The 60,948-nt window shown below is 39.2% G+C and overlaps 3 protein-coding genes across 3 annotated transcripts; 2 read left to right on the top strand and 1 right to left on the bottom strand.

The window, feature by feature from the left end:
• Positions 1-2,969: 2,969 nt before the first annotated feature.
• LOC115812203 (inositol monophosphatase 1-like) lies at positions 2,970-5,424 on the top strand. Its single transcript, XM_030774687.1, has 8 exons — positions 2,970-3,029; positions 3,690-3,823; positions 4,015-4,119; positions 4,201-4,246; positions 4,480-4,588; positions 4,770-4,878; positions 5,002-5,153; positions 5,264-5,424. Exons 1-8 carry the CDS (start codon positions 2,970-2,972, stop codon positions 5,422-5,424), a joined length of 876 nt encoding a protein of 291 aa, XP_030630547.1.
• Positions 5,425-6,951: 1,527 nt separating this feature from the next.
• Positions 6,952-10,013, top strand: LOC115811800 (inositol monophosphatase 1-like). The gene is made up of 8 exons (XM_030774163.1): positions 6,952-7,028; positions 7,272-7,405; positions 7,655-7,759; positions 8,227-8,272; positions 8,733-8,841; positions 9,070-9,178; positions 9,497-9,648; positions 9,862-10,013. Exons 1-8 carry the CDS (start codon positions 6,966-6,968, stop codon positions 9,990-9,992), a joined length of 849 nt encoding a protein of 282 aa, XP_030630023.1. The 5' UTR covers positions 6,952-6,965; the 3' UTR covers positions 9,993-10,013.
• Positions 10,014-10,509: 496 nt separating this feature from the next.
• Positions 10,510-19,622, bottom strand: LOC115812065 (uncharacterized). Its single transcript, XM_030774548.1, has 21 exons — positions 19,497-19,622; positions 18,691-18,781; positions 18,350-18,415; positions 18,047-18,213; positions 17,784-17,935; positions 17,622-17,707; positions 16,682-16,846; positions 15,474-15,578; positions 14,956-15,201; positions 14,681-14,772; positions 14,394-14,582; positions 13,895-14,077; positions 13,519-13,617; positions 13,347-13,436; positions 13,085-13,199; positions 12,842-12,960; positions 12,598-12,711; positions 12,368-12,431; positions 12,090-12,183; positions 11,538-11,706; positions 10,510-11,261 (listed from the first exon to the last, which is right to left on the bottom strand). Exons 1-21 carry the CDS (start codon positions 19,539-19,541, stop codon positions 11,088-11,090), a joined length of 2,625 nt encoding a protein of 874 aa, XP_030630408.1. The 5' UTR covers positions 19,542-19,622; the 3' UTR covers positions 10,510-11,087.
• Between the last annotated feature and the right edge of the window lie 41,326 nt (positions 19,623-60,948).

Here is a 60,948-nt window from a genome sequence, read left to right as displayed (position 1 = left end):
CCAAGGAAAGACGTCATATTGCCACTCGCAACAATGCCTTCTGCTCAGTGTCACTACTGTGAAGTTTATATTTGGGGGGAAAAAATGTGATCCATCATTATCTCTCAGGATTGTTTAGCACTGTATAGTATCAATTTGAGAAGATAAACCTTCTTTCTCATGTTAGTATAATTTGTATGATACTTTAGCAGTTAGTGACAAAACACATTTTATTTATCTTCCCTCACTAATTGGTCAGCTGAATTAGTTGATAATAGATCAGAACTGTTGTGGAAAATGTGCTTTTGTTGGAATTTACATCTTTTTTGAAGTAAACACTTGCTCACTTGTAAAGTAAATGTCTCCACCGAGACACTGTAATACTGTCAATACATTTCATGAATGCCCTCAAATGGAAAACTGAAGCCATGGAGGGAGGCACCGTGCAAAACAATCAGTAATCTGGTGTGCAGTTTTCCTGTATTGTTTCATTCTGTTGAGCTTTACCAGTCATTCTCTGGGCTGCAAAGCAAGCTGAGAACATCTAAAACAATGTACTGTGTCTATATATACAAAAAGAGAGAAATGTTGTGCCTTAGTCTCTTGTAATTCAGAGCTCTTGATTAAAAAATCTATCCCAGCTGTTCTTTATCACAGAAGCAGAATTCTGTAAAAACCACGAGGCCTCTGTTGTGCATATACTCCCCTCCTAACACCACTATGTCTGTCAGTGTTCCCTGTTTGCCTGCAATACAGTGCAATACTTTACAGAGAGTGCTGCCTCCCTGTGGAGAGATGGCTGATACACTGTTGTCACTGTAAATGAAGCAAGGCAATGGTTTAACACAGGAAATATATCCACATCACAAGCCCCTGGGGGAATAGAGAAAATACGTCCTGTCTCTTTACAGCACTTAAAACTGCCATGAAAGGCTAAAAATTGTGCCCAGATTTTCCACTGCATTAAGTGTTTTAACTAACCTATATATGAGAAAGTTTTCTTTGTTTATGTATTCAGTATGAATGAATCAAATTGAAAATGTGAGAATGTTCTAAATAGAACAGCAAAATGTAAATCAAATTTACATACCATACTAACGAGATTAAACTGTGGTAAGAAAGGTGATTTATTGGTATAGCATTAGCATGGGTGAATTTAAAAATAGATGGAATCATATTTCTCTTGCTCACACAGACAGATTATGCCAGTGGACTACATACATTATATTAGTCCCATGGCAAGAGTGAAGTTCACTCTCTTGATATATATGTCTTGTTTATCCCAAATAATACAGTTCTTGTAATGTACGGAGGTACATTGTACATAGTACATTGGTGTTGTAATGTATGGAGGAGCTGCCTATATACTATATTTTTTATAGTGTGTATATGTGTGTGTGTGTGTGTGTGTGTTTGTATGTATATATATATTTGTGTAGTATATATATATACACTATGTAACTACACACACATACACACACACACACACACATATATATAATGTAAAATTTGTACATGTGTGTAACATTTAGATCGTATCATTAATAACTGTATTTCTAAAAGATTTGGAAGCGTAATAGAATACAACTACCCATGGGAATACCATGACAAACATAGTATATTATAAATGAAGTTCTCATGTATTCTAATTTGTAGGGTTAGATGCAAGTACTGAAGTGTAGGGATAACGCAAACCTGTCTCCATATGCCGTCTTTCTGTTTTTCTTCATATCTGTGAAGTCCTCTTTGTTTTAATTTCTTTGAATCTACAAATTGCAAGGGCACAAAAACATCAAGTTGTTCCAACTGAAATATGGCTGTATTATCTCCCTTTTATCGCATGTCAAACTGTGAGACAATGTAAAACATACTGTTCTCCCCAAACTGCGTCAGAATGACTTTTATTTATGCCTTAATTTCGTCTATCAACAAACAGCGCTAATGTGCTGTAAACAAACTTTAGATTTACCACTTTTGTCATCATTCTTGTCAGATGAAAGAATACGTTGGATCTTCTTGCTAAATTGTAAAAAACAGATTTATTCAGTCCTTCATTTTAGTGAAATACTTTTCTATGTTCTTGTCATTGTTCGCGTAATCGCTAAACGTGGGAATCGATTACACTTCCCCACAACTCACTCATCACGTGTAACATTTTTGCCCACAGCACATCTTAAACCCAGTAAATCAATTAGAACAAACTCGTGACAACGTGTAAAAGCAATTAGATTAGCGTGCCCATCATGCCTCTTCGTAAATCTTAGATGTTCTGGGCAAAAACTGGATAATGAACGACTGAGGGGCTACATAATTTAAGATAATGTCATATCCTGAATGATACATCTAACACAACTGGGTTCAAATGTGGACAAACGCATGGTTCATATCATTACCCTGCGTTCTTGGAGTATGTCATCTTGTACAACCTAAATCTACATGACGACTAAACTGCGATTCCAGTTGCATATTTTGATAAGCCTGTCTGTTATACTTTAGCTTCAGTTTATAGATGACTTAATCTGCTTCTCATGTTGTCTCGTACAGAAGGTGGAGAAAACAACTGATAAACTCAGTTGGCTTGATATTTAGAGGGGCATGAACATTGAAAGCATCTATAAAACCGTTCATAGATTGGTAGTCCGCACTGAGCGATTCCCACGTCTCGTAAGAAGATACAGTTCCAGTGAGCAAGGTAAGTGTGTATATTAGCTTCATATTTTAAACATAATGGGACATTTAGCTATACTATGCGTAATTAATTAAGCACTTCACGCAGTTTTAACTGCTCTGGTGTTTTAAATGGTTTTCCTCATACAATACTTTATTCAGCATAGGAATGAGCAAGTGCTTCAGCTGGTCCGAGAGAATGTCGACCTTCTTACCACAGAAGTGGTTATACATACAGACAGAATGAGATTTTTTCCGAAGCACTTCAAGTTTATTTAAACAGACATTTTATACGTGCATTCTAATTACTTACTGTAGACATCATGGCGCAGTGGACTGAATGCATGAACTTCGGGATTGCCGTGGCCAGACAAGCCAGGGAGGTGAGTTACATAGGAACAGTAGGGTCTATTGTAATATGTTTCAGCTTTGTGATAATTTTTCCATGACTTTAAATTGAGATGGTGCAACTTTTTTGTTGACAATTTGCATATGTTTACTGGATTTGGTTTTAGAGGATGCAGAGTAAACAATGAGAGCTACATACATGTAAAATTATATAACTGATGGCATATTAATGTTGATGTGTTAAAATTACACATTACACATTTACATTTTGATACAATGTAATTCTTTTCTATGTATGGCTGAGGTGTTAACACATGCCACTTATTGCGCCCACAGTCATTTTAAAAACTGCTCCAAAACTGTGAAGCCTAAAATACATCCAAAATATATACCTGCTGCTCTGAAAATATAACTGCTTCATCTCTATTTAAAGTCTTTTGAAAACAATTAAATTTGACTTTAGTAGCCTACCTTGAGCTTCTCTTTGCTCTTCTAACTGTCACCTGATCTGCCAAATCTTATAGCTCTTGAAAGTTACATGACAGATGTCATAGAACTTGTCCAGACCCCTGTTTGATTTTCTATAGGACACTTGATTGGATGTCCTTCAGAAACCTTCAGGTGGTACCTGCAGTTGTCTTTTCTGCTTAACCTTAGGTTTGTATGTGTTCTGACCATCTTTGGTGGTATTTCAGGTGATACTGGATGCCTTTAAGACCCAGAAGGCTGTGATGCTAAAGAGCTCACCTGCTGATTTGGTAACTGAGACAGATCAAAGAGTGGAGAAAATGATCATCTCTGCCATCAGACAGAAGTATCCCACACACAAGTATGCCCCAGTCCAAATAAATACAATGCACACGCACACACACACTCACTGTATTGCACTGTAGCCTGTACACTACAGTGAAAATGACCCATGACAATTCTTAGATGTTGTATAGCTGCTGATTAACTGAAATGGAGCGACAAACTCAGCAGACTGCACTGTTTTAGCATCTGTCTTGTCTTACTTACCAGGTTTATAGGTGAGGAGTCTGTAGCAGCAGGAGAGAGGCTTGTCCTGACAGACAGCCCAACATGGATTATTGACCCCATTGATGGCACTGTCAACTTTGTGCACAGGTTTGACTCCAATATCAGAATGTCTTTTGCACTTGTCACTTGTCTTTCAATACCTCTTAAATATACATTGACTGTTCTTAGATTCCCATTTGTGGCCATCTCCATTGCATTTGCTGTAAACCAGCAGGTAAGGATGAACATAGAATATCAAATTTCTCTGGGTTGCCAAGATGTGTATTTCTCTGTGACATTTTATAAAGGTTTTAAGCATGCTCGGCACAGACAAATGTAGCAGTTTCACACAGTGTAATGTATGAATATAAAACTTGTTTTGCTACATTCAGTAACACAACTGCCCATTTGTTGACAACAAAGTACAATTAATATGGAGCTGTACATATGCGTCTTGTTTGTTTTCAGACTGAATTTGGGATCGTCTACAGCTGTGTGGAGGACAAGCTTTACAGTGCTCAGAGAGGCAAGGGGGCATTCCTCAATGGTGTGCCTCTGTATGCCTCTGGACAGGAAGGTGATCAACCACAAGCATCCTAAATTTGAATGTTTCCACCCTTTTATATAGTGTTCATGTTTGTTCTACAATACCTTTTAGAGTCAAACGTTTAATCCTAGTAGTGAAAAAAATTAATATTGTTAAAGTCTTCTCTGATAATCTCTGATAATGAGGTATTGATTGTGTGTGTTTCTCATAGACATCACTAAGTGTCTGGTGGTGACGGAGATAGGAGCTGAGAGAGATGACCTAGCCTTGACCACTATGACTACTAACATACTGAACCTTCTCAAGATCCCCATACGCGGGTATGCACAAAACCTAGAATAACTGATTAATTATATTACACATGGATTCTAGCTTATCATACACATCCCTGTGCTCTCTTTGTCTCTCTGTCTCTGTCTCTCTCTCTCTCTCTCTCTCTCTAGTATCCGTGCTGTAGGCACTGCTGCTGTGGACATGTGTCTGGTAGCCACAGGTGGAGCAGATGCATATTACCACATTGGCATGCACTGCTGGGACATTGCTGCCTCTGCCCTTGTCGTGCGTGAGGCTGGTGGTGTGGTTATTGACACAAATGGTGAGCAGTTCAGGTCAAGTATAACGCACAAAATAGCCAAGCATTTAATACTTATCTTAACTTGTGCCAGCTGGATTATGAGTTTTAATACACCTCTTCTTTAATCTCAGGTGGGGAGTTTGATATGATGTCCAGGAAGGTAATAGCAGCCAGCAGTTTGGCAGTGGCCAAGCGTATGGCTCAGGTGATCCAAGCCTTTCCGTGTGCTCGTGATGATGAAAACCCAACTAAAGCCGGCAATGACGTGTACAACACTGCTAACGGGCACTGATGTCTGTTCCACAAAAACTCTATTTTTTAAAATAAATCAATATTCACAACATGACTGGAGTCTCCTTAATTCTCTTTTGCATTTTTCCTTTCTCTCTGTACTTGACCTCTTCAAACCTGGATTTACGCTAGTTGGACAGCTTGATATTAAGTGTAGACACAAACCGAAACTATTCTGACCTTAGATGTCAGCAGCGTCACTTAGGTATTCAACTTCGTTACTAACAAATTACCACATGCGTGAAAGTTCTGGAAACTCACGAATATCGCATGCCTTAACGCTTTTTAACTGACAATGTCCAGTAGGTGGCGGTACGCATATTTCATATGCACGAAACGTCTTCTAAATTCGAACGAGGAACAGATAATTCGTCCGCCTCTTCTCCTTCCTACCTCGTAGATCTCCTCATCGGTGAGTAGTCTAATGCTTATTAGTTGGCCATTTCACCATTATTTGCAGATTACATCTTTGGTTTTTGAGCACGCATCGTGTTTGTCCGTTGCCGACAGCGTTATGTCAATCACAGGTGTGTGTGTGCAGTTTAGTTGGCTGGAGTAGACAGCAACAAGAAATGCAGAATGCAATCAGTATCCTACTTCTCTGTCTACTTTTACTTTGGTAACAAATCACTGTCTCATATTTTCTTCTAACCTGTTAGTTTTGCACCACACATCTTTGTGAGCATCGGTGTTGCACTGTTAGTCGCATTGAATACCATTCGTTAGAAATATATTGAACTTGACGGCGAACTTTTATACATGATTCTTAACTTCTTCTCTCTTCTCTCTCTCATATTTTCATATTAGTCATTTATTTGATACATGAGCATCAACTTAATTTATCCACAAAAGACACATTTAGTGAAATAGCATTTGGGGCTATAGTAAATCAGCAAGGTGGGCATTTTAAAATGCCATGGCATAAGCACAATGAGATCTTCACTACTTTACGATTTCTTATAGCTATTAGAGTCACTAAAGTGTAAAAGATGAAAGTCGCAGCCCTGGATTTTTTTTCTTTTAAGAACGGTCAGTGTATAAGAAATATGTGGAAGGATAAAGGAAAGACTACAGCTGATATTCATTGTCAAGTCGAATACCCGTTAGCCTGTCCTTTAAGACATGGTAATACTTCACGGTCGGGTGCAAGTCTAGAATTGTGTCTATATTGACTGTGCGTTTATGTACGTTCTAATTTAAAACAATTGTTTCAAAATAAATTTGTTAAACTATTAATTGGACACATGGGCTCCCAGCTCTGTTCATTAGTTTACAATAAAGAAACTTAAGTAGACTGTAATACTTGGAATTACGTGGTAAGGGAGTGTTCTGAATAGTCTCTGCATGTTATTTACTTATTTTGAGGAAGCAGTTTACGCTATACTGTTAATGGGATTTCTTTGGTCTGTAGTAAGTAATCTGAATAAGTTGCACAGCAGGTAGCAGAGTGATATTACTTTTGACTTTGTTTTGAACCAGACGATTAATAATATCCTGTTTTCCCATAACACATTTGTAAACAGGAATTCACATCAAGGCAAGATGCCTGATCTCTGGCAGGAAGCAATGGACCATGCTGTGGCTATTGCCAGGAAGGCAGGAGAGGTGTGTGTGTATGCACAGATGTCTTTTGTGTGTGTGTGTGTGTGCATTACATGGGGAAATTTTCTTTCTTTCTTTTTTTTTAAATTTTGTTTATTGGGATGTTGATTATAATAACAACAAAAGACAAACATACACAACTAGTTCACCAAAATGCATCTGTACATTAACACATCTGTACATCGGGAAGTTTTCACTGAGCCGGCCGACATTTGTGGTGGACTATTTGTGTTATTTTTGTCACAGATTGTCAGGGATGCTGTACAGAATGACATGAAGATCATGTGCAAAAGCTCTTCTGTGGATCTGGTCACCAAGACAGACCAGAAAGTAGAGCAGCTCATTATTGATTCTGTCAAGGAGAAGTTTCCCACACACAGGTAAAAGAACTGTAATTATGAAACAGACAAGTATCTTATTTTAACAGTACAGTCTATATCTAAATACTAGATCGTTACAGCGTATTCTAAGCATATAAGCCATTTTCAGCACATGTTATACACCTCTACATCATTTATTACAGACTAAGCACGTTATGACATTTTGTGGAGGACACACTATGTTAGCAGGTTGTTTTGTCAATAGAAGTGTCTAATACCTTGGTTAACTTCTGTGTCCGCTGCTTTTAGTTTCATTGGTGAAGAGTCAGTGGCTGCAGGTCAGCCATGTGTCCTCACCGATAACCCGACATGGATTATTGATCCCGTGGATGGCACCACGAACTTTGTCCATGGGTACAGTATTTAAAATCACATATGCTTCTTGAAATATAAATTGTCTGTATTGTTTTCATGTTTCAAAACATAAAACAGTACTTTCACAGGGGTAAATTATATAAAGAAATCAATTACTTGATGCTGTCTCAATAATCATTCTTTGTTCAAAGATTTAAGGAATGACACTGAAATGTAAATTGGTCTCATTTTTGCAACATTTATCTGTGACTTACATTATCTAATTACTTAGATGCATTTTTGTAATTAATTTACTGCTCACTTCAGTTTACTCTGGAATGTTCACATATTTTGGTGCTATGGTTAATTCACTCAGAACTGCAAGTTAGAGTTTGGTTTTTGCATCTGTCCTGCCAGCCTACACACTCAACACTGTAATTCTTGGCACTGTTTACATGGACAACTACACTGTAAAACTCTCCCAAATATTCTCTTACTGGCACCTCTCGCCTCCTCTGTTTCCATAGATATCCATTTGTTGCTATATCTATAGGCTTTGCGGTCAACAAAGAGGTAAGTGAGGTTCACAGTTTTCACCAAAACTCATATAGTGGCTGAAAGAATTCTGTAATGGGAGGTACAAGAGCAATTACACTTTATTTGGGCTTCACGGTGGCTCAGTGGTTAGCACTGATGCCTCACAGCAAGAAGTTCAAATCCCTACCGTCCCAGGTCCATTCATGTTCTTCCCGTGTTTGCGTGGGTTTCCGGTTTCGCTGCATGCTAGGATTAGTACTGCTGTCAGCGACCTTGACCAAGGCAAGACCTGGAGTTTGTCCACTGCCCCTAGCTCATAGTGTGTGCTCACTGCTCTAGTGTGTGTGCTCACTGATGTTAGGATGGGTTAAATGCAGAGGCTGCATTTCATTGCACACTGCTCAGTGTGTGTGACACATAAAGTACTTCTATTTTCTATTTGTATAGTGTTTGTAATGGGAAAAAAAATCAGAGTGATGCAGTTCTTGTGTTTTAGCTAGAGTTTGGAGTGGTGTACAGCTGCATAGAGGACAAGATGTACACGGCACGGAAAGGGAAAGGTGCTTTCTGTAACGGAGAGCCGCTGCAGGTCTCAGACCAGAAAGGTCAGTCCTGCATTATCCGCATAATCACAGCATTTCATAGACATTTCAGTGTCCCGCCGCTATACGTGTTATTTACCTGGACTTGACTTTGACTCTGTTAAATAAAATCTTAAATGATACAGACCTTAGAACTTCTTTCCTAAGGTTACACATTCATATGCACTCGTACAAAACAACTGCCTTAACAGTCTCCCTTAATATGATTTTGATTTTTTTTTTTAATTGCAGAAATCAACCAGTCTATCATTGCCACAGAGTTTGGCTCTAACAGAGACCCAGAAGTGGTCAACAAGATATTCTCCAGCATGAGGAAAATTTTGTGCCTCCCAGTGCATGGGTACGGGTCAGCATGCCCCCCACATAGCATTCTGGATCTTTCCAAACACAGCCACGGACCCTTTGTATACACAATACTGCCTTTACTTCCCTGGCTTGTTGTGTGGATTGCAAAGATTGCCTACACCTATTTCATATTCCCTTTACTTGCTCCCATTCATTTTATCACACTTGAGGTTATACGTAATTTCATATAAATTGTGTGACAATAAAATGATAATAGAAATCTAAGGAATGAGAGAGTATGAGGTGGAACACTATACACACTATAATCACACTGTCTCTTTCTCTATCCCTTACTCTCCCCTTCCTCTCCTAGCATGCGTGGAGTGGGCACAGCTGCAACTAACATGTGCATGGTGGCCTCGGGCTGTGTGGAAGCCTACTATGAGATAGGCATCCACTGCTGGGACGTCGCTGCTGGTGCCGTCATTGTCTCTGAGGCAGGAGGAGTTCTGATGGATGTCGAGGGTGAGAGAGCTCTTTCAAAGTTTAACTCTGTTAACACCAAACTTTCTTGAGGTCGCTCTTTGAATCATTGTAAATTGTCTGTCAGGTTGTAATAAGGTCCTAAGTTAGTACATGGCGATAAGTCTTCACATGTCTTAATATAAATTTTATTACCTAATCCAAGTGCAAGTAATAAAAGTGAGTGACTTATAGCTTTATTTCAAAATGTCTCAGGTGGACCTTTGGACCTCATGTCTAGAAGAGTCGTGGCAGCTAACAATAAGACAATTGCAGAGAGAATCATAAAAGAGATTGAATCATTCCCAGCTGTCAGAGATGATGCTCCCGTCGAGACCAAAAAGTGAATTCACTGCTCAGTTTACTTTTAAGGTGATATTAATTTATGATTGTAAATCATCACATTTGTTTGTTAGATTTTTTGTGTATTTTTTTTTTCAATAGAACCTCTTTGATTTCATTAGTACTTTGGGCACATAATCAGTGTTCAATCACAGATCTAATATTATGATCTGTTATTACTTGACACCATAATTCATTGTACTGTATGAGCCAAATAACTGTTCTTGAAAGATTTTTTTGTACTCTCCACTCTATTCTAGACACACCAAAAGAGATATCCAAGACAAATAAATTATTTTTAAAGTTGTGTCTGTGTGTGTGCGTAATCACAACAAGAAGAGAGTTGAAAAATAAATATATTTTATATGAACTACCATTCATTAACAACCTCAAATATAAATATAAGTCTGTTAATGTAAAAACTGTAGTTTGTATCACATTAACCGTATCCCTTTTTCTACTGACGTAGGGGCTGAGAGAGGCCACAATACAGTCAAAATGAAAACAAAGTGCTCCATTGTGCTCAGTTAACTGCATCATATACAGAATTAAAGTCAAAATAAAATATTTCTTGTTCTTTAACTTTAAGATTAGTACTCTTTTCAGGTTTCAAGCATCAAACAAATCACAATTGATTTAAAATCATATTTCACCAAAAGGAAAAAAAAAATCCTTAGAGACATTTAGTGGAATGGAGTAGTATCACAAGTCACAATCATTAGTAATTAAAATGTGTTGAGGTTGTGGCATTGGGAGTGCTTTACATCAGTGCCTTGAAAAACAAGTGCTTTGCATATACTCCTCATATGTACAATATAAACAGCAAAAACCCACACATTATTAGTGTCTCAGTGTTAAGCCACAGTTAATGGACACGTTGAATGAAAACGAACACTGTACATGAGTACATAAGGACAAACTCTCAGAGCTTACACAAACTCAGGACAAAAGATGTCCTTTGTCAAACCCATACAGTGTGGTTAGTGACACAACAGACGTCAGTTTGCTGATTCCTACTCGTGAACTGGTTCAACTGAACTGAGAAGGAGTTTGTGACCATCTTGAGTTCAGTTCTGTTGCTCTTGTAACGTGGTGTGATGTTATTCATTGAACAACATCAGTAACTGGGTGTCTTCAGATGGGGCCCTTGCTGAAATATTCAGAGCCGAGTACCATGCAGGTGCTGCGCGGGTACTGAGGGTAGAGGGAGGAGGGCCTGGTCTCTTCCTCTCTGGACAAATTTCACCCCTCAGACCAACCCTCTCAGTCAAGATCTGCACACACAACCCAACCCACATTTCACATGACCGACCAATGTACAGCAAACATGAGTTTCATTCAGTACTGCTCAGTTCTCATAAATATTAGTAGCTATTGTCATACTCTGTCTGGAGTCTATAGAGACATCTACGTAAATGCAAAAAATAAAAATTCCATAAAATGTTACTTCAAACACAACAATTTGGAAACAGGACCTGTCAAATAAGGAAAACTGTGAATAGTTCTCCGTGGTGGAAACCTCATTCAAAGTTAGTGGCTAGGAGGCTTACCTGTCTAAGTCTATGGAGGTAGACTTGCTCAGATTCTTGTGGATGTTTCTCTGGGATTGGTAACTTCCATCGCTGTAATTCAGCCCTAATCTCTGGACCATCATAAAGAACGACGGGGTCCAGCCCCTTCTGGTTTATTAGCTCCACCAAACACTCCTTAAAATGCAATCTACAAACAACACGTACAAAAAAGCAATTGCACTGGCCATTATCAGTAATTTGAAACAGCATAGTTCATTAAAGGGCAGGAACACCTTGTCCCACAATGAATGCCTGGAGTTAAATCAATGGTGCTGTATAATTAGTGTAAACGACTCATGGAAAAGCATTACAGAACTTAAACAGCTTTAAATGAGCTGTGAGATGCTAAAGTTTTGTTATTGTTGCTTTACAAAATTGAGGTGTGATGAAGTTGAAATGGTTAGAAGAGAATTTGCTTTACATGAAACCGTGTTTCTTTACTAAGATTAGGGAATGAGCTCTGAGGTTTTTTTTTTTTTTTTTTTGACTGAGTGACGGTAAACTCCTCACTAATCAATGCGACTGACTTACTGGCAGTATCCGCTGTACTCCACATAAGCTTGTCGACCACACGGCTCCTCCTTCACGTCTCCTGTCTCCTTGAGCTCCATCACTGCACATACACCTAAAACAGATGTGTCAAAAACATACGACGCTCAACACATCACAACAACCCAAAACTCAGAACAGCCACACTAGCACACATATCCTGTTCTTTCATGAAAGTGCTTATGTGATAATGGGATGATGTGCAACCTTAACACCTATTGTTCTACATACAAACAAGTAATAAGAAGTTCATGATGTACCTCTCAAGTCTCCAGCTGCACTTTTCGTCTGTCTGAGCAGGAACGGATGGACAACGTTATGATGCTGGAGGAAGAGTCAGAGGGTGAGAGTGCAATCAGCAATCAACAATCAAACTAACTGAAACCTGTTATCACGTCCACTTCCTCAGATAATGATTAGGAGCTGAGGGAGGTACTGGATTTGTGAGAGAGCTCCCATTTACTTACAGCCAAAGTCACCAAGGACTCACCTGAAGCAACCTCTGTAGTCTAGGAACATTCCAGTCTCTGAGGTGGTACAGACAGTCCCTGGGGTGGTGGGCATGTAACCCCTTTGCTCCACAGTCCGCTGAGAAATCACATCCCTGAACATACCCCATCACAAATAACGTTTAACAAAAATGTCACAAGTACTTTTCATACGCACCGGACTCTGACAACCATACAAGAACCACACAGGTGAAGTGTGCTTATTTTTTAGGTTACGTAACTTACAGAACCCATTTTAAAAGGCCGACTGCAACCACCACAGAATTCATGCTGACACTCTGTGCATCTGAAGTGCAGGCAACCGCCTTTGGCGAGGTAGAACCGGAACTTGCATTTCGGACAGTCTAAAAAAAAAAAAAAAAAAAAAAAAGATGGAATTGATGTAGAATGTGGCCAGCTGACAAGGAAAATAAAATTTCTCTGGCTTAACTGTCTTTCTAGTGCTAGGCGCCAACTCTGATAGCATACCTATTTTGTTCCTGCTGAGAAAATGCTCGAGTTGTGTATTCTGGTATTCTGGATTGTTAAGAAGTTGCCACTCCTTGAATTTCTCACAGGAGAGACTCTCGTGTTGAGGAGCCCACTGGCAGACAAGCATCCAAAATGTGATATGAACATATGACACATGATGTAATGAGTCCACGATGGTACAATTGTGTATAAGTGCTGTCCTACTTTGTATAAGTGCTATTCTAATTCTACTGTTTGTAAGAGAGTAAACAAAACTTACAGCACTCTTGCACTGAGAGCATGTGCTTTTCCTACAGCTAGGGCAGTCCATCCTCAGTCTGTTTACTTCATGGAGCATTCCAAAACTACACTGCAACAGACAGAGACATGTTGGTAAGGGCAGTGGGGAGCTGACTATTGAAGGTATTTGGGTGCTTGGCGAAGGGACTTACATGGGCACACCAGCGGAAGTTGGGCATTTCCTGAAGCGCCTGGTCTCTCAGTTTCCTCTGGAACAGCTCATGGGTTTGGGGTTCCAAATAGTGTTTGATCTGAAGTGAGGTTCACAGAGAATATTGGGGGAAAAGTAGATAGGAGGATATGTAAAAAGAATAGAGGAGAATGAGCTGCTTATGTAAGATAAGGCGATTCATGCGAGAGAACAATTTTTCTAAAAGGTTTTCAATGCAATCAATACATAAAATGACTCAGAGTTGTTTCTCCAGATAAGTCAGAAGAGTCTGAGAATACAATGCAGCACATGAACATACAATATTTTATGTAACGTTTTTTGGCAACGCCTGAATCTTAGCCACTTGCCATACCAACCTGTGTGTCGAGCAGGTTAAAGTAATCCATAGATTCCTCCATGCGTCCTGCTCCACGTATGTCTGGTTGGTTACAGATGGGACACACAGCAAAAACAATGCTCTTCTCTTTAATGACGGAGGAGAAATAGGTCTTAAAGCACTGCTCGCAGAAAGCGCAGGAACAGTGTGTCATCGTGATCATCTGAACACAGTGAGAAGAGCAGTGTCAGGTCTGGGCTGGAGGCAACCTGCTTCATAGTTAAACTATTACAGCGATTAATATACATACAGTACATTAATTCATTACTTATTTTATAGGGATTCACTCGTAACACCTCTCACTTTCTTAGCAGCACTACAATGATCTTGCGCCTTTATCTGAATAAGTTTATGTGCTTTTTATGTCAGATGAAGTATGGTCTTTTTAAAACTAAGATATATACTGTATATAAAGGCTCTAGACCTGCTCCACTGGGTTTGGCCCTATGTTAGACTTGCCTGCTGACTCTCTATCTCACCTTGCTGAAGGACACCTGCTCCTGGCATATGGGGCACTCATGGCAAAGGAATTTGAGGGCAGAGGGCAGGTCACGGCACGCCTGGACCGCCTCCAGAACCTCCGCTGGACTAAAACTGCGCCCCTCCAGACTCATCAGGCTCCTGAACATGTACGCTTTCTCTCCCTGGATCCCATCTGGTATCGCAATCTAGGAGCAAGAAACAGAGCCTAACAGTGTGAAATCCGTTCAAAGAAATACTTCACTAGACAAATTGATACAATTCATGACTTGGTTGTTCCTCTTACCTGAGAACCTTCAAATTTTTTCAGCTGGATGGGGAACTGCCTGTCGTTTATGGTGATGACCCTTTGTGGTTCTTTTAAAACCTGTGCTGCAACTACATCAGTTCAAGACATGTGGTAAACATGGTGGTAATATGACAAACACTTTGGAAACTATGTTGAGTGAAATAAGGCAATAGATGAGTAAGTCCCCTAGTACGCCAGTGTAGAGTAATAAATGAAATATTGGCCTGAGTCGTCAGTACTGTTCTAGCTGTCATCCTTATCGCAGCTGGTACCTCGGGGGTCCCGGAAAGTGATGCAGGCTTGGTCTGGCTGAGCAGCCGGATACTTCACATCCAGAATCTCACCTCCTTCGTTCTGTCTGCGCTGGAAGTAAATAGTAAGCTTATTCTTCATCCTTTTGGGACAGACTCCCTGCGGAAGATGGTTCACAACCAGTCTGTGTCTATCATCCACCAAACCTGAGGGGATGCAAGGATCTTCACCAAACGCCTGCTTCTGCCTCCAGGTGTAAGACATATCTTTAAAACAAAACAGGCTTTTATTTGTAAGACAGGTGACAATTTAATGTGACTTCACATAATTAATATAAACTAATCAATATCCATTCCTTTAAAAAAATATCTATCTATACACATACATACTGTACCCACACACACACACACACACACACACACGCAGCTGAGGCTGCAATCAATTGGCATAAGCTGGTCTTGTGAACAGAAAATAAGTCACTTCTACACATACAGAGCAAGCACAGTAGTGATTTTTTTTTCTTTGTTGTTGTACGTACCCTTATCTTTGTTACCAAGCTGATACATGTTCACAACCTTTTCCAGCTGAAGACTCTTGAACAAGTTATCTAAGTCGTCTTGGTCTGAAGGGCTGGTGTTCGGGGCTGAGGCAGAACGATAAGTTAACTGATCAGTTAATACGTTTTCTAAACATGGTCAGTTACTTATATAACACAGGGTTACTAATTTCAACAGGAATAATACAGAACTATCACTAGACATTTCATCACATCATATCATATATGCAATTATTTAATTAGTCTTAGGGAATTAGTTATAGCTAAGTGGAGATTAAACACAAAGTTTTATTAAATTTAGCAGAAAACTATTACATGCATATCTAAGGATGTTTTAAGTCTAATCTCTTTGGAATTCTGACAAAATGATTAATGCTAATCTTACCCTGGGTTGTTGTTTTGCATTAGCTGTGCTATGCCTTTTGAACTAATTAGAATCGTGCTATACTTGACAGGGTTCATGAGAACCAGCTCTGCCTAACAGTACATAATCATTACCCAGCCTCCACAATAAAATAATATTATACAAATGACAGTGGCCATTAAGACAAGCAAATACACTACTACCAAAACTGTTGGCCCTATCTGACATTCAAAATACCTATCACTTCATAATGCAGCAAACAATGAACAAATGATCATTTCATACTCAAAAAGTCTCATTAGTGCAATAACAATTTCCACATAAAATAAAATAAAATAAAATAAGATAAAATAAAATAAAAACCACTTGCTTTATAATATGATGGACCTTAAACTGAGTTCTGTATCACTGTAACTGATCAAACAAGTTTGTTTTTATGGGAGGTTAAAAGTAAAAACTACGATGACAATATATCTAAACTAAGTGATTCTATTTTTTTTTTAATCATCATTATTTCAAGCAAAACAAATGATTGTCTTTTGACATGCATGGATTTCTTCATTCAAAAGAGCTGACATAGTTTACATAATGAGCATTCTACATGCTCAAATCCCAATAGGCTTTTCTAACAAAGCTGAATTGAACTAAAACACTAAAATTGCTAGATCTATCCTTCTTTACAAACAATATCCTTATTGTTTAATCAAACTGTGGTGAGACCCCCCTTCATTAACAACAAGAAAAAAAAAACTGAACATATATGAGATCATTTGAATCAAAAACTTCAATGCGTGATAAAGGCAAAGACTTGTGTGCAGGGCCTTACCAGAAGCGTTTGTGATGAAAGGGTTTGTTGGGTGGTTAGTCTGGACAGCTGGCCCCTCGAACGTTATACCCAAGTCCAGGAGCTCCTGTGTGTATGAACGCCTCACCCCACTAACCTCTCCACTGCTGTCGTGAGGCTGGCTAACCTTTGAACTCTTGGGTAGAGCTGAGGAGGTATTCAAAATAGAAAATGAAAGCTTTACAAAACGTTTCAGAGGCAACTGTACTGAACTGTAGTGAGAAATGATACAAAAATTAAAGAGATTAGACAGGAGACTACAATTTTCTATCTATTAGTCAAAAAACAAAACTGCATTTTTTCTTTTTTCTCCATTTACTGGAATGTGTTCCTACCCTAAAACTTGTTGGTCTACATTCTGCATAACCAGTATCTCAGTCAAGGTACGTGAGAGTAACACCCACTTCAACCAACACAATCTGAAGTCAAATATTTTTCACTGTACAGATTACCCTCCATTATGAAGTGAAATAGTGGGCTTGGAGAGGGAGACCATTTCCTTATCTTATGTCTACATGCAACAACACAGCAGTCTGACTGAGACTGGTAAGCAGTGAGAGGCAGAGTGGCAGAGTAATTCTGACTGCAGCACCTGCCCAGGGGAACATAGCAAACCATAGTCCTTTGGACCCTTGGCCAGACCCAGCAAGTTTGCTACAGACCCAAACAGAGCTGGGATTTGAAGTGGCTCTGAGCTGTAAGACCTGTATCTTCTCCCTGACCTGAGTGCTATTTTAGAATCAACCCAGATTCCTAGTACAACATCACAAATATGATATAAACAATACAGGTGTGTTACCAGTGACTAATTCATAAAACGGGCACTGTATAACAGAACAGGTCTTTCAGTTTCATGCCGACAAATAACAACGGTTATGACATTCATGATAAGGTGCTGTGTACTACAGCAGCCAAAACTCACTGTTGCTGGCAGGATGAGTAAGCGACGTTGACGACATTCTTGGCTTAGTGTTGAACTTCTGATGCACATTACTGGGGTGGGGCCAGCTGTAGAACACCAGACAATGAGTAGCAATGCATAAATGTCACCTGTAATAATGCATTTTCAAGTCTTTTGACCAACCTGCCATAGGATGTTTCCCCCTGTGTCCCTACATGAGGGTGCTGTTGTAGAGCAGGTGTCCGACTTCTGGTTGGCAAAGTAGCGAAAAGAGGAGTTTCCCGTTGAAAAGCAGCCCTCATCTCTTCAAGGACAATTAATAAGTTGGACCACCCCTGTCAATCAAAAACCATTTAAATGCACAATACAAGATTGAACATTTTCCTACTAGTAGCACATAGTATTCCCGAGGGAAAGCATTGTTTATTATTGTTGAATCAGCTCACAATCTTCCAGTTAGTGAGACAGTGAAGAAGCACTTGACCAGATGCATCAACACAGCTGCTTTTGGTGTTGATGATCATCGAGGCAGAGGGGCGAACATAACACCTGGGGGGACTATGAGGATGAGTCTCATGGATCCAGAGGCAAACAGGAATATTATATGTGTGACCTAGGTAATAAAATGAAATTGCAAACAGGAACATTGTTTGTGTGACCTAAGTAATAAAAAACGATATCATGTAAATTAGGTTCCCGGGTTTAGTAAAAAGTGATGACTTAGAAGGTCAGTCCAAATATACACATACCCTCATAACAAACAGCAATAGTGCCTCCCAGATTAACCAGCTTCTTTCTGTCATTGTTGCGATAATCTGCATGAAAAAGAATACGTGACTGGATCAAAATGGTATAAAATATGTCAAACATTCAAATTAGGCTCCTTTCTATAGTAGTAATAATTTCTGTAAACTAACCGACACTGTCTTTAATGTACTGATGCTTTAAATCCAAGGATTGAAGGATCCCCCTAAAAATAGCATTGTTGCTATAATGCATTTACTTCCGAATCTCATTAGTGTTTTTCTATTCTGTATTGGTGCTTTATGCAGATAAATATAAGTAAATGGATACTTCTAAATGAACTTACAGTAGAAATCCACATACAAGTGTAGATCAGGGTAAACACCTGTAACCTTCCTTATGTCGTCGAGAACCGCGTCTGGATAGCGGTATTTGCACTATGATGTTTGGGGGAAAAAAGCAGCTGTAAATTAATTATTAAGAAAGACAGTGCGCCTATCGAAACCATACAAGACAAACAACATTATAGCAAGTTGTGTCTTTTTGTGCAGCAAGTTCAGAAATCCTAGTGTTACATCAGTGTCAATTTTGCACAGCAGTGACGACAGCTATGAAGGTGTCACTCTGTAGATTCCTGGAGAGATATCAGAAGATATGTCAGAACCTCGAAAACATCCTAAGAAGCTGGAGAATGTGGGTGACGTCTTCACTGAAGCCCAAATGGCGATATCGCCAAAGGAGTAAAAGCCATATGATGCAAACTAAAACTCTACTGAAAACGTAATATGAACCAGTGACCCCACAATCTGAAAACAATATTAGCTAATTTGCCAGAAGAACATCATTGCCCATTATGCATATTAGTAGTGTACAATTTGGCTACAAGTTGCAGCATTTGCAGGCAGTTTAGCTGCATTCACAGCAGTAAACGGTTAACTTATATGCAGTGGGGTGGTGTACTCTTCTGCAGTTATTTGAAAATTCATTTAAAGTAAGCTGTAAACTAACCATGTTCTGTCTGATAATCTAATTTAACCGTCCTTAGATTAAGTCCCTGGTCGAAAACTAATTTGTCATGTAGCGAACTAATTTACTATAACGAATTAGCAAGCTAAGCTAACGTTCGCTGTACCACCACAACACATACCCTACCTCAACCAGTGTTCCATGTTCTAGATCAACAGCCACACGAGACATATTCACATAATTTGAAATCACTGATATCAGTGGTTTGAGGGTGTCAAATAGGACCAAAGTAAGAACTTAACGGCCGATTTCGTTCCATAGTACAAAGTTTACAAGTCTCTGAATGAGTTTCGATTTCTACAGTTAACGTAACTACACCCGAATGAACGCAAGGTGGATATGGAAGTTGTTTTCCACCATACTATGTGTGGCACAATCTTATCGCGTATGTTGAAACTTCTCCTGATAGACTCTGGAGGGCAGTATGACTACAAGGTTCGAGCACTTGAAGGTTCTTCAACTAGCTGGTGCAAGGGCAATGCTACACTGGGTTAACAGTCAAATCAAAGAGACTGGTCCACAAACACCTGAACAAAACAACATGAATCATATTTTAAATAGGAACCATATCTGTAATTGTTGTTCCTCAGAGCTAAAGGAGAATCCTGGGTTGGTCAGCAGTGAATAAAAACGAGACAATCTATCTATCTATCTATCTATCTATCTATCTATCTATCTATCTATCTATCTATCTATCTATCTATCTATCTATCTATCTATCTATCTATCTATTTTTTTCTGACCTAGGCTAACAAACCTGAAGTACACAGTCTGAATCTTAAATCAGTTTTATTTTTACTTTTTTGGTTTTTGTGTTTACTTTTATTTCTATTTAATATTCTTGACAAGTCATATTTTAAGGTTTGCCGGGTCAACAGTGTGGATGATAAATACAGAATTCCAGATAACTGAAATAATAGAGATAGCTACGTTAACTTACTTTTAAATTATTGAGATAGGATAACAGTGGTCAGATAAGGGTAAATGGAATAGGGAAGAGGGAGACTTAAAAAAGCAGAAGGAGGTATTTTTGAAAGGAGAAAGAGATGGGGACAGCGGTGAAACTAATGTAGTTTTCACACTATCAGGACAGAGAAGCCTTGTTTCTGATGACAATATCTCCCTGCTGAGAGATTATGCTTCAGTGTGAAGGTGACTCCTAAGACCATGCTACTGTGTGAATATTGTTCCTTAGCTGGAAGTTGAGCTTCTGAGCAGATTTTGCTGCACACTAGGCTTAGCTACATATCTATCCATTTTTAACACATTACATCAGCTTTGGGAGGGTGGGGTGGGAGTATAATCCCCAATCCTACATGGTCAGAAAAAAAAGTCTCTTTCTCTTGTTTTTCTCTTGATTTAATAGTTGTCACAGAATCAGATACATGTACAAATCATATCAGTTTTCCTGAAAACACTGGTAGCAGAAAATGGTACCACCATTTCATCAGTTCTTCTAGATTGGAGTCACACGTTTTAGTTATTTTAGTGACATCACACAATGTGCACACTCACTAGAGATGTGTACACACCAGGGATGTGGTGAAATGGCTGTGTTTCTCTTGACGGTGGAAGGTCATTTGTATGGCTGAAAGTACTCTTTCTGGCTCTTTGAGTGAATCACCTGGCTGTAATAGCGGCTCTCCACCCAGGACGAGATGGTCTCTCTGGTCCAGACCTCATTGTGCCACTGCCCTACTTCTAGACAATGGAAGCACACTTCATTACACTGTGTCTCCACACATTTCACTTTGAAGGAAGAAAAGCAACAGTAGACCTCCACTAATGCCCTCGGAGTGAATTTATCCCAGCTGTACATCAGCTTTGTAACCCCCTCCCCCAAACCTTACACATATACTCTCTCTCTCTCTCTCTCTCTCTCTCTCTCTCTCTCTCTCTCTCACACACACACACACACACACACACACGCACACACACACACACGCACGCATGCACGCACGCACACACACATACACAGACACACACTCAGACAACAAAGCGCACACATGGGACTACACACTCTTCTGGTTGCTTGGTTAGGTTGTGCACAGCTGCTGGGCAAGTTTGATGCCAGGTTCAAACAGTCCGTAGCTGAGCATAGGTCCATTTGAAAAACTCAGTGGAGGTGACATTAATAGGAGCTAAGTCCCTTTATCAGGCACAGTGTTTTCCACATGAAAGTGGTGGCATATCACTCACACTGCCTGAATGGATATGAAAATCCCACTGGCTTCAAGGTCCCTTTAAATTACTGACTGAAAGGTTTGATAAAAGTTCTTTTGGAGAGGCAGAGCCAAGAGACTGGCCGTAACAGAACTCCCGTAATTAAAACTCAACGCAGGGTGGAGGGGCTTTGCCCACAAGGGTGTGACTGTGATTTCAAAGCCAACCAGATGGGGAAAAGACCCTGAACCATTCTGGAATATCATGTACAAAGGGGGCAGACATAGAGACATTTAATGTGAACTACACGATACATTAATAGGATATGGCTTTAATATGTTAAAAAATCAACTTGTGGAAAGTCACGCTGGAAACCTCAACACAGCTGAAGTTAAGCAGAAAATTCATATTGTTCTTTGCAAATAGCATTTTCAAAACTGTTAAAATATTCAATAAACTGTAATATTTTATGTTCTGTTATATAAATATTTAAATTTCATTGTATTATATGCAATATTTTATATTCCAAAGAACGACCAGCATTAGCTCTTTTAATATAAAGGAAGAATTGCTTGGCACAGGGAAAGAAATCTGCATCCATGCATGCACCCCAACTCCATCAACACAATCAAAAACTGGAAACAAAAGGGAAAATCTGCACCACCACCCAAACAAACTCATACATGCTGACATTCATGTATTTATCTGTGTATATATAAATGTATGTTTGCAAACAGGGATTTGCTTGCGTGTTTCACTTTGTTGAAGGCTGAAGAGGGCTTGTCAACTTCACTCCGACTAGGAAAGAGGGGCCCGGTAATGGGGTTTGTCATCTGCTAATGATCGCCTTCAGCTGCAGGAGGATTCAGGGGGTCTGCTGAGTGGAGACAGGATCTATAATGATTTGGCATCTCTTAATGAAAGCCACTGGGTACCCCCCAGTACCACACTGCATGCGTTCCATAGGGCAAAAGCTACAGTAGCACCCCCCCCCCCACCCCCCACTGCAAAAGAGCAGTCGGCCGTTAACCCTCATATTTGTCATCACACATTTACCATCAGCTTTTCAGCTGTGCTCCATCTGAAACCTTCCATTAACCCTTCAACCTTCTAAATGTGTCAGTGCACCACAGGCTTCCACCAAAACATTCAAAATTCACAATGTCAGTGCCACTTCAGTCAAAAGAAACACCCTAAGAACATATAAGTTTCACTAGAACTGATCCATTTGCAATAAACAATGGTGCAACTTTACATCTTCATATGAAAATGAGAAGAGCATGTTTTTGATATGAGTTCCAGAACGTTTGTCATGTAAGCATGTTACCCCGGGTAACCCTCTCACTCATACTTATATAGTCTGTCAGGCACATATGCCTGACAGTGTGTGCATGCCCACACACACACGCACACACGCACACACACTCACACGCATACAAACACACACACACTGGCTTTTAAATCCATTTCAGGATCCCCAGTGCCTTTGCCTTTTGCGATCATAAATTAAACAGGCGACCTGGACTTTCCATTTGTTTTCCTATCTGAACTTTTAATATGACAGCAGTCACTCTGCATGAGCACTGTGAAAATAACATGTCTGAAATCAACAGCATGAAACACACTATTATTCTCAGCATGGGATTCACTATTACGCTCTGGCATTGGAACTAGACGCAGTTGAACTAATCAATAACCTCCACAAAAGATTAACAGTTTAGCCCCCATTATTTGCTGATGAAAGACAGCCCCAGTAAAGCAGATGCTTGAAAAATTCCTCCCCATTTTCTCAGCAGAGTTAGGTCAACAGATCCAATTTAAAGAAGTCTAACCGTACTTTAAGTACATTTGTATGTTAAACCCATACAAGAAAACAAACTTGAAAAAGTAATCTTTTACTTAAAAAGTTGTATGATAACTGCTAAAATCAACAGATAAACAAAACAAAACAAAACAAAACCTGCTATTTATTGCTCATTGGCTCTTGTTCATACCACCTAGTACAACTAGTTTTAAACATTACAACAGAACTATCTACAAAGAGTGAGAGATTTTTGTTTAAGTCCCTGCTTGCAATTTAATCCACTGGATGCAACTACATCTTTAATTCAAGTTAATATAACTTCCTTTGTGTAAGAAAAAACACTGAACATTGGAAGCTTTATATTTGGCTGCTTTGGCTATAAATGCTCTAAGCATAATCCGATAGACATTGATGTTCTCTATTTAAAAGTTATATCACCTTTTCATGTCATGACATCTCTTCTCTACAATATGAATTCCCTCAGTTAAACCGTCTATAGTCAATCCATTCTCCTTGGACAGGGTGAGAGGGTGGATTGATTTTGTAATCCATTTTAATTGGAGATGCTTTACCACTGCAGGCTTGGCTAGTTCACCACACCCTTATTCTCAGTCGCACATTTTTTACAGAGTGAGTAGAGGTGGGGAACCAATAAAATATGCTGATGCTTTTGGATATCGCCTGTACTTAAATACTGCAGTCTGATTGCTTTTGGAAGACAAAGTAAGGAAGCTGTTCTGAAGAGGAGGAGTGAGTTGTGGTATTTAAATTAAAAAGCAATGGAGGATTAAAATCCCTTTAATCTACATAGCCAGAAGTATCTTACACTCTGTGCGCGTAATGTTCTCATCCTAGGTAATTCTGTTGGTGTATAGATGTCATTCAGGCGCCTGTTTTACTTGCAAGCTTTTCTGCCCCTTCAAATCAGAGCATTTCTGTAAAGAGTCTATTTTCCCAGCAGGTGTAACATGATGTAGTTTTCCTTGAGATTTCACTCAAATGCTGATAACATAGACATAAAGATCATGACTGATTGACTTTTGGAGAAAAAAAAATTGCTACTCGTTATGTTGAACATTATTATAGGCATTTGTGGCCTCTGGACTCAATATCCTACTGATCTATAGCATTCTATGTGGATGGTAGATGTGAATTAGCCCAAGGTTTCCATGGTGACCTGAAGCCTTACTGACTGCAGATCTTAATAACGAGGAGTGGATAAGTCAGCAACAACTTCAGCAAACTTTGAGAATTCCCCGAACAACAACAACAACTAAAAAAAAACGAACCAATTGCTTCCATTTTGCCCCTAAATCCCTTCATGGTAGCCACTACCTTGAAAAATAATAATTATGTGGAAATTATATAAATATATCAGCATTCCCTCCCTCTGTGTGTAATCTGCTGAGTGTTGTATTAATTTAATAAATCTGTCTTTCTCTGCTCTCCCTTCGCTGACTCAGTGGATCTCTCTCCCTCTCTCTCCCTCTCTCTCCCTCTCTCTCTCTCTTTCGCCCCCTATGTGTCTCTCCATTTGTGATTTCATTCTCTGTGACCTGGTGTTTAGGAGATTTAGGAGTGTGCGACGGACGCTGCGTGACTTTGAATCAGTGCCAACGCTATTTCAATAAGCCATCTTAGTCCCTCTGAGAGGCCTGCTTACTAAGAAGTCCACCCTGGTGGCTCCTATCGCTGCACACCGGCTTTGCTACTCACAAAGGACTGCTAGTTATACATTACAGTTTCTCAAAGAGGGATTGTAGTGTATATGTGTGTGTGTGTGTGTGTGTGTGTGTGCGCGCGCGCGTCTGTGCGTGTGTGTATAAGGCTCAGACAAACAGGTTATTTCTCTTCTCATTGAAGGTACCAAACAAATAAGTCAGGATTTCAATTTTAATTTTCTTGAGTCACCGCTACTATTGAAATATGATACAATGATCATTGAAATATGATACCACGATGGCGCGCCGTTGTTGCATTGACGTCAGCACTTTTCTCTGAGACTGGATGTTTCATCTGACTGATTCTTTAGAATTAGCTGTAATTAGTTTGTAGGGCAAACAGACATTCCACATCACAAATCCCTCTTATTTTTTATACTGAACAATGTATCAGCGCAGGTGAAATTCCAAACTCTACATGAAATATACTCAGTTCCATGGGGATTCAATCTGAAATCAGAACTGATAACTATACAACAGTCTTTACAGAATTGTACCTAAAACGTCATAAAGCTGTGAGTGAGGTCTTATCCCTGACTGGACTCTATGGTATGGCATCCGAGCACTGTTTTCCTACATTCCTACCTAGCATCTCAAACACTGATAGGTAAATGTGGCTTGTTGGTGTTTTACCTTTCTTCAAACAACCAAAACCAGAAATCACCACAGGCACAAGAACAAAACAAACAAGTGTTTTGCCTTTCTGGTTTTGTGGTCTTTCATTTCCCACTGTCTGCACATTACACATGTAACTTACAGACACGCTTGTTTTCTCTGTCTTTGTTGGAGTGGTACTCGTGGGTGAGGTAATTAAAGCTGCCCCTCCTATACTCTCTTTCTCTCCCTCTCTCTCTCTCTCTCTCTCTTTCTCTCTCTCTCTCTCTCACCCAGTTTTTCCGTGTTTAGTCTCTGTCTGCTATCCAGCCTCAGCCCTGGGACCAGTCCTGCGCGCTGGAGACCCCAGCTATAATGAGATTTTATTCACAGGCCAACACAGGTATATCCAAAAGGAGGAAAGCTCCATGGAAGGTGAAAACAAGAGCATTATGAATTTCTAATCCTTGATACATTATTCATGCATATAACAAGCCCAGAACACAAAGGCGGGCAGGAGAGCACTCACTTCAAACGCTCCTCTCATATCTCTTCAAATAGAGGAAAAGGCTTTCGAATGCATACATTAACATCTGAAAATAACCGACACACTGCATGGTGCCGCACTCCTGCTACGGGATGAATAAAGTGAAATAAAGAAGAGGGATGAGAAATAGAAGGTAACACAAGACATCTGTCGAGAATGTGATTTTGTCGGTGGGGACTGACTGGGGGAGGTTTTATTGAATTCTTTTATCTGCCCTTTAAAACAGATTATTCTTCTGCCATAACCACTGACTTTGCATTGCACACATCATGTTTTGAACTCTGCCATTTTTCCCATACCCACCCCCATCATTTAAAAAAAACCCCCAAAAAAACAGAACTTGAAAGAAGACACACATTCAGGTCACAGCAGGTGTTTTAATAGTTCTGAAATATCACATGTAAACAGGGAAGAAAATATGATTGGGTGAATAGCAACCTGCCACAAAAATGTTTCTACAGGAGACACACCCCAGAACGTAACCCGACAGGCTCAAAGGATATTTGATCGTGGATTTGTTTAACACATTTGTATATGTATACCAAGTTTGGATGTATGTGAATGAATTCTGCAGAATCGGATAAAAATCCAATAGGTTTGAATAGATATGGATGAAAGGGAAAAAAAGAGAAGGTAAAATGATGTCACTGGATCACACTGGAGCACCTTCTTGAAAAAAAATATGTGTGTAAACAGAACCTAATTATTTACCCTTTTTGTTGACTGTTTAAAAAAAAAGTGGCCACATTACTTTAATATGAAATATTATATTTTGAGTTGAAGGTGGTGTTACATTTATCAGAGGACAGAATACAAAGATTAATCAGAAAAATGTGGAGCCTTGTATACAGTAACTGTGATAAAAATAACAAGCGTTTTCTCATCTCACCTGTTTGATAGGCTGAGAAGAAACAATTATCACATTAATGAATAATTTAAAGATTGTCTTTCAGATGCTTACGTAGTGTTCATTTGAAGTTTTCAAGAGAGGATTTTTTTTTTGCTTTGATCTTTGGTAAGTTTCTTTACTCTAGCAAAGTTTGACACAAGCAATAACTTAAGTCAAATAAATAAATGACTTATGAGTAACTTAACATAAAATATCAACTTAATTTGTAACTGATGAATCACTAGTTGGAAACGTTAAATGTTCTTGCAATTTCATTGAGAGAAGTTGAATGTAATGGAACGAAATGATTCATTATTGTAGGAGAGTGGAGTGGTGATTAAGTAGTGTATAAAGAAAACTAATGTTGTGGAGAAATGTTCAGATGTAAGAAACAACTGTAAATTGCTTTCACTGAAGCATACTGTTTACCATCCCTGTTTATGGAGAATAATGATCAAAAATAAATGCTCTGTCTTGGTTATTTAAATTAATGAAAAAAGATTAAATCATAATTTCACACGGAATGCCCCGAAGTCCTTCACAAGACATCACATACGCTCCAGTTTCTTCCTATATGTCTCTAGATAAAAAAACCAAAAACAAAACAAAACAACCAAAAAAAAAAAACTACAAGAGTTTCCTTAGACCAAGTACATCAGCAATTAATTAAGCATGTAAAGACTCCTATGTACTCTAAGTGTCCCTAATCGTATTTCGCCTAAAAAGATGTTTACAGCTTGGTGCCTAATTGTGCACATGCCTTGTGCTAATCTCCCTGGCTATTGTAGTGTGTTTGATAATTCCTTGAAGGCAGACAGGAGGTGAAGTGTACACACAGGAGACAATCTTGGGTCCTGCTGATGCATGCTGATGACTGCACCTTGACAACACAGCCCTGGGACCCTCTTCTTTTGGGCCTGATTTAATTCCATTAGAGATCAGAAAATGAGGCTGCAAGAAAAAAAAATCAATTACCCCCAATCCCTCTCAGAGGATATATGTTACACATTGTCAAATGAAGCAGGGCTGACTGTGTGTTTTTTTCCCCTCTACATGCTCTTCCTCTTCTTCTTCTTCTTCTTCTTCTTCTTTATTTCCTTCCCTCTCTCTCCTTCAGTCTTATTTGCCTGAATGAGACATTAAGTCAGGTCACTGAATACAGATGTGTAGTGCAGCAAAGTGTATAAAAGGGAAGAAGGCCTCAAAGGACACACACACTCACATGCATGGACACACACACACACACGCACGCACAAGCACACACTCACACACACACACGGGCACACACAAACACACACACACACACACACACACACACACACACACACACACACACACACACACACACAGACACACACACACACACACACACAGACACACACACACATACACACATATTATAGTCTCAAGGGATCAGGTTGTCAGACTGCACATATGTACATCCAGAGATGCAAACATGCCCACACAAATGCATTCCCCAGTCACTGAAACAGAGCAGTGTCTCCACAGCTGTTGTGTGCGGCTGTCAGTCAAGGGCTAGTCCCTGTATGCCCACTATCTGATCTATACAAACCGTTGGCCCCAAAGGCTTCACTGCTGCTACAGTCCTGCCAAAAAGGAAAAAAAAAAAAAAGAAGAAATAGCAAGACAATGATCTAAATGTCAGGAGTGATTAAAAAGCTTATAACCCATTTTTCAGCTCAAACTTGCAGCATCCATTAAGACTCATCTGTGTATTGCTTTTTGTGTAAGACTAATCAGCACTTATGGAAAAGCTGGTAATTAAGTGAAAAAAAAAAAACCCCAACTGTGAGATCGCAAACCCGTATTCAGATTTGAACTATGTGACTGTGGTGTGATGCCATTTTCACAAGACATTTACAGATCATATCTGTCTCATGCTTTTAACCTGTGTTGGCGGCGGTGGCGGGTGGAGGTGGGGAGGGGGGTGTAACAATACTGGGGTGTGGCTGTGGGTCTACTGATGGGACAGTAGATTTAAGCAAGGGTTAGAGAGAAAGAGTGCAGGGCTTCTGGCGACGAGGGAGCGACAGCACTTGAGCAGGGAGGGGAGGAGGTAGTGTGCTTTCGCAGTGGGTCTGGGCCCCTGGAGGAGCAATGACTAACAGGCACCACTCCCTCAAGGTAAAAGTTACGAGCTGTGTTTCCAACAGGAAGTGACAGGAAGGAGCCCACCCGTAAATCTGCTTTTAGTTCTAATTAGCCTCAAAAAGCAAAGGGAGGGCAGGGGAGAGAGAGAGAAAGCAACAGGGATGAACCCCTTCATCGCACACTGAAGTCCAGACTTCAGACAGTTCACCCTTCATATGCACGCAAGGCTCTTTGCTTCATGGTCATGTTTTCAGTAACCATCTTCACCATCTGAATTCCTTCGATCATCACAAAGATACATTTGATCTTATGATGCTTGTGTTCCATCCATCACCCCTTTTATGAACATACCTGCCTGTGCATATTTTTTACTGGAGAAAACCAGTTTGCTTTTCAAGTTCACAAAAAAAAAAAACCCAGCGAGAGAACATTACAATCTTCAAGAGATATGAGACCTCACCTCTTCATTTTGAATGTCAGACGAACAAATTGACTTCAAATGTGCAAAAGATCTACACAGCATTTGTTAAGTGAGGAACAGTGTTGTCTCAGCTGTTATCTCTAAACTGTTACTCTAATGAACACAAGCCCCCATTCTTTCCACTCATGCATGCAAATATCTGCGGTCACTGTGACAACAGTGTGGAAAGCTGAGACTAGGAGGAAATTGGGAAAACAGGTCTGAGCTGTCATTGGCCGACAGTGGTTGTTGAACTTTTTATGTACACATATCAGTTGTATGTTTATGTAGACATATTTTTAGATTGTGTGCCTCTTCATCGAGGTAATGATTTTGGATGTTCCTCTGAAGCCGAAATGAAGAGAGATCATTGCACTGGTTATCACTGCAGATGTTTAACAATGCTGCTGAGAAGAACAAACAGCTGTCGTATCTACCTCATCTAAACATGTCAGAATAAAAAAGAAATATTGAGTGTTCTCACATTCTAGTCTTGATCTATGTGCATCACACCATGGTGGCTTTGCTGTGATGAGGTTCTCAGAGCAAAATAGAGATTCTCAAACTGCAGTCAGTTTTCGAGATAACAGCTTCTTGCTGAAGCACTAGGTGAGAGCAACAAATCAAGTCAGACATTTTCACTGGTGGAAGAGGCAATATACATAAATGCTAGGTGGGAAAATGAGCTTCATGTCAGTTTCAATGGTCTGTCAAATTTGATTCATCAAAATTGAAAGTGATACATTGCAATGTCAATGTAGACAGTTGTATACCTTGTATACCTACACTATTCATGTCCATATTAGTAACTATGATTGGACTGTGCTTCATAAGGAAAATATTGTGTTTCTGTACATTCTAAAGGCCTTATTTTAATTTGAGGATATATGAAAAATTATACTTAAATTATAATTTATCAGGTTTTTGAGAGTTTGAACAGAGTTGTAATGCGTTACAATGACCTGAGTAGTTTTAAAATCCCTGTGTTGTGTAGCATTTTTATGTCTTCCACGGTGCAGGACCATATTTATTATAAAACTATAATGTACCTATAGGGCTCACATTTTCACAGTCCCCCGAGGACAGTGTTGTGTACATCTTCCTCTGGCATGGATTACAAAGACAAGAGATTTCCTTTATTTTATAATGAGGTCATGGCACATCTCATGGGCTTTTATAGTGCTCTGAGAAAACTGTCTGCAAACTGCTCAAGTTCAAGCCAGAAATATTATTTTGCACTTGGGTCTGCTGATTCAGGTGATAAGTTGAGAAGATTAGTTTTGCACTGACCTATTTGGCATTCAATCATAGAGAAAAATAAATGTTGATAACCAACCATTTATCCAGGTTCATTCAAGGACAGAGTACTTATTCTCATATGTCCTGTCCACAAGAAAATGTAAAATTATTTGTAGGTCATTTTCCTTGAACCGCATGTCTCTCTTTGATAATGATGGTAGATGGCAATGGAAAACATCCTTCATTCAATTTATTTTTGGGGTGAACAAAGTGGTGCTTCTTGAAGTCCTTAGTTAAACTTAAAAAGTGTTTTAAAGCATTAATTCACTTCAGTTTGTATCGCAAAGGAGAAACTTTTAAAAATTTATTAGGGAAGATTCAGCACAAACTTGTTATTTGTCAGGGCATTCAGTTGATCAGTCCGGCTGTTTTTTAGCGTGTGTTTGATTGCTACGATTTATGTGGACTCATGCCTGTACTCATGATGGAGTTTGAGAAATTCAAAGTATTTTTGATGATAACATTTGAGCTTATGAAAAAGCATGGGTATAATTCACATTAGCCACCCAAAGTGCCGTGAGCCGGAGGGAAAATATTGTCATAAAGGGCCTACTGAACACAATCATGTCAAACAGTTTTCCGCGCTTTGATTACCAACCGCATGAAGCAAGGCAGCCCTTTACAGCTGAGAGGACTAATAAAAATTGGGTTGCACAATTGTGATATGAACCAGAGATTTTGGAACAGGCCATCAACCTGTCTGATTGGACCGTTGCTACTAAAATTTGTGAAAAGTAAAGAAAAGAGTGACTCTGTGTAACGGCTGAGGCATAGCCATTTAAACTTATTTTGCCCCTCTTAAACTGACGTTTACCGTGTGGGCAAGTGATTTACAGTGAAGCGACACTCTGTTTTATTTGGTCCTCCCTTAATTCCATACATGGGTATTTAACAGTAATTCTTAAGCCCCTTCACTTGCTACATTTAACTGAGATATTTCAAACAGTGCCAAATTTAGATCACAGGGCAAGCTTCTAGCTCAGTTTAGCCCTCCATCAGTCTCACAAAGGCACAAAACTACATGTAAACAGATTTTTGTTTTCACTCATAATAACATGTACCGAATCCTACAAAAACTCATGTGGTATAGAATTTTATGGCAGAAAGCTCCACAAGCTCTCTAAAGGTGTGTGGGAGCTCTTGTGGTTCACCCCTGGCTAGCTCAGCTGCTGTCACACACAGGTGTGAACCAGAGGAGGGGTCCTGCTGGGGACCTGTGGTCTGCTCCTGCAGAGCCAGAGTAGGTGGTTCGCCAACGTGCCAATCTCACCAATGCCCCCTAGTGCTGTTGCCTGGTAACCAAGCAAGGCTTGGATGGTTCTAATTAGCAGTTTGGGCAAGTCACATGGGCTAGTAGTGTGTGCCAAGCTAACGCACTCCAAACTTGTTTTTCACCTTAAAGTCGTTTATTAGAGGTTGGCATGAGACTCTACACAGCTTCTCGATGGGAAAAACAAAAAATGCTGGAGATAATCTGATTCAAGTACTTTTTTAAAAATTTCATTTATTTATTTATTTTTAGGAATCAGAATACGCTTTTTAGAATTTAGTGTTTTTATACAGTATTTATTGATTAGATGCTAACCATTGATCTGATATCAAAGATTTATTGTTTTAAAATGGAGGATAAACACCAGAAAGGCTTTCACTTCAAGCTGTGTTAGCTGTTGCTTCTGTTGCTGTATGCTGTCTGTCTTCTGCAGTTGTGCGTTGACTGTGGTACAGGAGAGGCCATATCTCACTCCACTGCACATTTACAGTTATTCATTTAGCAGATGCTTTAATCCAAAGTGACTTCCAAGAGAGGCAGAACACAAACCAAGCATATAACCATAAGGATTTGTCTGTTGCCAAAATGCCACTGCTAAGTTCAATATTAGACCACCCAACTGTATACTAGTGTATCCTCATCCTATATACTAGTTTACAGGATGACAATAATACTTGCTTGACTCAACTCACCTGGCAAAGAGCAACTGATGTCTTTTAAGCATTACACATTTTTTTTTTATCATTTGGTCTGTGGATGTTGAAGGTCAAACAAGTGCAAAGTTTAAGCTAATTTACAGTCTATGAGAACAGCAATAAGTCATGTAAAGTCATGTGTTAAACTGCATGACATCAGTCAAGCTCATTGTTTTAACTGACTTGGCATCTCCAGAAAAGGGGATTTAAGATACATGTAAACTAAGAGGTTCCAGCTGTGAGACTCCGCCTCATCCATTTACAGCATGTTTCAATAGTGAGTATAGCTATCCCCAAAGATACTTGTCTTCCCCTTAGTTGCAGCTGCAAACACAGAAGGAGAAATAGTCTCTGGAAGCTAATTACTATAAGTTACTCCTTTCACCACAGGGTACTGTTTGTACCCGCAGTAATTATGACTGTTTGGCATGAATAGCCACCGGATAACTTGGCTGTGTTTAATTAGGCACTAACAGTAGTTCTGACATTCATCATTTGACATTTTATTTTATTTTTTATTTTTTTTTACTTTTTTTTTTTTTTTAGATGTGTGAGGGCAGCGTAAATTAGCTTAGCCAAACCCTGTTTCTTTTTTTCCCCCCTCTGTTTTCCTTTTTAACAAGTTCTGTTGACTCCGTGGTGGGACTTACTCCCTGATTCACTCAGTCATTTGAATAAACCACTTAATCATGGTGACTGGCTCTGTTTTTAACAGAGTTATACCTGGTTAATGGTCAGACTGGTCATTTATCAATTTAATATGTGGCAGAAGCTTTTTATTTTGAGATAGTTCTATTGCTCCTATCATTCTTCTCTCTCTCTCTCTGTTTTTAAAATCAAGACTCCATAACATAAACAACAACAACCTCAATTAAACACTTCCCTGGTATCATTTGCATTGTCGGGTTAAGTTTATGTAAACTATATGCATTTGGGTATTCTCAGTGCAGGCAACAATGGCTTAACAGCGACAGAGGAGTGACAGCTATTTAAATGGGAGATGTCGTTAACAAACACATTCCTTCCTGGCACCTGCTTTAATCACTCACTCACAAAGACTGTGGGAGTGAGCGATTGTCCAGGCTCAAACCCCACACTGTATGATATTCAAATGATGGGGTGGTGCAGCTTCATGGAAAACAACATCAAAGGATGACTTCTCGCTGTCTGCATTGATGCTCTCTTCCTTTCTTTCTGTCTTCTCTCTCTTTTTCTTTCTCTGTCTCTTTCGTCCACACACCCCCCCCCCCCCCCCCCCATCTCGACATCGCTCGACATTATTCAGAAGTTTTAAAGTATTACGTGCTTTGATTAGAAATTAAAAGTCAGAATTCTGTTGTAATCCCTGCAGAATCACTACTATCAGTGGCTCAAAACAACATGTAAAATCTCATAAATGATTTTTTTTTTCTTTTTTCAATTCTATCGCTATGCTTTCAGAAAGGGCACTCATGCGGGATGGGAGGACAGGGTCGTTACATGCTCCACCGCTGTGGTCTTACACGTTCCTTCATATCTCAATATTTAACACAATCTTTAAACCGACATTTTATTGAGATGCACGCACAGGGAGAAAAGTTCTTCCCTTGCGTTTTCAAAACGGCAAGATTCGCCATGCGTGTTTGTCCACTGTATGAATACAAACTTTACAACTAGGAGAGATGAAGAAATAAAAGGGAAATGGAGAGTCAAGCAGAGCTGTTAGAGGGAAAAGGGACGAGACAGAAAAGGGGAAAATGGGATGGATGAGCTGACTCCATATTCCATCAGGATAATGTGGAGTGGGGTGGAGGGGGGGGGGGTGTTGTTGATATTAGGATGACAGGTGATCCTCCCAGCGAAGGAGATCATAAGGGGAAAAACACAGGGGACAAACAATGCTTGATCTAAAGGAATGATTTCATTCTGTGCCGCGGCAAACAAAGAAACTGAGCAATAACTTTTGTTTTTTTTTTCTTTTTGGTAGATGATTAGTGTAACTGCAGTTTTTAAATGAGGAAATGATTTTATTTCTGATACACAAATTATATTAAAGAGCACTCTTCATTACATACATGATCTACACAGAGTTACTAAAATCAAGATATGCTACAGTATTGATATACAAGAGATGCTGATTATACCTGTTTCTTGGAGAAAGTGGAGCTGTAACCAAATAATGCATTGCACTCTCTCTTTTTTAATACTCATTGTGGTTCAGAGCTCTGTCACTGTTTGATTATTTGAATCCAAAAATTTCTTTCATATGATGAAATGCAGGTTGTAATGATGGAAATCTGTGAAACACTATAATCATTTATAAGTTACCTTAGGCTGTGTAGCCTCAAATACTAAAGGTTGTTCATAATGGCAGTTGAAGGAGTGCCCTGTGCTTTTAACATTTTTGATGGTGCAGTTTGTTTGATAAATGGGTCTTATTATGCTTCAGACATTTGATACGTTGGTAGGAGAGAGCGTTCTGCTTCAGCTGACCGGTCGAAGGCATCTGTTAGGGGACAAGAAGTCTGCCTTTGTTCAATAAGAAATGTTGGGTCATCTTGTGGGAGGTCTAGCTGCCGTTCCACAGGCCACACAATTTAATGCTTTAATGGACACAACATTGCCTGTGGTCACCTGGCTGACATCTCATTGCATTTAAACAAATATTTACACAGGAATTATAGAGAATTATATCTTTAAGAAGTTTTTTTTTTTTGTGGGTATTTTGTAGGGATATCTGATTGACAATGATTATATATTTTCAGATTCCTCACGGTTTTCCTCCAAACTCCTCCATCTGTCTACAGACGACCACATCACCTGGCCCAGCCTCATCAAGAACCTACTCCCAAAGTTATCTCCTAATTATTTTTTTCAAATTGTGGAATCATTCACTACATGCGTTTGTGTGTCTTCCTCTGCTCACAACAGCAGCCTCAGTGTGAGAGAAGGAAGAGTGGGACATGCTTTCTCCACCACACCCAGGGCAGGTGATGGTACAATGTTTTATATGTGCTTGGAGAAGAGCACTTTGCCTTTAGTGCTACCACTAATTTCTGTAAACACTAGAGTGATGAATGATGCACAGAGGCAAGAGTGAGGTAAATCTTGTTGTCCCAAGTAATCATATTTAGTTATTTGAAGAGAGATTCCTAATCAAAGAGAGAGAGAGAGATAGAGTGTAACACCTAAGATTTGAATCCTGGAAAAGCCTTGGAATCCCATGTGCACCTCTGCGCATGGGTTTAGTGCTTTGGGGAGGTACAGTTCTCAAACATAACTGACTTTTTAGCCTGTGTAAGGAGGGTGGCGTATTATTGGTTTGTCTCTCCAGGATATATGAATATCGGCCTTCGTATTGTTTGCTCTTCCATGTTTGTTGACTGCTTCCTGGGATCGTCTCCTTTGTTCTCCAGCATCAAACATCTGACTGAACAGATGGCATGAGCCAGACATAAATCATGGGTTGAATAGCCTGCGCAAAACAAAAGTGCATTGGAATGTTATGGGGGTTGGTGGGGTATTTCTAACTCCCACCTCCATTAAACCCTTTCTCCCCTCCTTTTAACACCCACTTACCCCCCCCCCCCCCCCCTTCCCCGCCTCTCGCCCCCCAGCCCTCTCTCCATTCCCTCTCTGCTCTTTCTGCTTGGTTATTGGAGCTGAACATGATTCAATCAGAGTAGCTGATGAAGAAAACACTAAAAGTGAAATCAAGGAGATGCCATGAAAAAGCACGAAAAAAGGGAAAAGGTACATCAGAAGAACAATAGATTTTGCAGCAGCTTGCATGCCTCTGCACGTAAAGGGATGGAACGGGTCCGCTGCTGGTTTGAAGTTACCTTAGCATTCAATACAAGGAGTTTGGCTCTGGTTGAAGGACTGAGACTAGGATCTCTTCTTCTGTAACAAACAAAAAAACAAGGCACATTTCACTTGGTAGTAATAGCACCTCAAAAGATATTTTAAACTTAAATTCTCAACGTGGGACTGGCTGTCAGAGTCTGGTGAGGAACATTTGAGCTTGAAACGTTACTTGTGGTGTTTAAAAAAAAAAACAAAACTTTTCAGACGGTGCACAAACTCTTCATTCGTTAGGGGCTCTTTGCAGAATGAGTTTAAAAGAGCATTTTTCAAAAAGACATTTTAACAGTGCAAAAATGCGTGGAAGATCTTTTTTTTTTTTTTTTTTTTTTCCATTTTAAAAATCTGAAGACTGGTCATATCACGTCCCTGCCCCAGGCAGCTCATTAATGTGCCGCTGTCCAACTTGTTCATTTTTTCTAATCAGCCTCCCTCAGTTCCAAACACAAAACAAAAGGGCAGCAGATTTGGGAGGGCCCCATCGATAGATGTCCCTTCCCTTCAGCGCGGACGCTTCATCCGCAGGAAATCTCGCAGGAAAGTTGTATTTAAGATTCTGAAACTGCAGGACTGTGTCACTTTACTGCAGATTTCTGCATTCATCTAATAAAAACGGAAAAACAGAAAAGAAAAAAAAAGAAAAGAAAAGAAAAGAAAAGAAAAAAATTCTCATTCCTTTTCATTCATTTCTCAGTCCTTTTCTCATTCTCCTTGATTAAAAAAAAAAAAAGCCAAGCAATAAATAAATGAATAGATTAAAAAAAAAATGATCTAAGCTACCAAGGATGAATTTCTTATTTACTTTAAATTCAAAATCTGTTGCGTATGAAATCTTGAAGTATTCATCTGAACAAAATGTTCAACAATGGTGAGCACACACTGAACTGTCTTTTCTATTGTAATGCTCAATTCTGAGAGAAAAAATTGGATGAAAACACCGGATGTATACGTATTGCACGCTCTTATCTTGGCCAACAAGGTCATGACTGCAGAAATTTATTAAAGAACAAATCTCTTCCCTCCTTATGTGTCCGTGCTGTTTCTATTCCGTTGAATTACCTCAACCCCCCCTTGCCAGCCAGTTGTGCTTGGAACTCCTGGTGCAGTCAAGCATGCAGATGCAGCATGAGGGAGTTGTTGCAATTAATTAAGCTGGGTATGGATAAAGCTTGTATGTGTATGTGTATTAATGAACTTGGGAGAAAAGAGCCGTAATTAATAAAGTCATGATTTTGTGCACGGAGAAGATAAAAGAGCAAACTCTCTACATTGCTCATGTTCACGGTAAAAATGAGCATTGCAATTCTAAAGTACGTTTCATCTGTCTGTAATATACTGTATAAAGCATTAATTGTTGGTCTGGATAGTGCCTGTAGAGGTGTATCTGTGTGTGTGTGTGTGTACGTACTTGTTTTTGGCAACTCAGGTGGACATTTTAATAAAAATACACGGTTCTACTGGGGACTCCTTGTCAAACTGGGGTCAAAATAATCGTTCCTGCTTTTTTTTTTTTTTTTTTAAAGATATTGTTGCTGGTAAAAGTAAAGTGTTCAAGTATTTTTTGGTTAAGGTTAAGATTAGGTAGTTATTCTTGACTTTTAACTAGAGTTTAAAATTGAAGTCAGTGGAGAGTGCCCGGAAACTAGTTCACAAGGTGTGTGTGTGTGTGTATGTGTGTGTCTGTGTATGCGCATGCACAAATACGTGTGAGTATGTGCGTGTGCACTTGTCGGTGTATGTTTGTGAAGTACTTAACTGACAGTAGTACAGTATATTAAATATCACACACACACACACACACACACACACGCGCGCGCGCAACATGAGACCAAACACCATTCCATTATGCTGTCACTCAGTGACAACAACTATATTTCTTTCCCTTTAGCATCATGAATCTGCGTACTGTTTTTTAATATTCTCATCCAGTGGGCAAAGTTTTATCAAACCACAATTATGGGAAGTTATGATACGTGTGTGTGTGTGTGGAGGGGGTTGTTTTGTTCTCTCCTGGAAGCATCTTCACAAAGCAGATGTGTCATCTAACCTTCACTACAGACATGGCTCTCAGGTTGAGCTCCTGTATGGCACAGGTCCTCTCCTGGGCCTAATGTTTCCTTCTCATCATCTGAGAGCTTCATTTCCAGTGTCACACGGATGAGTGTTGGGGCCTCGTTACACACATACACACATACACACACACACAGATCAGCATATCAGCTCTTCTCTCGCTTTCTCTTGCCTTTCTTTTGGAAACTTGGAGCGATAGCATATCCTGCATCAAAGTCTTTTGTCAGCACTTTCCCATTCTCTCTTCTGCTGTGGTCCCACTCGGCAAATGCAATCTAATAGAAACTTTTAGAATGGCTTTACAATACCTGTTTGAGAGCAGAGAGTTGATATATAATACAGACAGCCAGTGTTGTAAAGCCCAGTCAATTACGAATTAAATATTCTTTTAAGTTACAGCCAAATCTGACATTAAGCAAAGGCAGCGCTTTGCCATCTCATATATTTGATTGTGTGGTTTAATGTGATATTGTCACACCACTTAATCCTAAGCTCCATTAAGTCTAACAATGGCTCAAATTGTGCAGAACTTTTTTTTTGGCTCTATTCTTGCCATTTCAAATGCCCAATGAGGAGCTCAGTGCACATTGTTGTAAGCATAGTCATTTCCCATCATGTTTTATTTTCCCTGACATTTGTATCTGTAGATTCACTGGATGCTCTCACATAAAGTTTTAAACTTATGTTCTGTCTGAACATGTCTTCATTACATCATATCTGAAATTGCAGGTAAAACATTTACATTAATGAGCTCATGGTCACCTCATGACCCGAATAATATGACACCCTTGTTAGTGCCACAAAAATGTTCTTTTCCTCTAATACACTGAGTGGCCAGTCATAATTAATGACAGGATATTTTCTCGTTGTAGGTAGATTGTGCAGAAAACTGATTACCCACGGATCAATTCATGAGCCAGTCCAATTAACTGAGGGTGAGGTAATAGCCTTACTGCCTGGATCTTTCCACACACACTTCAGCAGCGTTTAATTAAGAGAATGTACTTTGTAGGGTTCCCTCAGCACCATAATTCATGTACAGGGGATGGGGAAGGCATGACAGCCAGTGGCCTTGGACGTGTTTAACATGGATTAATGGGCACCTGAGCACATGTGTGTTATGAACAGCTCTGCAAATCAGATGACTGAAGGCTTGTGGGGGGGGGGGGGGGGGGCGAGAAAGTTCCGGACAGAGTGTGTGTAATGGACTCACCACCCTAAAGCTTGATTTAGATTTTCCTGTCTCTGGTGCGTGATGCGGATCATTTAGCCTACGTTTAGAAAGATTAGTTTGGTTTAGCAATTTTTTTTTTCTGCAACACCTTTCGTCATATGATCTATTTGTCTTTCAAAATGAAAATGGCTTTATTTTGGTTGAAATGACTGTGTGAGAATGTGAATTATATTTGTATTTTTTTTTTTTACTTTTCAAAGGAGAAATCACAGGACAAATGAGCTGTGTAAGGAGAGCTGTTTTCTTTGCTCTGATCTCTCATTTTATGAAAAAGAAAGAAAAAAAAAAACAAAACTAAAATATGCCTCTCAAGCTCAGCATGTCACCGACCATATAACACTTGGAGAGGTGTGAGGCTGAGTCTCGAACATAAACATGAACTGCCGAGAGGAGTTTACCCTGGAGAACTTCGGGCGATCACAGATTATATTACAACATTGATGTGTGAACCTCTCGCTCATTGACACTGTCAGACACACACAGGCAGACAGAGGGAGAGAGAGAGAGAGAGAGAGAGAGAGAGAGAGAGAGAGAGGAAGAGAGAGCTGATGTGGCTGATGGAGTATGAGAGGAAGATAAGGCTCAGGGGATATTATGACACTGCTCCAGTCTGTTACAGAGCCTGAGGGTATCACCCATAATTCAGGGGCCACCTCACAGCACAATCAATTGAATCCCTGAAAATCACAAAAGCTCAAATGCCATGCTGCTGAGGTCGCTAAATTTTCCCGCTCACTCATCATGATGACATTTCACTTGCTGGGGCATATTTTCCACAAGCTACGCAGTCCAAACAGCTAATCCTGATTTGATCTGCATCTACTATCACTGCCCATTTTCAGTCTCCGTTTCCATGAATGGCCAACACTGTACTGGCAGAAACATGATGGGAAATCTGCAATCTGATGACATTTGGAATCTTCATTTTTAGAAGGATTTTGTGCCCGTGTGTGTGTTTGTGTGTTTGTGTGTGTGTGTGTGGGGGGGGGTGTGAAGAGGGAGGAATGGTTGAAGGACGGTAGAGATCGCTGAATGGCATATGCTGCAGCTGATGATGCCGATGTAGTTGAAAGGTCCGGCATTAATAACGAGAGGTGGGGGTTGTATGGCAGGGCTGAATAGGAGCAATGCAGGAGAATAAATCCAGTCGGGTGGTAGGCAGCACCAATATGTTCCACCTGAATACAAATACAATGCATGTACAGTGAATGAGTACGTATTGTATGAAGAGTGCATGGAGGGAAATGTTCGGGGGGGGGGGGGGGGGTGTAGAATAATGAGAGCATAAGAACACTGGAGAGGAAATATATCAGCTGCCAATTCTGATTTTCTATATTACAGAATCTATATTTTCCTCAAGGTTTTCATGACCTTGCAAACCTCACTGTAATTTGGAATATAGGAACGGTTTGTCTTATCAAAACTTGAATACTATATATGTAAATCTTCATCACGAGACAGTCGCAATCGCACCACATCTGCTGAATGAAACATGATATGATGGTTACAAATGGCCAGAGCAACTGCACTCACATGTTGCCTATTCCTTGTGGACTAATTAAGTTTTTCGGTTCAGTCAAATGGTTATGTGTTAGACTGTGACTCATCGATGTATACTTTTCCCTTGGTCATACAGACATTTATAAATTCTAAAATGTAAAAAAATAACATACAGCTGAAAGAAACTGAGAACAAATTCAGGCATGCAATGAACATGTTACCCTGAGAGTACAATACTCACTTTAACGTTAGCAAAACTAACACTCCTCAAACCTACATTTCTGTCTCTAATTTTCTCCCGCTGTTTCCCCCTTCCTTTCCACCCTCTTTTTTTCCTCTTCTCTACTTTTCATTTTGCAACTCTTGCCCCAAAGCCTGCCTGTCCTTCAAACTTATCAACGGGCGGCACCGTTGTGAGCGTGGTAATTAAAAGTCCGCCGTATATCTGGGGAGAGATAAGTGCCTGGCGAGCAGTGTCTAAAAATGCGGGACTGGGATAATGAGGGGTCGGGGACTGGTGAGCCACTTTTTAATCAGGAGGACTTTCACAGCTAATTGGAGATGAACTGAACTGACTCAAGCAGGAGAGACACATCCACGTGCCAGTGCTTACTTTCCCTCAGGACACAGAAGGATGTCGCCACCCTGCATGGCCTTCCTTCTATCTTAATTGCCATATTGAGCTATGTTAATATTTTTTCTTCTCTTGTTAAAAGGTAGTTTTTTTCCCCCCCATTTAAAAGTTGGCAGTCAATTTTGCACGGTGATGTATGCTAGCTGACCTGAAGGGAAAATATGCCTAATTTAAAAGTGCGCCACTGATGGAAGGCAAAACAAAGCACAAAGGTTGGAGTCGATTAGCCCTAATGAGACAGCAGAGTGTAGATAACAAACAAAACTAAGGAATATAATAACAGAGTCAGCTCTCAGTCAATTAGTCGCAAACTCAGGGCTTCAATGTTTTTGCCATTTTTTGGAGAGTTTGTGCCACATGTTCCTGAGTTTACTTTGTTCATCAGAACTCAAAAGATCAGAGTTTAACTGACAAACTCAAAGATGTGGAACCTATATAATTTACTGCAAACAATAGTTGTTCAGAAACATGTGGTACTGGGCTCTTCTCATCCTCAAGCCGCCATAGAGTCACCACCTTATTTTATATAATGTCCAAATATGAACTCATTCTATATGTTAAATTCCTTCTGATTAGCTAATGTATGGGGGGAGGAAAAATCAGTGTGGTGGAACACGCATTTGCAGTGTGAGAACATTAGTCTGCTCTTTGCTCAGTCAAAAGATGGATCTCTTTGTGGGTTTAAGGAATATTTAGAGAGCTCGGCTGGTTTGCCAGACAGAGACAGAACCCTAATGATCAGTCTGTAGATCACCTTGCCTCAGGACTGACAAATAAACATCATCCTTATTATTCTGACAAATGTCCTTTGTCATTTCACTGACACACTGCTTCTGGAGGCGAGCCGAGATAGATAGCGTTTGAAAACAGACGTCCATATCGGTATATGTCAGAAGGAATTTGGTTAGCAGGGACAGGATAGATTGACTCATATGCTGAGCAGTATGAGGTTTTGATGCAAGTAGAAGAAGGCTGCTCTGGCTGTCACATTAACTTAGGTTTGGTTAGGTGGTAACAAGAGGGTATTTAAAACTTGTGTGTAGCAGGACCAGTCACATTCAACACAGATGGTGAGGTCAGTCGGACAGACAAGCGGTAGCAATGCACACTAATTTATATAGAGTGGCAGCTTTAAGGGAATTGGACAGTTCTGTTTTGTCTTGTTCCCAGTCGGTTCAATTCTGGAATGTATATATCTGCAAAGCTCAGCATGGGTGTGATACTTATGGAAATCCGTAAATTACATTTCATTTCTGAGCCATGATTTACTGCCAGGAGAGTGAAGCCTAGACTTCGTAAATGAGATCTGTCTACTCAAAAATCTTTCCCTAATTAATGTCTCAACAGTCCCAAATATGATTTTCAATGAGCATTGGACCTTTAAAACAAATTAAAAGTTTGAGCATCCTGTTAAGAGTCATTAAGATGAGAAAGAAGCAATTTGTGTTCTTCTCTCTTTGACCTATCTTACATTAGCAAAAAGCAGTGAAAGCTGGTTGACACCAAGGAAACTTCAGCTTGTTTTCTCTCTCTCCCTTGTTGTTCACTCCTGGAGTCTATTGAGCAGTTTACTTAAACCCACTGCGCTGAATTGATGTTTAATTTCCACTCATTAGAACTATCTCGCCGTTTGACTACTGCAGAGATTCCTTTTGACTACAGCCTTTGTTTGATGGGGAATAGTGTCTTGCCAAGATTGCCATTCATTAGCAGACAAACAATTTGCCCAGACACATAAAAGGCAGCACTTTAAGTACTAGGCAACAGCATGAATCAAACTCCAGTAGCCTAGATGTATCAAATGCACTGCAAGCGGACTGTCTGCCTTTAATCAGCAACATTTTCAATGTGAAAGCAATCAAACCATTACACATCCAGCCACTGGTAATTAAAATAAACAGACTGCAAGAGTTTGGAGACAGACAGAGAGTGAGAGGGTGAGAGAGAGAGAGAGAGAGAGAGAGAGAGAGAGAGAGAGTTGGAAGCATGGCTGGAATCTGGCGTCAATGTGAGGTGTTGTCAGACTAGTGTGGGTCTGGCCTATACTGCATAGATCTCTCAGGTCTGCCCTATGAGAGTCTTGGTCTCACACAGAGTTTTAAGTTAGATATACTGATTCAATATCCTTCTCATCTTAGTCAAGGGCCTATGGGTCTCTTAACTGTGTATGGTAAGTCCATCTCAGACCAACTCTTCCTATTATAGTCAAGTGAATATCTTTCAGGTCAGTTAGGCAGTTTTATTGCCCTGTCTGCATGGGCCCATTACTGTTAGAGTGTTTAATGAGTGAATTCTGTGGGCTGCTAGGAAAACAAGATTCATTATCAAATTATGGATAAATTATTATGTAAAGTGTAAATGTTATATAAACATTAATATTATGTAAAGTGACTGTCAGATAAAATTCATAGTCAGTGACAATAGAAGACTATATGCACTCTATAGGAAACTGAGTGCAGAGTACATAGATAATAGTATACAACACTGAGAGCAAATAACTGGTGTCAAGAATGCATCTAAGCAACTAACTCTTTAGAAATGACTACAGTTATAATGGTTTCAGAAGACCTCAGACCACATGAGTAAATCTGCTGTCTATAAAATCATATCACACTATTCAGACAGTGAAAGGGAGCCTTTTTTTCCCATCGCTGTCGCAGACCTTAATGAGAGATGATGATGATGATGACTAATTAATGAATTTTACACATGGAAGAGAACTTCATAGTTCCGAAGGTTTCTGAACAGGTATTACCAATTACTTGCAAATTACATCATTAAATATTAATTAACACGCTTTCTGGACTTTCCAGAAGGCCATCATTGACATTTATAAGGATTCTATGAGGAATACTGAGAACATTAGAGTTGAAATTCTCTCATGAATTTGAATTTGCCCACAGGCTTAATATAATTTCATTTATTGGAGGGATTTTTCATGGATTTCTGATGTTTCAAAAATTGTTTTATTGAAGAGCCTCACAAGGAACAAAGACTGTTTTGCTATCACTGTAGGTTTCATCATAATGCAGGGGGAAAAAAATGCAGATGAATTGCTGAGAATAAAATAACTTTCAGTCTAAGCCTGGGTCATAGGTTAATTCAGTGCAAAAAATAGCAAATAAGAAAAACTCACTAAGCAACAGTTAACAAGCACATCCCTCACATTTGAATTCATTTCTTTTACAACACACTTCAGTACGTTCTCCAAATCTCAAAACTCACATAAAGAAGTTTCAGCACTGTATCCAACTTGTCAAAGTGTTCTTCTCTTTAATTACATTTTTACACATGACGGGTAAACCATTCATGTTGTTCCATTAAATAGTAATATTTTTATTCTAAACCTTTAAATGGATGTTCTGTAATTATTTCTTTTCTGAACAGCTATGTTCAGTATGTGTTGTGTTAATAGAGCTGAAATGTATGTGCACACAGATCTGTTACACATGGTCTGAGCTCCCCTGTTCATCCTCAGTGCTGTAGATATAATCAGTTATGTGACGTCCCAACACAGGGGTATAGTCACCTTGACCCTGTGTTTTCTCTCTGTGGTGTCTGAGGGAAACTCTTGGGGTGGGTACACCAGCATGCTGAGTATGGAACAGTAGTGCTTAAGAAGTCACCGAGCCATAATGAAACATCCCTATGATAAAGGTCCAGTGCCACCCAAAAACCCAGGGTTGGCTATGTCAGAATGACCTGCTTCACTGAACCCCTGTAATACCGATCAGAGCTGGGAACAAAAGGCATTCATTTCCCAATCATCCAAATAATTAGCCTTTGTGCGTTCCATTTAGACTGCTGAATCACATCCTTGATTAACTCTTTAGACAAGGATAAAGGAAAAAAAAATACTGGAAGAAACATCATGAGCTGCCAAACACAGAACCACTAAAAATAGCACAGTAGTGCAGAGGAGGGCAAACATTCACACTTCAGTTTAGATAATGAAACAAACAATGCAGTCTTAAATCGAGCATTGTATTTCACAATAAGTACACTGAATTTGATGAGTTTATTTATACAACTTGTCAAGGGTTTAAATTTGTGCAGATGCCTTGGCAGAGAGAAAAGAGTGAATAAATGAAATTATCCAGAAACAGAGAGAGACTTCCCAGAAAAGGTGGGAAAAGTCAGGCGGAAAAGTTTTAAATGACTATAATTACACGTCTGTTGCCTGACGTCGGCTTGGCAGGGGGGCTGGCATTAGCAGAGTACAGTGGCTTTTATTTTATTCCCACTAATGCCAAGTGTAATCACCAATCACTCAATCCATCTCTAAACAGCGGAGCATAACGAAAGCTCACTATTAGACACTACAGATGAAAATGACTTTCATGTGACTTTCATGTTCTTACAAAGAAAAAAAAAAAGAAAAAATCTCTTTAGCACATCAGGAGTCTAGTGATTAAGAACCAGATTCTTTATGAACAGTTCTCCAAAACTGCAGATTTCAAGTTTAGACCTGCGGTGCTAAAGTGTTAAGGTAATCATTTTGCTTCTAAACGACCCAATTCAAATTATACTGTGACAGTTGAGAACGTAGTTGTACCAAATATGCAATATTTAGTGTATTTGCTCTTAGTTGCTGACGTAGATATTTGCAGGAAAATTATTATTATTATTATTATTATTTTTAAAAAGCCTCTCTGGTCATTCTAGGTGCTGTTTGATACATGTGTTCAAACTGGACTGATGATTTGGTTGTAGAGCCATGACTTTCCACAAGTGTGAGAACAGGAATGCAAACATCATACTTGCATGTTTTTTTTTGTGTGGAAATGCGCCAGCTATGCCTGTTTGTTTGACATGGATGTACTTAGTCCTCCGCTATAGTCAATAACATACATGCATGGGAACAGAGATACCAGGGAAAAGAACACACCATTTAAGAGAATGATATTCACAAGGCTCTAGTCTGTTTTCTGTCTCTGCTTATTAAGCTATAAAGGGATTGGCTGACTGGTTAAGAGCTGAGAACATATTGTCTCTGGGGAGACATTAACTACAGCAATTTCATCTGAAGAACAGGTTTGATATCCACATGTTAACATAACATCAACAAAGAACATGCTGCCAATCATCAATAACAAGGCATGTATCTTAATCCTTTTTCACCTTGTTGTCAGAAAATAACTTTATAGACAATCACTGCTTTGTTATAATTGTACCTACTGAAAAAAAAGAATGCCCAGAGCAAAATACCTGATTATATTTGTTCCTCTCCACATGGGGAGTTCATAACTGTGTGTGCAGACTGTGTGTTTAGGTTGATGAAACTTGCTATTTTTTATTTGTGTGTGCTTTGATTATTGAGGTTCAGTTAGCACTATACATGTCACAAGCATTCTGCATAATTGTAAAACAGTCCTCAAACTGATCTCTCTCTCATTAAGATATGCTTATGATCACAATAAACAAGGAAAGCTATCACAGCAGATGCCTACTGTGAGAACAGCAGGACTGATCTTTTTTCATTAATTACTGTAACCAGGGTGAGGGGCCTAATCCCCTATTGTTTCCTTTAGTGTTGTACCCGCTGGTCTACTGGGATTCTCTAATTTACTGGAGAAAACACAAAGAAATAATAATAATAATAATAATAATAATAATAATAATAACAGCAGCAACAACAACAACAACAATAATTATAATAATAATGTGTGCATTTACCTCTTTATTTATTCTATTATTTGATTTTGATTTAATGCTTTAACAGTTAACTGTTTAACTGTAAACTGATAGATTCTAGTTAGATTTGTCTTTCCTCCATCGTTGTGACCAACAATACTATTAGCTAAGCTAGAGGGGGAATCTTCTGGAATTATGTTTTTCTTATCACTGATCCAATATTTGGACTCATGCATGGTAAATATAAGTCAATCAGTTTCCAAATAGTTTAGTGTGTGCTTGTGTATTTGAGACAGAAAGCTATACTAGGTGTAAGGCACATTAGCTATACAATAGATGGGCTGTTCTTAGTAAGTTCTTGTATCCTTTGCATTAGTAAGCATGGTCCCAAAGTGATGGCAATACCTGATTCAGATTTATCATTGCTATCACACAGCATGTCCTTACCCTTGTACTTTGGTTGATCCTTGGCCTGTATTTGCATTGCTAATTTGAATCTTGTCTCTCTCTGGACTTCTGTGTTATAAATCAGCAAAAGCAGATGGTGTTTAATGTCACTGTTGAGGGCAGCCATGTGTTTTGTTGCTGTTTCTCTCATTATGATTTTCCTTCCATAATTTTCGTGTGCTGTTCTAGCACAGGGTTCATTTATGTCTCTGGAATATGTAATTATCTTAGAGCTACAGGACACAGTAGAGGCATACTGTATACAGCTGGAGACAATCAACACTGGATTCAAAAAGGGGAAACAATTTATTTGGAAGTTTATGCTCTTAGAGTTATCATCGCCCCCACATTTACATACTCAATTTTTTTTCATCAGTGACATAAACAACAACAACAACAACAACGACGACGACAAAAAAGAATCAGTTCATTCTTACATCTTTTGGCTTATTATACAAGCACACACACAGTGAGTTCTGCCCCCAGCAAGCAAGCAGCATCCCAAAAATGATAGCATTTACTGAGACTGGAGACATCTAAGATAAGAGAGGAGTTCTGTACCCGCCGTCAGTCAGTGCCACAGAACAAGTCTTGGTGTCAGCACCAACTTCAACTTATTCAAAATTGCTCTATCAAGCACGACAGAAAATATGGCATACAGTAGTACACACTCTCAGATAGAGAGTTCACAGCAAGAAGAAAAAGCGTCTAAACAATACCTATGAATAATTTGAGAATGGAAAGGAATTTCAGCCTGGGAAATAATGAACAGAGAAAGAGATAAATTGTAAAAAACATGGCAGAAAAAGGCAAGATTTGTTTAGATGTCAAGGGAGAGGCAGAGAAGAGAAACATTTCTGTAGTTTTGCATGGATGAAAAAACAAAATGAAGATGGGTCTTGGGAGTTCTGGATTAGAGGTTTGAGGATTTTTCTGCCATCTTATCACTCTGACACATTCTCTCAGAGTTAACCGTCTGCCAGACACTTATTGCACATCTTTCAACACTTGCATGTGTAATTGTTGCTCTGGAGTCCCAAAAGCCTACATTCTTACAGCATTCTTACTCCACCATTGTCCTCAAGATGAAATACTTAACTGTAGACTTCAGATGTTGCCTCTACAAATTTCCCCACGTCTCCTTCAACCCTGAAATCTTCAAATCCACGTGTTACTTAGCAGAGGAAGAGAACATAATATTTGACACAGATGTACTATGCTGATTAATTAAGCTGCAGGATAAACCATGATTTACAGCGACTGCAGCGGGCACTCCGATTTCTGAAGCAGTGCAAATTTCGCCAAGTGGATCAGACTGCGTCCACGCTCACAAGTGTGTTTGCTATGAATTCTTGTGCCATATTTGAAAACAGCCAGTCTATTCTGACTGAATATGCAAACCCGTGCTTGTATATGAATCTGGTTGTCGTTAGATTAACTCTGAGCCATGTCCGACAAATCAGAAAGAAAGCAATGAAAAAGAAAAACAGGCTGAATTTATTTCATATAGAAAAGAAAGACTTTTTTTTTTTAAGAGAGCATCTTTTCAATGTCCAGAAAACAACATCTTGTCTTGTTGTCATTGTTATTTATGTAAGCTCAATCATTTCATAATGCCACAGAATTACTGACACAAGCTATTTCCTTACGTTTGCTGTCTCTTTCCCTTTTATCACATCACTCTTAATGAACATTATTATTTTCATTCATTTGTGATGTACTCCTGATGAGACTGAGATGATCAGTGGCTCGTGGAACACACCATGTCATATATCTCTGTCATACCATAGGAAATGTTTGTAGGCATCAGCAAAAAGATCTGCAACATGCCACAAGAGCTGTCACATGTGTTTAGAGACGGGGACAGTGACATTGCCTCTACAGGGAGTGGAGCTGTCATTTTCCCTGAGCAGATGTAGAACACACTTCATATTGAATCTCAAAAACTGACAGATTTGTTTTAGTGCAATCTTTGAGCCATTTTCAAAATTGTTGATCTTTTTCACACTCTTTCAAGACTGAAATGCACACTATTATTGACACACTCCACGATGGAGCCAAACTGACTTAAAGAAATATGTGGAAAGCAGCCTCTGAGCTGTTTGTGTGTTTCCAGTGACAGGGGCTAAACCTGATGTTCTTCTGCAATGGCTTGAAGAGGAACACATTGCTCTGATGTAATATTGTTGCCTTCTTTCTGTCTTCGAGGGATACATTTAAGATGAATGAAAAAAACCCCAACATTTTTTATGTACTGTTCATGTATAACATTTTCTTTTCCTTTAGAAAACTATGTATTCCATTTGAATGGTTCCTTAGGCAAATTGAAATGGGCCCATCTCTTTGCATTACTCAGATAATCCTCCCCTGGAGCTTCTTTCTAGCTTTACTCTGGCTGTGTATGAGCAGTTGTACTGGGAAGACATTACGATAAGATAACACTATCATCACAAAATGATATGTACAGTTTACCATGGCTTACCATCCTTAAATTGGCACTTTCTAATTCATTTGTGACATCCTTTAACTTTATCGAAATAAAACATTTTGAAGCGGTTTGCATCATGATGTAGTAAACACAAATGTGAGGTGTACACAGTGACGCTTCTATCACAGTCTTGAATGTTTTATGGCTTCACACTCTGAAGGCATAAAATGATAAATTATGGAAAATGTGTAACAATCAGAAACTGCTATTCGGTAAACAGTTGCAAAGACACGGACGTACTCTGCTGTTGAAATTCAGTAACAGTTAGAAATTCATCAGTTTGCTTAATTATTTTTGACCCGCCGGACAACTGATGTGTTTCTATTTGTAGAGTCTGAAGTCTACACAAACAATCCATCTATTTAATGCAGATGCCCATTTTTTCAGAATGTTTCTTGCTCTTCCACCACCAATGTTTTTACATATCTTATGCGGCGCATATGGTGATTATCTAATATCTCAGACACACTGGTATCACAGCTGACATACAAATGCTCAAGTGAGAATATTATTCAGTCAGAACCTCCTCTTGTTATGGTCAAAGTTAAATTTGGGCCTGCAGGCACAGTAGGCTGATTTTCTCATGGGAAGAAGGCTGGTTATTTCCTTCACTCTTAAGCCTGGTCACTGTGGTATTTTTGAATATGCTATCTTGTTCTGTATGTTAGAACATGACCCATAAGGTACCACAATCAACTAAGGGGTCTTTAACAATTTATTATCTGGCCCCTATTCTCCACGTGACACATTAAGGTATTAAAGATCTTTTACCCATTCTCATCAGTGCTGCGAATATGTATGAACAAAGCCTGAGGAAAAAAAAATTAACCAGATTTTTCTCTTAATTAATACAACAGAGGGAGTGAGAAAAAGTGCTGAATTCTTTATCCTGGACAGGAAATATTTAATCATCACAACATTAAACATTTATACTCTTTTTTAGAAGGGGAAATGTGCAAAAAGAGAAAAGGAAAAAGGCCCGGAATGTATGACTTGGTGACGGAAAAGAAATAGTGTATGGAATGCTTCAGGGCATGATACTTATGAAAATTTAATCCACGCAAGTTCTAAACTCTCTATTGGTACAGGTCATTCTGTTATCTCTGGGTCAAGCACAAATGTAAGAAGGGCAATCTTTGTTCTTCTAGAAAGACTACTTGGATAGAACTACATACAGTACTGTACCCTTCACAGATATAAAAAAGACCAGGTTAAGCAACAGAAATGGCATTGTCCGGTTGTGAGAAGGTCAGGCTGAAAGTAAGAGCTAATTCCCACCTTTACTCAATTGTATGGACACTTAGGTTCACCATGGCCAAGAATAAATGCTCTCTTTATCCGTGCTTTGGACTCCCTCAGGCTGAAGGGCAGTTCTAGCTCAGTTGTCAATACTGAAACCATCCCAGGAGAGCAAAACAGTTTGAGGTCTTATTGGGCGGCTCAATCTGGTAATGTCCTCAAGGAGTTATTGCTAACTGCTCCTCTTTTATTTCAGTTAAAGACTCTAAGGTAGCTGAGCACAGCCAACTGAACAACTAGGAAAAATCAATGTCTTTATTGTCTGTATACGTTTATCACTGACAGTCTTTAGTTAGTGTTTTTTTTTTCACTTTTGTCTATTAGAATATTGAATGCAGGAATATTTCAAATAAAGCTGTTCTTATGGTCATGTCTCACAATATTGCCATTCTGAACATACCACATTCATTTTTTTTTCTTTTCAAGGTCAAAGCTCTGTACAAGAAATCATTTGACAATTGCTGGATATTGTAATAGTTTATCATCATACAATGATTGTTGTATAAAATGTAATATTAGCAGATATATTATCATATCTAATAATCTGACAGTTTAATAAATGTAAAAAATAACATGTAATATAAGTCTCATCTTCAATCCTTTTGGTGACCACTCCCCTTTTTTTTCTAATAGGTTTTTTTTTAAATGATAAAAGGACACTCAAATAACTACAATTTACAATTTAGCATTTAGCAGACGCTTTTAGCCAAAGCGACTTACAATCAGGGCATCAGTCGGATTCCTAATACCTCATAAGCAGACATCGCTAAAAAGACTGAGCGTCAATTTACTCCTTCGTATTGTGCCCCTGGAATTCTTAAACAAACTTAGACAATTCTTAGACAAACATAGATACAAGACAAGGTTTTTTTTGTTTTGAACTAAAAGATGAGGAACTTAAAAAAATACCCTTTTTATATCAATTATTATAATTATTATTATTTATATATATATATATATATATATATATATATATATATATTTTTTTTTTTTTTTTCACATTAAACATGGTACACAGGATGGGATCTGATGTGTTCCTCATGTTTAGAAGATGCAACACAAAAACACTCATCCTCCAAAGCTGGAGTGAACAGGCTAGTGATTTTTACACTGCATTTTAAATCCTAGGGTGAAGTTCTGCCCCTGCAGTGAGGCATCAAAGATGTAACCAACTGAGTGCATTTACCCCTGGAGTGATTGTGAATGTGAGGATTATTATTTGTCAGTGGCTCAATACTAGTTTCATTTTTCAGTTTTATTTTTAACCAGTTGCTATGCGTCTGTCCATAGCTGACCATTTACAAAGGTATTTGAAGCCTTACTTAATTTCACCATTCAGAACGAGTCGGCAAAGCTCTCTAAAACCTTTGTCTTGGACCACATGTCGTTAACCTAATCAAAATCCTCTTTTAAGCTATGGAAAGCATGTTACCTGTCAATATTTAATATTGTCACAGTTGTAGATAGGCTGATGAATACATTCTGGGTGAAAATGACCTGGTGAAGATACAAAAATTAACCAGAAGCACAACACGTTTATCATCTTAACATTACCATCAAGTTTAAACTTAACATTAACATTAACTAAAACATACTGACTATCTTACAAACCTGGTTTGGTATAAAACGCAGGAACCAGCTGCTGATCCATAACTCACCCATTCCCTGTAAAATGTATCATTCTCAAATGAAATTAAATGAAACTTTTACTTTTACACTTTGTAAAATTCCAGACTCTATGTAGCCCTTGATTTCTATACCAGTGACTACAAATGAAATAAAAATATGTAAGTCGTCAAGGAATGACACATCTTCTATACATAGGTTTCATCAATAGTTCTCTGTTTGTGCACAACCAGCTCATACTGTAGGTGTGTCTGGAGTTTGAGTCTAAGTACTTGGGTCAGAGTTGGATAGTGACATACATCTAATTTTCATCAGTGCCCACCGCTCTTCTCATAATTAGAACTTTTCTAACACTGCTGCCGTAGCAACAGAGCAGCCTGCTGTCTTTTCACACTTTCTCCATTAAAGTGTGAGAGAAATGGAGTCATGAAGTGTTGATCAACAGTGGGAGCAGACTTCCTAATTAAAGTTTCTCCTGAACTCACGGCAATGAGCAAATGATTCCAATTTTGCCATGTCCTCATATAGATTGATTACATATCAGCACTCTTCAGCTAAAAGCAGGTTTCACACCAGGGAAGTGCATTGATTTAAGGTTGTAGACTACACTAGTCAGTGACTGCTTTTTCGCATGCATCTAGCCACAAGAAGTATATCCAGTTTTTAAAAATATAATACTTAGGGTGTTATTTACATTTATATTTATTCATTTAGCAAATGAATTTATCCAAAGTGACCTCTAAAACAAGCCAAATACACACCAAGCAAACAGCGAGTAAGGAGTTGTCTGTTGCATAAGTGCCACCACTAAGTTCAGTGTCAAACCAGATGCAAATGCGAGAATGTTAAAGGAAAATAAGAAAGTGATTATTCAAGACTACACTGTGCATGCATAACATGAAATCACTGATACTGTGCTATGTTGATCCTTTCTCTACTGTTTCACACTGTACAAACTTGGACAGGCCCGTGTCTTTTGGCATTGGCTTGGTGCTGTAACCCCATGCTTATTTCGTACTCTATAGTTACGTGGCGCCCTACAGACACAAACACTCCACTGCCAAAAAGTACAAACCCAATCCTCTTACCTCGATGCACTTTCTCATGCGGAGCAAATGTAATTTGGTATAAGTCATCGGCATAGTAACACAGTACTGGTCAGCACACGGTAGGTTGGATTATTTAGACTTTTTGCTTTCCATCTTACGTTGCATGCATTGCATCACATTGTCACTCACTGTAGTTGTTTTGTTTTTTGTTTTTTTTGCGCTGGCAGAGACTCGTCTTTCCCTGTCCGTTTGGAGTTGGCTTCTGTCTCTGAGCTGTGACTCCTGCGTGTGCCTGCTCACGCCCTCCGGGCGCCGTAAGCTACATCAGCTTCTCTTTTAATGTGTGCCTTCTCTCTGAATGATTGACATGCCTACCTGTCCCTGGAGAGCAGGGCGAGACAACATTCTGAAAAAGTGATTTCAGAGAGGCAGGGCAACACCAGCTCACGCAGACGTAACGCTCTATCACTTGAGGCTCCCTTCAAAAGGAAGGTCAAAAGACTCAAAAAAGATCCACAGAAATGGGGAAAGTACACCACGCTTTCCAAAGTACAGAAACAAACCTCCCGTGAGATATTCATAGCAAGGTCATACTACTCAGAAACTGATTAAACACCACAATTAAGACCCCAGTGTACCTAACCTAACCTTGCTAACATATGTTGCTGTAAACAATTATGTGCATTTAATTTTAAAATTTCTTATTAGACTTGAAAGAAACTTGGAAGTAACTAATTATCGAAGCTATGTATTATGCATGCAATAAGGGCGTGTGGATTTCCTGCGTAGCAAGGTTTTGGTTTATGTGTAAGAAAGCACACAGTTCAAAGGAGAATAATTATCAGTAAGTTATAGCCTAAGTGTACATCACAGGTTCTTAAGAAGAATCCTTGTAAATGCTGTTGTGTTTATTTGTGTATGAAATAACAACCTGCAGCAACAACAATAACATGTTTAATGAGCCTTCGCTGTTTCTTTAATCATTGCTTAAAAGAGACAATATGAATCAATAGTTTATCATTCAATTTCATCGCATTTATTAAGACGTAATATACAAAATCAAGCCCTTGAGAAATTAATAATTATAGTGATGTTTCCCGCTATTCTGAAGTTTTGGTTTTGGTTTCGGTTTTTGTGTCATGGTCATTTTGCTTGGGACATGTCTGACAGTGACATTGAGAAAATGTGTACATTCACCAAATGAATAAACTTGTATTAGAAAATCAAAGTTAAATTGAAAATAGGCTAAAGTGGACATCCACACACAAACGCACACACCTACACCCATGCCCACTCTAATTCACACACTCACACACAGACACACACACAGACACAGACACACACACAGTCACACACACACCATTGACTTTCTGCCAGAACATTTTGCTGCCACTGCAGGACTTGACATTTAATGATCTTTAGACAGAGTGATGTCACATTTATCAGTCTTCATCAGAACAGACACATCCCAAACCCCCCATGTAAATAAAGACATAAAGGCTTGAGGATCAAAGCCCTTTCTGTTTCTGTTTCTGTTTCTCTTTTTCTTTCTCTTTTTCTTTTTCCTTTTCTTTTTCTTTTTCTTTCTCTTTCTCTTTCTCTTTCTCTTTCACACACACACACACACACACACACACACACACGCACACACACAGAGGGAGAGAGAGAGAGAGAGAGAGGAAAGTAGTAGGAAATGACTGTTATAGACATTTGGGGCTTAGGTAGCCTGAATCCCCTTGGACCAAAAGAAGCAAGAAACAGCCAAGCCGCTCCAAGCTTTTACACATTTTTAAATGTAATATCTGAGACTCATTTGCTGAATTAAAGAAGAACTTGTCATCTCATATTAACAAGTCCAAAGAAAATAACATGAAAACATAATTGCATAAATTAAAACAGATATAATAATCGTCTCTTTGAAACACGAGACGACATAAGCATATGTTCCTGTAATTGTGTTTGAGTGAAATATCTGGTTTCATGATCTCACAGAGTAATTCTTCTATTAAGAGAGAGAGTCATAAAAGGAGGCTCACATTAGAGATCTGGCACAGAGATAGCAGCTCGGATTGATTGAACTGACAAGGCAGTTTTTTATGAGTCTTATTAGCCCTCCTAAGGACGGGAGATCCAAGACTGGGCTGGCTCCTGCTGGAGATTTATGGAGGAATAATGCACCTTGGCCCAGGATCCCTTTGCCCTCGACACCATATCCTATTAACCTTGGTAATGTTTATCAATTTAAGTATGGCCACTATCGTAATATTGCTGAAATAACGTTATTGAAACATTGACCTTTGGTTGTGACCCAGGTTGGTATGTGATTGTCCTGCTTGAGGTCAGAAAGTGGTTGCAAGATCAGAGGACACTCGAGATATTAACTTGGCCTCTCTCCCTCTGCAGTCCTTTAGACACACCTTAGGCCGTGTTGCTTTGTTTTAGCTGCTTTAGCATTTCAGCAAGCAGCGGTCAGTTTATGACTGGTTGTGTACGATCAGAAACACAATGAGCTGTTGCTATATTGATACAATCTAATCAAGGAGAGTGATGAGAGAACCCTTGAGAGCAGTTGCGTTTTGAAAGTTCACAGCACACAGTACTTGGCTGGTGAACAGACCAAATGGCCTATAGTGTCAAAGATAACATCGAAACATTGAATCATTGGATACCAGTGATTTTAATCTTACGCCATATGTTTAATCTTATACTCTTTGTGGATTATATGTATTTCTCATTTAGATCTATACAATTTGATGTTTGATTACTTTTCACAGGATGCACAATGTGAAGGTATAAAAATATGATGCATTCATTTATATAAAAAGTTATTAATAATTGTTGTCATTTGGATTTAAAAGGCATTGAGCGGTAGAGGTAACTGTCAAAGTGAAGGAAACACATAGGTGAAAGAGGAATACAAAATAGATGCTTTCACAGCAGTGTCCCTGATGTGTTAATTAAGCAGTTAACAACCCATCACGCAAAAGGTCATCAATTAAAAATACTGGGTGAGCCCTGTTGTCATGGATGAGACCTCAGTGACTGGTCACTGAATGGTATGATGAGCATGAAAATAATTTAACCCACGTCAAGGCTGTGCCTGTCACCATGGAGCTGAATATGTGTGAGAGACTATAAAGCAATGCCTGAGACAACACTTTTTCCCCAGCTGCCACTTATCATCAAAGAATGGAATTTCTCATGGATGGACCATGTTGCAGTTTAGTTCCAGACTTTTGCAGAACTGATACAGAGGTACGTCGGAGCGGCTCTCGCAACTTGTGACATATGTCGCAATTTCCTTTATTTTGGCAGGTACCTGTACGAAGAGAAGCAATTTAGCCATCACATACAAAGCCGGCTACACTCAACGTACAAATTCCACCCCACCCTCCCAAACCCACGCATGCAAACGCCCATAAATCATATTTCTCCAGGACTCTGCAGGATAAAATACACAGCAGTTGTCCAGTGTGCAGCCAGTGTAATAAATCCAGTCTGATGAGAGATAAGGACACGAGATCTTTTCCTCTATCACTTCAGCCCAGTACAGCTCATCTCTGCATCAGTTAATATAAACTCAACCAAAGTACACCTGCTCGTAGGCCGCCAGTGTGAGATTTCATAACCAGGCACGAAGGTCGGCAAATTGCCATGAAAGTCAGAGTGACACGCACTGGATTTGTTGTGTTTCTGTTGTCTGTCATCGAAATCTTTTGTGCAGATTGACATACCAGTACGGACTTATTGGTAAGTAAAATCACATAAGTGTTGGCCGCTTTGGGAAAATTCTTCTCTTTCTCTGTCTCCTCTCACCCAATCCACTGACTGGTCAGATGTTCTACACGGACTTACCATTTAATGGAGAGTGCTTCCAAACCTTCATGGCAAATTGAGTTAACGAAGGTGTGTTGACTCAGGGCTATGTTTGGATTTCAAAGACATCTCAGATATTTAATGTCTGCTTTTTCTTTTAGATTCGTACGCTTTAATGCGCAACACAGCATTATTGCTTATAAAACAGACATTTTACCATCAAGTCCAGACTTTTCAACTCATCAAATGTATGCTCATGAAATATAAAATAAGCAATTTAAAGCTTAACCATCCAGTGTAATGAGACCAGCAATTAAATATATTAACATCAAGACTGGCGTGAGATGAACCAGAGGGTTAGCAAAGGGTATAGAGAACAGTTGGTTTGCCTGTTCCTTTTTATTTTCTGTGTCTGTGTATTTGGACCCCCCTCCCCCTGGTTTGCTCATTCATTAATCTGGTGAAAGTGTCAGTAGAGGTTCACCCTCACTGATACATGCATCTTATACGTCTTAAAGACCGATAGTAAAGAAGAACAAATGGTCAGCAAACCATATCAGCATGATTACACATAGCACAGAAACCCTGTGATGGCAAGAGATGGGTCTTTCTTTCCTGTCTTGACTTCTTTAAAAATATTTTACTTGGAAAATTCATCGTTGCACATTAAGCATTATTAATGGCTTGGCACATCCGTGTAGTTGTGAATGCATTTTAGGCTGTTATGGAAAATGAGAGTTATAAAGAAAAATAGAAAACGCCGGAAAAATAGAAAACAGTGAAAATCCATCTCAGACAACGACAAATGCCAAAGAAAAAAAGTCCCAGGTTAAACCTGCTTGCTTTGTCATGTACCCTTTGACAAACTCTATACAGATTGTAGAACACCGCCCATACATTAAGAGCAAAAACCCCCACAAAGAGCAAATTTCCGACGTTAAACAACATGCCCACGTGTTATTTTTAAAGCAGTTTTCTCAGTACAATATCATTAGCACAATTAGAGGTGACAGCATCTCTTCTCTGTAAACAGCTCTGTCAGGGCTAATGCAGGAGCAGCTGTCACAGGGTGAGCGTTTGTTTTCTGTGTCACATCTTCACAGGCTGACATGGAAAGGCTGAACGGTGCTCTCTTTTTTCATCTCGCACAGATACTTGCCGAAACTCAAGAGGACAGGCAAGCTGATGGATAGAGAGTTTGAACGCATCTATTCTTGGCTGCTAGATCCGCGCCATTTTAGATGCTTTGCCATGACGGGAGCCATGCTGTGCTAAGATTCATCAAGATGAAGAAAATGTCTCTCTGCATACAAAGTCAAGTGACCCAGGTCACAGATTGAAAGAATGGACAAGAGGGTAAATTTCAGGCATGTCAATCCGCTTGTGGTACCAAAAACAGATTTCTATCAGTTAAGATAAATATGTTGGGCCTTGAGTATACTCCCTGATGATATTTTAATTGTTCTGTAAACACAAAGATAAAATACTACAAAGCGGACAGGAAAAATTGGCTTCCAACCCTACTCCCACACCCACCCTCAACACACACACACAGAGACACACTAACACACACACACACACACACACACACACACACACACACACACACATACACCTTCACAGTCCCAGATAACCTGCTTACAATACAGAATGTAACTTTAAATATAAATATATATAAATGTAACTTTAATGTAGGATGATAAAAGTACATTTCCCCCTTTACCACTCATGTTATGTGACTTTCAGCGTGCAAGCAGTCCCTATTCGGATTTAGGGTGCACATTTGATTACAATAGACAACTTGTTAAGCTTTAGCTGCTGATTCGTTTGACCTTAAATTTGACCTTTAAATTAGGTGGTTTGAAAATCAGGAACATAAATTGAAACATTTAATGTCTTTACAAGCATTCAATGTTAAATCATGTTTTCAGTGCTCCCTAATTATAATGAAACAGAAGTATGTTAATTGATGTCACAATCAAGAGAAACCACATTGTCTTCCCTCTCTCTAGTAACAAACCAGGAGGCCCACACTGAAAAACAAACAAACAAACAAACAAAATGTTTGTACCTTTTTTTGGTCCTCTACTTATTAAGATACTTTAAACAAGAGATATTAAAATAATTGCTTAGAACATTGTTTTGAATCATGAGGGGTTGGGGACCTATATAAAAGTTTAGGTGGTTTTACATAATGTTATGTATTATACAGACATAATGTTGTCTATATAATAGATAAATGCAGAACCCAAAGGCAATTTTAGTGTAGCGTAAACAAATAGCCAGACGTCAGCAAAGAGACACCAGAGCGTTCTGATGAATGCTGCCAGATTGACAGTTAGTCAAGCTGTCAGTCACCCAGTCACTCATTCAGCTGTTCAGGA

The sequence above is a fragment of the Chanos chanos genome, chromosome 5, assembly GCF_902362185.1.
Source record: "Chanos chanos chromosome 5, fChaCha1.1, whole genome shotgun sequence".
Lineage (NCBI taxonomy): Eukaryota > Metazoa > Chordata > Actinopteri > Gonorynchiformes > Chanidae > Chanos > Chanos chanos.
The sequence above is the reverse complement of the archived record's forward strand: the minus strand, read 5'-3'. Positions and strand labels throughout refer to the sequence as shown.

Bases quoted from the DNA above. Each gene is read 5' to 3' on its own strand.
- LOC115812203 (XM_030774687.1), top strand. From the start codon at position 2,970: ATGGCGCAGTGGACTGAATGCATGAACTTCGGGATTGCCGTGGCCAGA. The intron at 3,824-4,014 runs GTATGCCCCAGT...CTTACTTACCAG, and splicing joins CAGAAGTATCCCACACACAA to GTTTATAGGTGAGGAGTCTG. The intron at 4,120-4,200 runs GTTTGACTCCAA...GACTGTTCTTAG, and splicing joins ACTGTCAACTTTGTGCACAG to ATTCCCATTTGTGGCCATCT.
- LOC115811800 (XM_030774163.1), top strand. From the start codon at position 6,966: ATGCCTGATCTCTGGCAGGAAGCAATGGACCATGCTGTGGCTATTGCC. The intron at 7,029-7,271 runs GTGTGTGTGTAT...TTTTTGTCACAG, and splicing joins TTGCCAGGAAGGCAGGAGAG to ATTGTCAGGGATGCTGTACA. The intron at 7,406-7,654 runs GTAAAAGAACTG...CGCTGCTTTTAG, and splicing joins GAGAAGTTTCCCACACACAG to TTTCATTGGTGAAGAGTCAG.
- LOC115812065 (XM_030774548.1), bottom strand. From the start codon at position 19,541: ATGTCTCGTGTGGCTGTTGATCTAGAACATGGAACACTGGTTGAG. The intron at 18,782-19,496 runs GTAGGGTATGTG...CAAACATCATAG, and splicing joins AACATGGAACACTGGTTGAG to TGCAAATACCGCTATCCAGA. The intron at 13,200-13,346 runs GTAAGTTTTGTT...CTTGTCTGCCAG, and splicing joins GCTCTCAGTGCAAGAGTGCT to TGGGCTCCTCAACACGAGAG.